General features: G+C 29.3%; 2 protein-coding genes across 2 annotated transcripts; both read right to left on the reverse strand.

Annotated features, from left to right (window-relative positions):
• Window positions 1–7,448: 7,448 nt before the first annotated feature.
• On the reverse strand, window positions 7,449–29,743 carry LOC108758195 (uncharacterized). The gene is made up of 31 exons (XM_018503011.1): window positions 29,630–29,743; window positions 29,331–29,520; window positions 24,338–24,632; window positions 22,263–22,701; window positions 21,991–22,138; window positions 21,620–21,893; window positions 21,306–21,476; window positions 20,991–21,088; window positions 20,762–20,896; window positions 20,373–20,671; window positions 20,214–20,299; window positions 20,001–20,125; window positions 19,632–19,844; window positions 19,308–19,545; window positions 19,091–19,223; window positions 18,734–18,996; window positions 14,710–14,738; window positions 13,202–13,517; window positions 11,099–11,534; window positions 10,824–10,971; window positions 10,456–10,729; window positions 10,122–10,292; window positions 9,963–10,060; window positions 9,727–9,861; window positions 9,333–9,631; window positions 9,180–9,265; window positions 8,968–9,092; window positions 8,615–8,827; window positions 8,306–8,540; window positions 8,091–8,223; window positions 7,449–8,004 (listed from the first exon to the last, which is right to left on the reverse strand). The coding sequence occupies exons 3-31, from the start codon at window positions 24,531–24,533 to the stop codon at window positions 7,620–7,622; spliced, it is 5,901 nt and encodes a 1,966-aa protein (XP_018358513.1). The 5' UTR covers window positions 24,534–24,632; window positions 29,331–29,520; window positions 29,630–29,743; the 3' UTR covers window positions 7,449–7,619.
• A 3,451-nt stretch (window positions 29,744–33,194) lies between these two features.
• On the reverse strand, window positions 33,195–47,942 carry LOC108758187 (acyl-CoA Delta(11) desaturase). The gene is made up of 6 exons (XM_018503000.1): window positions 47,723–47,942; window positions 36,148–36,415; window positions 35,800–35,930; window positions 35,167–35,372; window positions 34,738–34,920; window positions 33,195–34,108 (listed from the first exon to the last, which is right to left on the reverse strand). Exons 2-6 carry the CDS (start codon window positions 36,398–36,400, stop codon window positions 33,748–33,750), a joined length of 1,134 nt encoding a protein of 377 aa, XP_018358502.1. The 5' UTR covers window positions 36,401–36,415; window positions 47,723–47,942; the 3' UTR covers window positions 33,195–33,747.
• Between the last annotated feature and the right edge of the window lie 12,157 nt (window positions 47,943–60,099).

A 60,099-nucleotide genomic window follows, 5' to 3' on the forward strand; every position in this document is an offset into this window, starting at 1 on the left:
AATTAACAACGCTGCATCTTTGGCAATTTGCGAGTGACTTAAGCATTAAGGACATGCGAGCTAATTATATTTGTATCTTGCTTGCTGAGAAGGATTTCAAAGAGAGTCGAAACGTTCAAATAAAGAAGATGTCAATCCAATATCTGAGTATTGATTGTTCACTAAATAATTGCGCCGTTTATCGTTGCTGACTCTCATTAGCCTACTATATTTATGTTTATATTGCTTAAAATTTGAGAATCTTAATATAATTATTGTTATTCAATATTTTAAATTATATTATTTCTATAGCTCATGATTCATACGATTTTAATAATAATAAGATTAAATGCGTATATTTGATTGTTCTCATTTTTCAAAGATGCTTGATTGATAATGTGTGAATTTATAAGATATGAAATTTTAATTAAGAATTCACTAGTCTTACAATTTAACAGAAAATCATTTAGTCAAATGCATTAACGCACAAACTGTGATTATTATATGTGTACTTCGAAGCTTGAAGTTTACTTGCGACAAGTCAAGAGATACTTGGGAAGTTCGTGAATATAATTTGGTTATCTTTGCGGAGTGTGTTCAATATTGTATAATCTAAGCAAGACGGTGATTTCACGGAGGATTTCATGTAATTGCAGAGTAATGAAATTTGCGACTCTAACAAGTTAAATCCCCTTGATCGTTTTAATTAATTTAAGGTTTAATTAATTTAATTAAAGGTCGCGTGCGCGCGCGTTGTTTCGTTATGAGTAAGGTATCAATTCATTAGCTAGAGCTTATTAAGGAATTTTTATTTGAACAAATAAACGAGGAACGAGAATTGTGATAAATCGCTCATTAACTTTAGTTAATGAGGACCGCTTTACTTTTGCTATATCGCTTTAAACTTTTGACATTTGTTATTCTAAACTGTACAACTTGATGGCATCATTAACTCAGCACAATGAAAATGCAAATAACAAAAAAGCAAAATATGGTAAAATCTGAATATTAGTAATAGACAAAAATAGTAATATTATATACATATATATATATATATATCTTATATAATATTCAAATTTTACCATTTTTCGCCTTTTTGTTATTTATATATATATATATATATCTTATCGCGTATAACATACAATCACACGTTTTACTAATTCTGCAAAATAAAAATCAATTGTTGAAATTTTTTATTGCAGAACTATGTAATACCTTTTTTCTTAATTAGATAAAAAATGAAGTTGAACGAGTATTCGCGGCGCCTTCCTTATTGCGTGCTTTTTTTATTGAGTGCTCTTATATAGAAGTGAATCGTCTGTTTCACGATTTCATTATGTCGTCTAATGCTTTCCTCGTCAATTTGATGTCCATTTTCTTCATTTCTTTTTCTGCGATTGTAGCGCATTGATATAACAATGCGCGCGTGTAACGTTTCTTTTATCTTTTTGTTAGCGAAGTTTGATCAAAGTTCCATGGAATAGACTGTGAGATATTTTTTGCGTATAGCTCTGAGCAAATTGCATCCTTCGAGAGCGATGCAAAGCTTTATATCGAGACGTTATTATTTTTTTATATATGTAGAGAAGATGTGCATTTATTATAACGCTATTATCAAGAAACTTTTAAGTTACTCGAAAAAAAACCGACAAAGAAAAAATAATTTCTCACGAAGTTCTACTTATCCTACTAATCTTCTATTGTGTACGAAATATTGTATTTTATTCGGAATTGAATCTCTCTCTTTCTCTCTTAATAATATCCATATTTTTAACATAAAGTCTTAATATTTTTCCCGCAATTTTACAATAGAAGAAGCTATGATTCCATGGAGCTCGACTAATACTTCAAAATAATAAAGAAATGTCATATCATTTTGAGATAATAACCAGTATCATTGTGAAGAAGATCTCGTTGGATTTCTCAAGAGAAACATCAATTTGTCCTCTTTTTTTACAGTCACCGAATCAACCTTCAAGGACCATTGGTCGAATCATAAGGTCGTCTGACCGTTGGACTACATATTTGCTGACATGTTCTTTTTTTTTTATAAAAAACGTACAGCAAGTTTAATAAACGTACAGCAAGAAGTCATTTTTAATCGAATTATCATCCCATGGATTTTATTTGACTCACTCTTGGTTTTGTTTCGTATTAAAAGTCAACAATATTGTTACCAATTATTCTTCCAAGTTATTCCCGTAAACTGTCCACGAACAATCGTTGCAATTCTTATCTTTTAAAAGATAATAACTTGGAAGAATAATTGGTAACAATATTGTTGACTTTTAATACGAAACAAAACCAAGAGTGAGTCAAATAAAATCCGTGGGATGATAATTCGATTAAAAATGACTTCTTGCTGTACGTTTACTAAACTTGCTGTACGTTCATTAAATAGCGACGTCGGAGGATAGCGGATATATTTGAGAACCGGAAATAAAACCTAATCTACCATGTGCGCTTTGCTTCCTGTATTTTATTTCTTACGCCTTACCTTTAACTTCGCCTTTAACTCTTTTTATGATCGTTTTATCGACGATCGTATTTCTTGTCACATGTGTTTCTTGTCTCTTCCGAAATTCGTCGACTTTTATCTCGGGCGCCAGAAAACGCAGAAGGATAAAAAAGAAAAAGACACACAAAAAAATAAATAAAAAGTAAGAAAGGAAGTAAAGCAACATATTGTAGATTAGATTTAAGAGTGCATGTGTTAGCGAGAAGTATCTGTAGAGGATTTACGTTCGGAATAAGGAAAATAGCAAAACTACAAACGGAATAGGGTGAGATTAATTAACAAGTGTGCCTTCTAACAAGCGACATAGTACAATACAGTGATCATCTCATCTTTGTTTAACATTGTCAAACAACAAGGATGTAATGATTCATTGTGTTACACTGTATTATCTGTGTTGTTTGTTGGAAGGTGCCCTAGGACAATAGTTTTATTCAACCTACGAGCGCAATGAGATACGAGAGAGGAGAATCTTGGAAGTGAAGTTTCTTTTAACGCGCTGGAATTGGAACACGGAAAAGAGTTAATACAATTGATATTAATTGCTTGAATGATATTCTTCTTGTCGTCATTTTTCTTATGAATTACCACAATCTTTCTAGCCCCCATGGAGATTCGATAACCACAAGTGACGCACGAACACATTCGAAGGGCATCGCAAACGTAGCTGCGACGTCAATGAAAGAAGATGAGAAATAAATGCACAAAAGCTGTCAAATTATATAAACTGTTACAATTGTAACAATACAATTGTTACAATTGTAACATCAAGTGGTTTGGTTTGTCTTAATACAGATACACAATAATCGAGATAAAATCATTTCAGAATGTTCTTGTGAAGTGTCCGAAAAATTTAGGATTTTTCTCGTGTTAATGTAAGCGCAGAGTGAAAAATCTTGCAGAAAAATATATTTATAAATAATATTTAAATAATCATTTTAAAGGAAGTTTCATAATTATCAAAGATATGAGTTTTCACTATACGTTTTCTTTCCTTTTTTCTCCTCTCGATTTTTTTGTAAATAAAAATCAATGCATATTTTGTGACATTTTATGATTATTTTATAGTTTTATAATTGAAATTATAAATCTTTAATCTTTCTTAAACTTTTAGACTTCAAAACACTGCTACTAAAACTTTAATTGAAAAGCAATTGATTTAATTGATAAATATAACTTTTAGACATATTTATTTTATTGTTATATAATATTGTTCTTGTAATGGTTTAGCCAAATATTATAAATGTATGAGAACCAATTTTTGTCAATCGCAACGCATAAAAAAGATTCGATCAAAAGCTGCTCACGCAGCGAATCGTCGGAAACATTTAATCGCCCAAACGATTTATTGCGCAACACGCCCAATGCTAATCCAACAACACATGTGCACCCATACGAAAACTATCATGTATCTGTTTATATAAACAAATCATTGGATAAAGGCGTACAAAATATTCCATTTATCAAATCAATAATTGACATATTAAACTTAATGATTCTTTAATCTTCGTATTAATAATTTTTTAATCTTCAGTATTAAATATTTTCATTTTATTTGTGTAAATATTTTTAATTAAAATAATTTTGTGTTGAAATAAGTTAATATTTATTAAGAAGATCCTAAGTAACAAAATTATTAAAATACGAGAAAGAAAGTGTTCTGCATTGACTGTACAAATTATAAAATCCTTTTACACAATTAAAATAAGCAAACAAAAAATAAGTTCGCACATATATAACTGGTGCTCAGCTCAAATCGGCATTTCACACATTCTTTACTTTAAATTAACTGTATACATTGCAAAATCTTTTTACACTATTAAAATACGTACAAAAAGGAAACGATCGCTTTAACAAAAAGGTTAAAAAATTATGTTAAATTAATTTAGCATGCTACAACTTTTTTTTAACTTTTTGAGGATTTTCTCGTTAAATCGACTGTCTCGTATCCTTTTCGTACGTATTTTAATAGTGTAAAAAGATTTTGCAATGTATACAGTTAATTTAAAGTAAAGAATGTGTGAAATGCCGATTTGAGCCGAGCACCAGTTATATATGTGCGAACTTATTTTATTGGAGGTTTACATAAATGTCTTCAATACAAACGTTTTGAGATCCTCAGTTTTGTATTCTTTTCAGTATAATATTTAATAATATTGAATAATATTATTTCAATGTAACGCGACATTTTATTACGAATTTATACTGAAGAGAATACAAAACTGAGGATCAAAACGTTTATATTGAAGACATTTATGTAAACCTCCAATAAAATAAGTTCGCACATATATAACTGATGCTCGGCTCAAATCGGTATTTCACACATTCTTTGATTTATTCTTGAGAGTCTAAGCTTAACTTTCTTTTATTTAAAGTACTTTCTAACTTGTAATGTTCGATAATTCACTTTGGGATCTCCTTAAACTATAAGACATAAATTATAAGAAAGTTTCATAACTTTTATTTATCTCTGCAGTTTCAGTTTGTTATTTTATTTGTTTTTTATTTTTATTAACTGTTTATAACTTGAAGAATATTCTTAATACTTCAGCAAGGAAAAAATCGATTCTTCCCAAACTCGCCAGATTCTGTTACTAATGGTCTATCATGAAGAAAAAGGAGGCAATTTTACGTGATCATTTAGAGAATTTGTGACATTTGTTCCAATAAAAAATAGATCCTTTTCTTGTACAAGACAAGTGCCAATCGAGCATAACGAACCGACATTTTTATTGAGAAGAAATGATGGCAATCTCTATTAACGTTCGATACGATTGGAGAAATTGTACATTCAAGTTATAGCTATTTGCCGGAATTTAAATAACCCGCGTTAACTTTACATGTAAAAAAAATGCTATCGATTAAAATTAGATTTAAATTTTGTTATTTTTCGGATATATCTTTAACATTTTGTGAACAATTGTTTATAGCAAATGTTTTTTAATAACCTTACATAATTCTATGTTATATAATCTTATTCCTTGAACTTTGACCTTTGAAATAAAAAAAAAATTGTTCAATTACATTAATTTCGAGCAAAGGTACATAAATTTAAATTATATTGAATCCGCTCAGGCGGAAATAAAAAACGGAGTGTAAGTTAATGTAAGAATAGAGTAACAGGAACGTAAAGAAAGCTTCTGGCGAAAATTAAAACAACGAAGTGTGAAAGAGACGTTTACGTTTCTTTTATGTTTTGTCTCAATTTTCGTCTTTTAGGAGCTTCATTTACGTTTCTGTTACTCTCCTTTTACATTCAACTTACATTCCGATTAACATTTTTAAAATAAGACAACCGGTGTTTAAAGGCTAAAGCTTCACAAAAAAATTACATTATTCAATATCACTCAACTTATAAATTTTACTTCGGATTTAATATTACAAGAAAATGGTACATCATTTAGAATAATGCGAAAGTGGAATGTTTATATCGGATAAATAAAATGCATCTTCTCAAAAAGAGCCTGTTCAATAAATACATATAAAATTAACATTATAGAAGTACAACATAGAAAAAAATTTATAATTTTATAATAAAAAATAAGTATAATATGCAATAAAAGAAAATTTCACAAGTTGCCTGTTACAAAAAAAATATTTTTCCACGATATTACTTCGGTTAAAACCACTTGTATTATTTGCATTAGCGATACAGAGCTACAGCGTATTTAATTGGTTGTTTAACGAGTGAGCATTTGTCGAAATGTCATATCGCTGTAAAAGAGCCTCTCTGTTTACGTAACGTTAAACCAATGTGTGCGACAGTTCGAAATCTGTTTTATGTCTCGAATTTGCGTATCGTGCTTCTCTCTCCGGATTTTATTCGAATAATACAAATGATTTTCGATAGCGCAAATAGAATGGAAAATCACAATTCTACATTGCGTTTTTCGACAAGCCCTCTCGTATCTTGCAAAATGTTTACACAGCCAACCGATATCCGTTATATCGTGAATTGTCGTTGACAGATTCCGCACGCGATATTTCCTATCAGAAACTGAAATGACAAGAGGCATTATTTTATTCAGTACATAAAAAAATCAAATAACAGTGAAAATGAAATAAAGATGTCAAATTCAACACTAAGAGACACCTATTAATTTAAACTTTAAACGACAAAAATAACAATTAAAAGAGGGCCGTTCGGCGCAGCAAACGCGGCAACAATTAAAAAAAAAATTAATCACGAGCGCAACCACATTCGACTACGCAAATAAATTTTTAAATAAATCTATATTTAAAAAATCTATCTCCTATAAATTGATAAAAATTTTTTTTAGAAAGAAATATATTGTGTAATATAGAGCATTTGGAGCGTAGTATCGCAAGGAATATTCGCGCACCGTATTACGATGAATTAAAACGTTTTTATCATCCCTCTTTACGTTATATTATTGATCATAACGGGTCAATCAAATGTGTATTAAACCACTTATGACAGAAATAAAACGTAATACGATCGAGTTCATAATAGATTTGACCTTTACGAATTTTCATATATCTAAGCTCATTCTACAATTGCGTAGTTATAAGTAATTATAAAAATTGACCATTTACAGTTGAATATGAGAAGAATACAAGCACAATAATCATTTACATACGCTTACACAATTGTAGAATGGACTTTACAGGACAATCAAAGATTCACAACTAGGGAAAAGATCACTAGTTAACAATATAAACGTGCTGTATTTAATCGCAAAGTTATATTTTTATAAAGTTGTATATATTTCAGTATCAAGATTTATAAATGTGTTGCATAAAAGGCATATGCTTCGCACAAATGCGTATTGGTATTTATGCACCTTCGTATTTAGCGTATCTGATAACCGTTGCCATAATTATTAATTGCAGAACAAATTTGATACACGCAATGTAATTTCAGCGTCTTGAATACAATTTTTTAGCGCAAGAAAATTTTGATGTTCTTATTGGTAAAAGTTTCTTTTTCTTTACAGTAATTAACATACAAAAACCACAATTAATTATCTTCAGGCTATCAGTGATTTTCAGCAGTTGACGCATAGATTAAAAAAGTTGTCTCTATGTATAATAACTGTTAAAAATCGATATGTATTAAGTCTTTCTTCCTTTTCATCTATCTTGTATACTTTTGCTGGTATGTTTAACGGGTCTTGTTAAACGGCCAGTTTTCTGAAAACCATTTATCGAATTTTTTAGTATTTTTAGTTAGCCATTTGATATTCTTCGAGACTGTCTCGAGAGTTTTGGCTCGACCGTCCGCACCAGCACCGGCTTCAGGATATTTCTCAAAGAAAGCTTTTATCTCGTCCAACTTCGTTTGTGTGGCGAATGAACTTGTAATGGATGGTATAAGATCACCGAGATATCGATCATTCAATGTGTATCTGTTCACCAAGAATTCCCAGTTCTCGCGTACCCAATCCCACACCAATGATGTACCATCGGGATTTTTGGAAATCATAATCAAGCATTTCAAGAAATCTTGAGCGCGGACAAATCTTTCATCAGTTGCTCTGATAATATATCTAAAAAAGAAGTTAAATTATATTATCTAACTACTTTTAGTTAAAAGTATATTTTAAAAATTGACGAGAGTAGATTTAGTACTAACTCCTTTAAAACATCAATGGATTGTATCCCTGCTAATCCTGCCATTATTTTATTCTTCTCGCCAGGATCAGTCTCGTCTTTAAATCTTTCGAACATGACGTTCCACTCGCTCACATCCGAATGATAGCGCATACCTAATAAAAAATTTTGCGTTCCATTAAAATTTCTTGACACTCAAATAATATATAAGGAATGGACTACATTAGATAAACCAACCATAGTAATAAACTAATTCACGAATATCAGGATGCTGCGACTTCTCTTCTATCAGCCATTCCTTAAAAAGCTCTCCGGCTCTTTTCAAGCATTCAGATGAACCCATTGCACAGGCCAATTCAATTACCGTCGGTCGCACTTTATTATCAATGCGTGGTACATCTTCTTCAATTGCATCATCGACGGTCCAAGTTACATCGTTATAGATGGTGTCTACCAATATCGAGACGAAAGACTAAAATGAATTATGTAAAAATAACATTTGCAATGGCGTCAGACAATAATTTGTAATACTTCAATTGACATTACCTGAAACGTGTTTGCAATAAATGCTTCAGTCGAGGAAGTTAACAGAGTATATATCGTCATCAGTTTCGACTTTGCAACCGCCCATGGAAGACAATGATATTCCTCGGTGAGATACATACTTATATTCAACACAGTGTCATATTCGATCTCACCGGCCTCAGCTAAACTAAACAGATCATCCAAAAGATTCGCTCGATCCAACATTGATATTCTCTGCAATAAAAAATAGAAAAAAATATAATAAATGAACCTTCGAAGAAATTAAGAATATCTGTTTTAATCTGTAAATAAATTATAACTTTTATTTATTATAATTCCTGTGTTAAATAAAAAAAAATTACGTGATGCTTTACCGTATGGTGAGACCGAAGTAACTCATTGAATGTTTCCCATTCCTCGTTATAATTAACTCGATAGAAGCCAACTTGACCAGCATTTAATTTAAACCACTTCGTACGTTCGTCGACTTTGATCACCACTGTAAAATATAGAATTTTACATTAAGAGAAAATAATAGTAATAATTCGTGCAGAAAGATTGTAAATTATCTAATTAAAATTCAAACCTTTATTTGCATCCTTGTCAAACCATACAAGAGTAGGTACTTCATTTCTGTTAGTGATATAAACAATAGGTATGGTCCATCGATATCTGTAAGATGTAACGTAATTTTGAAATAAAAGTTTGTCGATTAACATCTCGAGATAAAGCAACTCACCCATAACTTGATTTTGAAGGATCGGATTTGGCATCTTGATCGTCCAAAAATCGTTTTTGGGTTAATGTATAATTGTTTCCAGACTTTTTTACGTTAACAACAGGAAAGCCTTCTTGTCGTGTCCAAGTATCCATTATAGCTGTTACATTTAATTTATTTCCAACCGCATCTTGCAAAACCTCGAAGAGATCCGCTGTCTCTGCATTCTCATAGGCGTATTTATTCAAATAGGTACTAATTGCACTGAAGAAGATATCAGATCCAAAGAAGTTCTCCATCATGCGGATTATAGATGCTCCCTAAAATAGACAGAGCGAATAAATAAATACAAGATAATACAAAATTAATAAAAAGTGCAAAAATCATTATCAAACGATATATTATACTCACGTACTTTTTTATAAGATATTCCATCAAAAAATGATGTAATATCGTCTGCATTTTGGACATTATAAACTATAGGATGAGAGCTCAACTTTGAGTCGGGAACGAAAACTTTCTGCATTACTTCAACAGGAAATTCCTCCATCTGAAAACAATATTAAATATTATACTCGTAGATATATGTAATATCAAATCATTTAAAAAATTTATATCAATGTTTAATTAAATTATTATTTAAAAACTAACATATCCTTGATGTGGTAGAATCGCATCTGAACATTTAGATGCCATAAATGTAGCAAAACCTTCGTTGAGCCATAAATCGTTCCACCACTTCATGGTGACTGCAAAAAAGTATGTCTTAGGTTTTCATTAATCAACAGTTAATTAGTATAAAATATTTACCGAGATTTCCAAACCACATGTGTGCCAGTTCGTGACAGATTACGTTAATAACATCGCGCTTATCATAAATGGAATTACTATTGTCATCGTAAAGCATTCTTGTTTCTCTGTAAGTCACTAAACCCCAATTTTCCATGGCACCGGATATAAAATCGGGAATGCCAGCCATATCTGTATAAATAAGTAAATAAATATAATAATGTAAATAAATATATATATATATATATATGTACACTTAAGAATAAATCCATTGAAACCGTAAACATATATATAACAAATTTAACTTTATTTCAATCAATTATTCTTTTTTCGTAAATTATTCTTGCATATTTACCGAGTTTTGGTAATGGATAATCTATTTTGAATAAGTTTATGTAATATTCGACAGCTTTCACGCCAATATCTAAAGCAAAATCTCTTTTCTCCTTCGATTGCAGTCTTGTAGTATAGACAGTGATCGGAAATTTTCGACCATTTAAGCCATTCGCCATTCTACTTGTACCAACAAAGTCACTGATAATAAAACAAGCTAGGTACGTGGACATGGGCACAGTTTTTGTGAAAGTCACTGTTGCTAAATCACGTTCCGGTGTATGTAGTTGCGTACTCTAAAGCAAAAATAACTCCTCAATACGTTGTTTAATAATTTCATTTTTTCGAAAAAGATGACAATTATTAATCCGTCAAAAATTATTCGCGTACCTTTACATCCATATTGGATAAGGCACTATAGCAATCATTCATAGGATGAATCAGTTTTATCGAAAATTCTGCCTTAAAATTGGGTTCATCGAAACACGGGAAAGCTTGTCTAGCATAAGTTGGTTCGAATTTGGTAGTTGCAATGTACCTATTCATTAAAAAAAATGTACGCAATATATTATAATCTATTTTACTATATTAATGAATAGAAAATTAATTAAATTTATTACAAAGTTGAGCATTTTTTATTTAGTAAAATAAAAAATTTATATTACCTGGTTTCATTAATTTTATCACTCTTATACTGATATTTGCTGTTATAAAATCCAACTATTTTATCTTTGAGACTTCCATCAAATTCCAGGCTCAAGTTATATAATCCGGATTTAATATCGTTTTTAGTTGTTATCATAAAAATTTCATATTTAGTAGGCTTGCTGATGGAAGAAATATTAATTTCATAGTCTTCATCTAGTCCATACGTTATTAATTTTACAGATGTGATGTTGAGATCCTTTTGATGAAGAGCTATGGATGTCCTATTGTTGTCCTGCTTGACATCAATGAGAATGGTCACCTTTCCGGAAAAAGTGCCTTCTTTAAGTTTTGGATGCAAGTAAAGGTCATAATGAATAGGTACGACTTCTTTTGGCAATCTGAAGCTTTCATCAGGATCAAACATTATTGTATATGCCTCTGGTCTATTCGAATCTACAAACAGAATTAATATATGTTATTAATATATAGAATTAATATATATTAATAATAGTTATCTTTAGTTATCTATAAATAATCATTATTTATCACGTTGCACGCAGATAAATCTTAAAATCTTTATCTGACAGATATCATGTTCGATTGCTCTTACATGTCGGTGTAACCAATAAGGGAACAAAATGCCGGCTGTTATTCCGCAATGTAGGTTGAAAATAAAATTTAGCTACTGTTTGATTCAGTCTAGAAGTTTAAGGAGAGCTATAACTAAGTCGGAGCAACAATCCGAATAAAATATTTTTGTAAAGTAATGTATTATTTTGGGTAGTCAGTAGTAAGTATAATAAAGTAATATTTGCGTTATACTGCAAACATGAAATATTTGCTAAATTTAAATTATTGGTATTACACATTACCGCTGTAAAACACAAAGCATTTTTTGGGTACGAGTTTCTTCCCGATCAGCTGATCATGAAATCGGAGTGGACATTCACTTTTTGTCGGTTTAAATAGATTTACGTTCTGTTAATATGGCTATAATATAGTCATCACATCTTCTAAAATCTTATCTTTTATCTATTTATATACGTATTAAGTACTTTAACATGACGATTCTAATTATTTTAAACACTTGACGGAATATTAGGCTGCAATTATGAATAGAAGATTCAATCGAAACTTGATTATCACCTCACATTTTCAATAAATGCTAAAGAGGACAAAAACCCGGGTTGAATATGTAACATATTTATATATATTTATACTTTTGTAATTGTATTAGTAAACGTAAACAATATATGATTCGTTTAACTGCTTTGGCTCATATAAGTTTCCTTCCTACCTTTTTACTTCAAATAGTTCATGGACGTATGGATGTCTACATGTCTAATCGATAACTGAACTTTGAATGCTTTTCAAATACAACTTTTGATATCTCGAAGATTATTTGTCAAAATAATAAGTCTGATAATGTTCTTTTTAACAAAAGAACTTTACAGAGTAACAGTTTGTATCTATAGTAATTTCTAGTAATATCTATATTCGTAATCTATTAACTTAAATTGTATTTCTTTTTAAAAAAAAAATATATATATAAACATTTTTTAATAAATTTTTCTATCTGTTAATATTCTTTATTATTATTCTTATAAACATAAGTTTTATATTTTCTTGAAACTATATTGTAATACAGGCAAATCATTTGCGGATAAAATTTATTATAATTATTTTTTGAAGAAGTATAAAAAAATCTATCTTCAGTAATAGAGTGACTTGTATATTTTCCAAAAAAAGATTTCAATAAATTTTAAAATATAGGAAGATATTATTTTACTGTTCTACACGTAGGAGAACATCATCTACAAAGGCACTTTTAAATCTACCGCCAAGTAATCACGAGACTCGTGTGAGACAGAACCTTATGTCACTTTGCCGGCTGCGTTGACAAAGTGATAACTGGTTAATTAAACTTTCGTTAAACGCACTATAAATGTACTTGTATTTCGCGAGCAGTTTTGTTTTTTTCTTATGGAACAATTTCTTTTTTCAGAAACCTGTAGATCTGAGATGTAATTAATAAGCACGACACATTAACATGACAATTTTTTATCGTAGAAACTACTCCACTTTGGCACTGATAACAGTTGAATTTTTCGTGTCCTCACCGTGTCGGCTGTAGCTCGTTGCCTCGACAGTCTGGTCTAGCAAAACGACTAATATTGCCAGACAGGTACAAATTAAACTCAAGATAAAGCAAGCACCGCAGGTAAAACAGAGGAGAGCGGAAACGGTGTTGTTACTACAAAGTGGCTTCGATATCGTTGCTGGTGTTGCATCGAGACGAAGCGCGCCGCCTTTCGGTCGGCTTTCGACTTTGTTGTTACCCATTATTGGGGTACAACAAAGGAAAACCGAGTAATTTAATTCAATATCCTTTAAAAGTATTTTTACGTAAGATGTAAAGAAGATGATCAAAAACACCTGTAAAGAAAAAAAATCGATGATTGTAAAATTAATAAGTCGAATGACTATTCGACATATAAAAAATAAACGTAAAGTTTTATATTTTTTTAAATGGAGGAAAAACAAATTGAAAATACATGTAAATAATTTCTTATTTAAATTACAGTTTTCGAAATTAAACATTTGAAATTGAGCGATTAGAGGAAAGTGGGGGGAATTATATGCTATGTAATTATGAATTATATATAAATATTCTTCTATCGATTATTCGCGGTTTTCATATTGAACAATTCTTCATTTGATAATGTTGTATTTAACAAAATGTAAAAAAAGTAAAAGCGAAAAAATTTCATGTAATTGTGCATATAGATAGATAGAGAGATATATTTATTAACGACTCAGGCTAATTCAAAAAGCACATTGTAGAATTCCTCAGGGTTGTGCTCTTTTATAACATACAATTGCATTACATAAAAATCTTAACCTACTCTTAACCTAAGTCTTACATACTACTGATTCTTAGGTAATTATGCGTATAGGTTCGGTAATTGTGAGCAAAAAAAGTGGTAGGAAATAAATAAAATAAATGTTCTATAGAATATATTGATAAAATGAAAAAATAACAAAATATATTTTTTAAATCAATGTATATATAGAAATATATGTATTAAGCCAATATATTAGTTAATACAAAATTTATAAAAATAATAAAATTGAAGAATAAACTGTAACCGACTCTTAGTTCAATTTATATTTGCAAGGCATTTGAAATAACACAAATAAAAAACGAAAAAAAAATACTAGTCATACAGCATCTTCAAGACGAGTAATTGTGTGTATTTCAAAATGCATTTGCCAAACAGACTCGATAAGAAACACGATTACGCAAAAACTTTTTAATTTAGCTCAATGAATAATAGCTCAAAAGACGCACGTAATAACATACTTTAGTATAATATGCACGATTAAATAAACAAATTAAGAATACAGACTTACCGTCTTATTTTCTAGATGTCAAAATTATTCTTAAAATATACAATTTTACTTTTTCTCTTTTTGGCTGTTACCTACACTTTTAAATTATATTAGTTATGGTTGTATCCTAAATACCTCTAGCCTAAAAGTTTCCCCGAGGTAGTATCTGCTCCATCTATCGAGAAAGTGTCAAACCAGAATGTGCACAATTAACCACTGCGCATAATTACCCCACTTCCCTATTTATAATGAGTTGGGCCCATCCTGTAATTATAAAAATAACAATAAAACTATAAACTGATTAGATATTTTTCCGACATACATGATTGGTAAACATGTATAACACTATTCAATAATCAAATTTGCTCCGAAATGTCATAGTAGTCATACATATTCCGAAGATTTTTTTGTAATGATGCTGTCATCAGAATTTGTATATCAAGATTTTTAATATTGGAGTGAAGACCAAAAATCATTCCAATTATTATATTTCAATTTACTAAAAAATTAAAATTTCTGACAATATAGCATCCTATTTAGCACAAATAAATCTTCCTAATACGTATAATAAATGTCATAACATTTCAAAAAGAAAAAAAGTCTTTTTTGTTAAACTGTGAAATTTATACAGAAATTCAAAATTCAAATAATTTAACTTGATGAAAATAAGTCGTATACTCATAAACTAAAATTTATTTGAAAGTTCTTGAACTGTATTTCACATGCTGTAGATTTTATTTAAAAACAAGATTTTGTTATGCCATTATAAAAATATTGAAAAAATAGTCAAAAATATTTTATCTCAATTTACTTAAATCCTGATGTACAAAAATTTTGCTAACATCGCGAAAAAATCTTCGGAGAATGTACTATGGCATTTCAAAAAGAAAAAAAGTGACTTTTTGTCGAACAGTGTAATTGATCAAAATGGGTCTTTGTGCTCCAATTTTATATGACGCAGACAGTATCTATATAAGCTTAATGTGGGCAATAAATGACGATATAAACTCTCTTGATGACTTGTTAGAAATAAATTATCGCAGTTAGAAGATGCACGCGCCACAGTCCACTGCACTCGATATGTGAGATAAATTAATGCGTGGTGCACTATCTATAGAATGCACACGTGTTCTGTCGCGCATGCATCTTCGATTATGGAGAAGAATATAAGATTCGTTGCGTCATTTATTCATAATACTGTTACGAATTAATTATTAGAAAATTTGAATTACTTTCTTAAAAGCAAATACTAAGTGTACAATTTTATTATAAAATATATATAATTATTATTAAACAATATTCTCTTACTATGTTTCAAATCTGTATATTTATAAGTGAAATTTTTATTCGACCAAAGGGATTAGATGGTATCGCACTTTTCTAGTTCAAGCCAAATCGTATTCGAATAAGTTATAGTAATATTGTTTAAAGGTATTATTTTATGCAGCTCACAGTATAAATAAAACTATGAAATATAAAACTTACCTTGCTCGTTCGTGCTTTCTAGGACACGTGACTTTTGTCCTCGAATTAATTCATTGGCACGTTACCCGCATATCGAGTAACGAACTGATTACTATACAAAATACAAATAAGAATATGCGACTTCTCGTAGAGTTTTTATAGCAAGTGTTCTTATCTCTGTGCGTCTGGAAAATTTCCATGCTACATTAAATTTTCCAATTTATCCGATTGACAACAATCCCATATTGCTTTTAGCATATCTAGCAACTCTCTCTTTTTTTGTTCCACGATTTCACTTTCAACGAAGTCAAGGTAATCACAATATGATTTGTTGATATTGTAGAAATTTTAACAAAATTCTGAAAAGTAATGTTTCAATTGTAGTTATTTAAAAAGTAACGAGTTACTTTTCAATTATTTTTCTATTAATTTTTAGTAATTTTTTGCATTGCTATTTTAAATACAAGAATCTTATGCGTTTCTAAAATTACTAAATTATTTTACTTATACTAAACATAGTATAAGCATGCTGTAATGATAAATTTGGTTATATATGTTAATATTTATAATAAAATAATATTTATTTAAAAAATCAAAATTATAAAATGTGTTCACATATTATGAGGCACTTAATAGTTTGATTTTTAATACATTTATAGAGTGTGATGATAATTGAGAATACACATATTTTTTTAATGTTAAAATGATTTTAAAATTTCTTATTTGTTCATTTCGAAAATTGTTGTCAAAAATATTCAAAAATATTTATTTAAAAAATATTAAAAATAATTATAAAATTTCTTATCCATTCATTTCAAAAATTGGTATCACAATTTTCACTGTAATAATTAAAGCAGTTCTTTTATATACAAATAAAAAAACCACAAAGAAACAAATTACGAGAAAAAATACAATTTTATCGATTAATAATGTTTTCCAGAAAATTATTCACTCGTTCATTACAATAATGCGATGCGATTTATTACAAATACCTTTGGGAGTTCTTCCAACTTTAACGATTTCATTTCCACATATTCTTATTTAAAAAGAAAAGCACAGGAAAATATTTAGTATTCTATTCTTTCATTATTAATTATTATTTATTATTTGAAAATTAGTAATGTAATTGTTTCATTGCACAAATTCACACATACTTTGCATATATTTGTTTCCCATAAGCTCTTTCGTTACACAGTAAATTAAAATACAAGAAACACTACGCGAAGTATCTGAAATACGATAAGAAGTACTTAAACACAACGCGGAGGAAACTCATAAATTAAACGTCTTGTGGAACTGTATCTTAGTTAAAGATCTATCATTCAATTTCACTTCTCGATCTCCTTCTCGCTCGATCATCCGAGAGAAACTGCGCGTTTAAGTGCCGTTGGTGACGGTATACAAGAGCCGATTCTCTAACGAAAATCGTTCTTAATTGGATATTACACAATGTCGGTGACAGCCGACTTGCATTCAAATTCGCTAACAAAATTGACTTGAATTAACCGTCGTGTACACACGCGTTCATTAACATTCGTCGAAATTGATATAATTAACGACTCCCACCCCTCTGTCACGAGGTGAAGCTAATAAGTAGAGCGTATTCATATCGTATTTTCAAAAGTACAATTAGGAACGCTTGATTCATTCATACTGTTGCATTATAAGATTAATTTATATGTGTGAACAATTTCATGTACAATTAAAATATATTTTTTTAATTTTTTCATTGCAGTCCTATAATATTCCTTAATATCATAAAATATGTTTATATAAATTTGTAGAACCATGTGAAGCAACAACGTATGTAAAGCAACAATGTATAATACTCTTGAAGTTGGACATTATTCTTAAATTCTTACAATCTACATTAAAAATATAATTTAATTTATGCATCAAGTTCTGCAGTTGGTTCTTATACACCTGTATTATCTTCATTTATTTTAAATTTGTAATATCATACTTATTATTATCGAAGTTCAGTTTATTTTAAGTTTAGTAAAATTTAAAATCGCAATATTTTCAAAATATTTTAATTTGGAAATTATATAAGCAATAAACAAATTTTTGTCACAAAACTTATTCAAATATTAAGATTGAAATGAATTCTTTAGAAATAAACATGTTTAAAAAATACATCATCCTTCGCTACAATATTTTATTGATGGCTATTTGAAAAATGCGATTAACTTTATAATAGATCCAACATTCGTGATTTAATGATAATTTTCATATATCTTATAAGACAAAAAAATCCACATTTGAAGATAATAGTTACAGTGTTAACAAAATGTGGTATATATATATATATATATATATATATAAAATTAAAACTGCCTTCGTATTTAGCACATCTGGTAATCATTGCCACGATAATTGTGTGACTAAACCAAAAGATTTGATCGTAATAGTGTAATTTTGATATGAATAATTTCATTAAGCATCATATTCTGCAAGAATGATGTTTCTTTTCGTAACAACTGTTCGCAGTAACAAACAAAATCACAATTAATTATCTTCAGGCTACTGGTAATATTTTCAACGGTTGAGGCATATGATACCAAAATTTAAGAAAACTTTGTTTTTGAGTATAATTATTAAAAATCGATGATGTATGTTAAATCTTTCATCTTTTTTAGCTGTCTTGTATATCGACATATTATGTTGGTACATTTAACAGGACTTATTAAGCGGCCAGTTTTTTAAAAACCACTTATCAAGTTTTTTAGTATTTTTAGCGAGCCATTTGATATTCTTCGAGACTGTCTCGAGAGTTTGGGCTCGATTAGCAACACCGGCACCAGCTTCAGGATATTTCTCGAAGAAGGCTTTTATCTCATCTAATCTACTTTGTGTAGCGAAGGAACGTGTAATGGATGGTATAAGTCGACCAAGATATGAATCGTTCAGAGTGTATCTATTCACCAAAAATTCCCAGTTCTCGCGTACCCAATTCCACACCAATGATGTACCATCGGGATTCTTAGAAATCATATTCAAGCATCTCAAGAAATCTTGAGTGCGGACATATGCCTCATTAGTTGCTCTGGTAATATACCTAAAAAAGAATAGAAATTATTACTTAATTTTGATTAAGAAATATATTTAAAAAATTGTCAATTTTTGTGTGTGTGTGTGAATTTAATACTGACTTCTTTAGAACTTTAGTGGATTTTATGCCTGATAACCCTATCATTATTTTATTCTTCTCGCTGGGATCGGTCTCGTCTTTAAGTTTTTCAAACATGACGTTCCACTCGTTCTCATCTGAACGATAACGCATACCTAAATGAAAAATTTTGCGTTCTATTAGAACTTCTTGATAATCGCATGATTTTGGGAACAGATGATTACGTTAAATAGACCAACCATAGTAATAAACCAATGCGCGAATATCAGGATGCTGCGGCTTCTCTTCTATCAACCATTCCTTAAAAAGCTCTCCGACTGTTTTCAGGCATTCAGGTGAACCCATTGCACAAGCCAATTCGATTACCGTAGATCGCAGTATTCTGTCCATGTCCGTTAACGGAACATCTTCAGTTGTCTTATTGATCCAAGCTACATTATTCTTGTAGACGGTGTCTACCAACATCAACACGAAAGACTAAAAATGTATCATGTACATGAAAAAATAATATTTATAACGGAATTGAAAAGTAATTTGTATAAACAATGTGATTAATATATTGCCTGAAACTTGTCTGCAATATATGGTTTAGATGAAGAAGTTAATAAAGTATGCATCGTTATCAATTTTGATTTCGCAACCTGCCATGGAAAAGCGTGATTTTCCTTGATAAGATATACACTTATATCCATTACAGTGTTGTATTCGATCTCACCGGCATCAGCTAAACTAAACATGTCGCCCAAAAGATTTGCTCGATCCACTGAGGATATTTTCTGCAATAAAAAAGAAGAATAGGGTGTGTAAATAAATTTTCGAAGAGGTTGTTAATTAGGAAGTGAGAATATAACGCGTATATATTAATTAATCTATAAAGTAATAATTTTTTGTTTATAACTTTTGCATTAATTGGAAAAATTGCATGATTTTACCGTGTGGCAAGAACAAAGCAACTCCTTGAAAGTTTTCCATTCCTTTTTATAATTAACTTGATAAAAGCCAACTTGGCCTGCGTTTAATTTGATCCATTTGGTACGTCTGCAGACCTTAATCACCACTGTAAAATATAAAATTTTACAATAACAAAGAATAAAATAACGTGGAAACAATTCATATAACAAAAAGATTATAATACGAAATCGAACATTTATTCGCATTCCTGTTGAACCATACAAGAGTGGGTTTCTTGTTTCTGTTAGTGATATAAGTGATGGGTATAGTCCATCGATATCTGTAAGATATAACATAATTTGAAATAAATTTGTCAATTAGTAGATAAAGTAACTTGAGATAAAGTAACTCACCTGTAATTGGATTCTGAAGGATCGAATTTGGCATCTGGATCGTCCAAAAATCGTTTCTGGGTTAATACAAATTTATTTTCAAACTTTTTTACGTTAATAACGGGAAAGCCTTCTTGTCGCGTCCAAGTGTCCATTATAGCTGTTACATTTAATTTGTTTCTAACCGCATTTTGCAAAATCTCGAAGAGATCCGCCGTCTCTGCATTCTTATAGGCATACTTATTCAAATAGCTTCTAATTGCATTGAAGAAGACATCAGATCCAAAGAAATTTTCCATCATGCGGATTATAGATGATCCCTAAAATAGACAGCAATTTGAATAAATAAATGAGATAAAAAAATTAGTAAACAGGATTAAAACTGTTATTAAGATATTAGATTCGCATACCTTTTGATAAGATATGTCATCAAAAAATGCTGCAATATCATCTGCATTTTGGACATTATCAATGATAGGATGAGAGCTTAATTTTGAATCGGAAACGAACACATTCTGCATTATCTGTATAGGAAATTCCTCCATCTGAAAATAATATTTATATATTATTGATATATTTTTTATCACATTAAATTTTTATATCAATGTATGATCATATTATTATTGAGAGATGACTAACATATTTCTGATTTGGTTCAATCGCGTCTGCACATTTAAAAGCCATAAATGTAGCCAAACCTTCGTTGAGCCATAAATCGTTCCACCAGTTCATAGTAACTGAAAAAAAGAATATATCTTACGTTTTTATTAATCCATATTTACTTGAGATATGATATATTTACCGAGATTTCCAAACCACATGTGTGCCAGTTCGTGACAGATTACGCTAAATCGCGGGTTTTCTCCGTGTTCAAATCCATTCTTGGAATGCCAACGTTTCGTTGGAGAAAACCCGCGAAACACAAGATTGTCATATGAGATATGATATATTTACCGAGATTTCCAAACCACATGTGTGCCAGTTCGTGACAGATTACGCTAATAACATCGACCTTATCATAAATGGAGTTACTACGATCATCATAAATCAACCTTGTTTCTCTGTAAGTCACCATACCCCAATTTTCCATAGCGCCGGCTCTAAAATCGGGAATCCCAACCATATCTGTATAATAGATAAAGTTTTATATGTACATACGTATACTTAAGAATTTAATTAATCTACCGAGATCTTTAAGCGTATATATAACAAATTTATCTATATTTTAATTAATAAATGTTTTTTGTAATTCATTGTTGCATATTTACCGAGCTTTGGTAATGGATAATCTATTTTGAATAAGTTTATGAAATATTCGATAGCTTTTACGCCAATATCCACTGCAAAATCTCTTTTCTCTTTCGATTGAAGTCTTGTGGTATAAACACTAACCGGAAATTCTCGCCCATTTAAACCCTTTGCCATTTTACATGTGCCAACAAAGTCACTAATAACAAAAGCAACTAGGTACGTGGACATACGTACAGTTTTTGCAAAAGTCATTGTTGCTAGATTACGTTTCGGTGTATGTACCTTCGTATTCTAAAACAAAAAATGACTCGATTCAATAAACTATTCAATTGTTTAATAAATTTTCAGAAGAAATGACAATTAATGCCGCCAAAAATTATTCGCCTACCTTTACATTCATATTGGACAAAGCATGATAGCCATCATCCATGGGATAAACCAGTTTTATCGAAAATTCTGCCTTCAAATGGGGTTCATCGAAACACGGAAAAGCTTGTCTAGCATATGTTGGCTCGAATTGAGTAGTCCCAATGTACCTGTTGATTAAAAAACATACATTATAATTTATTTTACCACATCACGGAATTAAAAACAAATGTAAATTAAATTCATCATAAAATTTGTGCATTATTTATTTATAAAATAATAAATTTATATTACCTGGTTTCATTAATGTTATCACTCGTATATTGATATGTGCTAGAATAAAATCCGTCCATTTTGTCCTTTAGACTTCCATTAAATTCCAGGCTCAAGTGATATAATCCGGATTTAATCTCGTTTTCAGTTAATATCGAAAAGATTTCATATTTATTAGGCTTGCTGATGGAAGAAATATTAATTTCATAGTCTTCATCTAGTCCACATGTTATTAATTTTATAGATGTGATGTTGAGATCCTTTTGATGAAGAGCTATGTATCTATTGTTGTCCTGCTTGACATCAATGAGAATGGTCACCTTTCCGGAAAATGTGCCTTCTTTAAGTTTTGGATGCAAGTAGAGGTCATAATGAATAGGTACGACTTCTTTTGGCAATCTGAAGCTTTTATCGGAATCAAACAAAAACAATATTGTATATGCTTCTGATCTATTCGAATCTGCAAAAAGAATTATTATCTCTAATTTAATAATTATCTATAAATAATTGTTATAAATTGCTCGGATGAATAACGCATCATGTAGAAGGTGTAGTTTTTATCTGATTAATATTATATTTGATTAATTTTATATATATGCTGATGAAATCAATAAAGAAATAAAAGGCTATTATTCCACAATAAATTGAAAGCAAAATTTTATTACCTATTGAATGAATCAAAAAGGAGAATATAAAATATTTTTAGAAAGCGAAGAGTCATTATTAGAGTTCGGTTTAAAACAAAATTTTAAAAATATATATTTTTAAATAAATAAAGTAAAAGTTATTCAGTATTTATTATTTTAAATAACTTCTTCTGATCTATTTCTTATCAAATAAGTTTTAAATCTGATCATTTAAGTTTTCTGAACCTATATTTTATATTTTTTTGTTTTAAATAAGTTATATCAGTTTTTTATCGCTTCCTACAAATTTATATTTTAAATAAGTTTCTGAACTTTATTTTATATTTTTCATTTTAAATAAATCATAACAGTTATTTTACTGAATCCTTATGAATGGTCAGTGAAATAACATTTGTATTAAATTTCAAATATAAAATATTTGTTTAATTTAAATTATTGTAAATTATTAAATTAATTATTGTAAACTAAATTATTGTAAACTAGTTCGCTGTAAAATGTAGTTCATTTTTCATGCACGAATTTTCCCCCGATCAGCTGATCACGAAATCGGAATATGATTTCTATTGAATGTTCGCTTGGAGTCGATTTAAACAGTTCGTAAGTGTTCGAATGTGTTTGCGTGTTTAATTCATACTATACTTCAAGTTTTAAAAATAATTTTTGATATGTTGAAAATAATTTTGTTAAATAATAAGTCTGATAACAATAAAGCTCACTTGTTCTCTTTAATAGAAGAATTGTATCCAGTAATAGATTAAATCTAATCGTTTCTAATGATATTTAATCATAATCTCATATTTCGTTAAAATACAAATAAATTTTTTAATAAATTTTAAAAAATATTGTTTATATGCAACATTAATTAATTAGCTAATTATCAGCAAAACTTAAAAACAATATTCTTAGAAGAGAAAATAGACATAATTTGTTAAATTTTTTTGATTATATTCATTGCAGGAAAATTATTTGGACAAGAATTATTATTATTATTTTAAAAAGTATAAAAAATATTTCGTCGATAGTGGAGTAACTTTTGTTTATTTTTGAAAAAAAAGGCTCCAATACACTAGTCCTAAAATATAGAAAGATGCTATTTCACTATGCCGTACTGAAGAGAACTGCTGGAACATATAAAAAATTTTTAAATCTACCGCCAAGACATCATGAAACTCATATGAGATACCCACGAAGCTTGTCACGTTGCCGGCTGCGTTGACGAAATGCAAACATGTTGAATATTAAATTTTCATTAAACGCGCTAAATGCATCTTGATTTATATTTTGGAAGTGATTTTGTAATTTTTCTTGCGGATTAATCTCTTTTTTTTCAAAAACTTGTGGATCTACAACGTTATAATCAGTAAGTATGACACATTATTAATACAAGAGCAATTTTTGAGAAAGTACTCCACTTCGAGACTGACAACAATTGAATTTTTATGTTCTTACCATGTTGACCGTAGCTTACTGCCTCGACGACAATTTGGTCTAGGAGAACGATTAATGTTGCCAGATAGGTGCAAATTAAACTCAGGATAAAGCAGGCGCTGTAGGATTTGCTACGACAAAGTGACTCCGATTTCGTTGCTAATGCTGCATCGAGGCGAGGTGCGCCGCCTTTCGGTCGGTTTTCGATGTTGCCCATTATTGGGGTGCATACAACGAGGGAAACCGCGTAATTTAATTTACTACCCTCTGTAAGTTCTCAATTACTTTAGGCAAAGCGTAAAGAAGATTATTAAACCTGTAAGGGAAAAAATCGATAAATTGCAAAATCAACGACGCTCGATAATTATTCGAAATATGAAAAATAAATGTAGAGAGCTTTTAGATTTTTAAAATATAAGTCTCTTAAAAATAAACGATAATATGTGTAATTTTTTTTTTTTAATTACAGCTTCGAGACAATATATTTTTAGTTCAGCGATTATTTATTACGGGTTGGGACTACTCCGTATACTTCGTTATTTCTTCAATTTTAAATAAAATCGCATTTGGAATAAGTTCGCTCTATAATAGTAAAAATAACAATACAATTAGTCGATTGAATATTCTTTTGATACGCATAACTGTTAAATATGTACGATTGATCAAAGGTTACTTCAATTTTACATGATATAAACAGCATCTATATCAGTTTAATAAAAAATAAATGCACGACGACACAAACTCTCTCGGTGTGACTTCTCCAAAATTAATTATTAAAGTTAGAAAATGCTCTGCGTCACACTATAGTCGACTATGAAGTAGCGAATAAAGCCTACCTTGGTACACTTGGTACACTCGTTTACGCTTTCTAGGACATGTGACTTTTGTCTTCAGATTACTTCATCGGTACACTGAAAAAAAAGATTGCTTGCTGCAGCAAATTAGATGGTTAAATATGGCATAGCATTTTTAATTGGCTGTAACAACCAATTTTTGATTGCGTTAGCCAATCGAAATCCTATACTAATACAACCAACAATTGTCTGCAGCAACCAAAAATTGTCTGTTGCAATCAGTTAAAAATGCTATGCCATATTTAACCATCTAATTTACTGCAGCAACTAATCTTTTTTTTAGTGCACGATTACTTTATCTGCGCATTCAACTCAGTCACAGTACAAAACCTAATTGTGAGAATATGTAATTGCCGTATTGTTTTTATAATAGTTCTTATTTCTGTATGAAAAATTTCCATTCTACACAAAATTTTCCAATCTATTTGATTAACAACAACCGACTACTTTTGACACTACTTTTGTATCAACTCTCTTATTCGTTGGGATTATTTTTAACAAGGTCGGTCTAATCATAATTTAATGCGATAATACCGCAGAATTTTTAATTAGACTGATGATAACATTATGGGAGATAAGAAACATTCTTTTAGAGAGAAGATAAAAAATACATTTTCATTGATATATATTGTGTTTATGCGCATTTGCATAGATAACGATTTGCATAGGTAACGATTTAATCTTTCTTCTAATTAGCGTATTTTATAATTCAGGAAGTTATTCTACAATTATTTGTATTTTTTTAAAATAATCATAAAAAATGTTCAAAATGATTATAAATCTTATTTGTTCTTTTCAAAAATTATCATCAAAACTATCACTAATTGATGTAGTTTTCCTTTCTTAGAAATAAATCACAACGAAGAAACACAATTTTATTAATCAATAATATTTTTTAGAAGATATTCATTCGCTCTTTACAGTAATTCGATCATAATAATGCGGAGGATCTATTACAGATTTCCTTGAATCATTCTAAACTTGACGATGTTATTATCATATATTCTTGTTTCAGAACAAAAATGCAGGAAAATACTTAGAATCCTACACGGAAAGAAAGGATTGGCTGCTGCAGCAATTTAGATGTGATTACAATGTTATGCCATATTCAGTCAATCTTTTCTTTCAGTGTACATTCTCTCATTTTTCTCTGAAAATTATAGGTATAATCATTTTTCACACATTTATACAGTTTTCATGTATTCGCTTTTCCCGAGCTCTTCCGCTGCATAATAAACTGAAATACGCGGAATAATATGCGAAGTAGATATTATACAAGAAATATGTACACGACAATAAGTACTAAAACACAACGTGAGTAAGACTAAATTAAAAGTCGTACAATAGCGTCTTTTAATTGAAAACTTATTATTCAGTTTCATTTCTCAATCTTCTCTTCACTCTATTATTCGAAGAAACTGCTTGTTTAAATTGGTGGCGATATGCAAAAGAATTTTCTAATAAAATTTGTTCCTAATTGGATGTGACACAATGTCGACGACTTGCATCCAAATTCACGAGTAAAATTAGCTTGAATTAATCATCATGTACGCACGCGTTCATTTATCTGCTGAAATTGATGTAATTAACGGTCACCGGCTACATGGCGAGGTTAATAAATGGAGCGCTCCTACATCGTATTTTCGAAAGTGCAATTAGAAGTGCTTGATTCATTTATATTGTCACGTATAAAATTAAATTATATATAATTAATTTCGTGTGAAATTGAAAATTTGTTTTTTTACAATTTGTTTATAGTTCTACATAGTAATGTTTAATACATTATATATGTTTATATAAATTTTTAATGTCAAAATTCATAATTATTGAAGTTTTTAATTTATACCATTTCAAAAGTAATTTTGTTACGGATTTTAGATGTTAAAACCAAAAGTAGAAACCAATAGGGCGAATGAGATAACAACACAGTTATAAGTACGAAAAATAATAAAGTAAAAAATGTTTACTCCTTTATTCCAAAATTGATGATGTTGTTCGAACAACTTGTACGTTTCGACTCACTTTCGAGTCCTTCTCAGCATTAAAATACAAAATTAGTGTGTGCACATCCTCTACATGTCAAAATTGAGTCACCAACGAATTGCCAGATTTGTGTTGGAAATCTGTTAACAATATATTAAATAGTCAATAATTAATAATAATTAAAATATTAAAATAATTTAAAATAAGAAAGTGACTTACTCTGAAGAAAGAAACTTACTCTGACAAATACAGGAACCCTCTTAAAGCTTTGGATCACAATTGATAAATGTTGAAATTAAACATTATCGCAAACTTAATATAACCAGAAAACATGCTTATAGAAGAGCGTCATGTACATAACTGATAAATTTTCGGATGCATCCTACTGGTCAACAGAGTAAATATTTGAAACAGGAAATGTCAACATAAATAAAACACTTAAAAACGCTTAAGTCAAAATGGTCAAAATATAGAAAAATAATTAAGCGATAAAACCTATTTTACATCCATTAAAAGTAGATAAGTATGATGTAAGCCTTCAATGTCAGAACGTAGATTAAGATCATTTTTGAATATGAATATGAAGAAATTCAGAATTAGCCTTTTGTTTAAAAAACGCTCAATATCAAGTACTTCGACATTTTCCTAATCAAAATCATATTCAGAATTAATTCTATATTCTGTAATCATAGAGTAATTAACGGTGTTCCAATTTATATGATTCCGGTGTTTTCAAATTCTAGTTTTCGATTTCCTTTCAGTTTGACCAACATACGATGCATCAAAATCTTTATATGAAATTACCTCTTTTTTGTGAGAGAAAGGGCCGATCTCACCAACTCCGATTAATCTAATCGGTCGACAACTATGATCGGTCAATTCTGCTGAACAGTAAATGCAATTGGTCAGTTCCAGTGTATCTAACAATCAATCGATTAAGTTAATTGGAATTGGTGAGAACGGCTCAAGGTGTAAAGATAAAATTTATCTTAGTCCTTGTAGAAACTACTGAACACTACTAGTGCGCAATAGTATTTTGAGGCACTACAACATTACTGCATTATTGCATTATTGCACTACTGCAAATTACTGCACTATTGCGCATCACTGCGTCACTACATTACTGCTGTAGTGTAATAATGTAGTAGTACTTCAAAATACTACTGCGTAATAGTACTTTTCTACAAGGGAGTACTTTATTAAAGATTACCCTGCTGAGTTTACTTTCAGTACTATTAATTTATACGTTTGAAATTATTATTTCAAAAATACACACAAAAACAAAACAATTTGTTGATTCAATTTTGACATTCAGAGAATATATACACACTAATTTCGTATTTCACACTGATGAGGACTTAAGAAAGTGAATCAACACGTACAAATTATTTAGATAACATCGTAAGTTTAAATTTGGGATAAAGGAGTTAAAACTTTTTACTTTATTACTTTGTGTACTTATACTTGTGCTACGCTTTCATTCGCCTTGTTGGTTTCTACTTTTGATTTCTGTTTATATAAATTTTAAAGTCACAATGTCTTTAAAATGTTTTAAATTATCTATAAACAAAAAAAAATTAATTTTTATCATAAAACTTATTCGAATATTAAGATTGAATCCAATTATTTAAGGATAAACAAATTTTAAAAATACGAAGATATTATCTGATTTTATTTTTTTAAATAAAACTTATAGAGAAAGAAATTCTATTTTTAATTATATCTTTTAAAAGGTTTTGAGAAAAAAAAATTTGATATATTATATGATTTTTCATGCTTCAGGTAATGTTAATAGTATTAAATATTACGACTATGAGAATAAAATTTTAATGAATACATACTTCAATATTATGTGCGAGTAAAAATATAAAAAGTAATAAAATTTATCACATATTTAACATAGAATTGTTAATATATGAGTCGTAATATTAAAGTTATCACATTACAGATGCATTTCATGTATATAGGTATACATACAACCATAGTTTCAAATGTCATAATTGTAAAGTAATTATGACATAAGATTACAACGAGTGCTCATAAAGTTAATATACTTTACTTTTTTGTCACTTACAAGATTCAAAATTTATATATATATATATATATATATATTATATAATGTTACTTTATAAATTCTTGCGATATATCCTTGTAAGATTGTGAAATATATGGATGACCTGTTACGTATATGTACATCCGGCAAATCTTATTGCAGGGATCATAAAATAGTCACGTCCGACTCTCAGTAAACTGTCAAATGTCTGACCGAAGCTTATGCACACGAGGGAATATATCTTTATCGCGATTTGCAAACACGTAACGCACGATTAAACGATGCCAAGTATGTAACACGGACAGGGCGAAAATCTAGAAACAACAGAAATTTCATAATACAGTGTTACGTAAACTTATGTTGTAAAGGTGCGCCCGTTCTAGGAATATGCGTGATTAAGCAAAGCAATTATTAGCACTTTACGGAGGATACACAATCTGTGCGATCTACGACGAAGGATAAATTGCAATTTCGTCACTCAATACCTCGTGTTTGTGTTGCGCTCCCTGTGAAGTGAAACGCGAGATGGGACATTGACTCTCAAGTAATAGGTAAGTAAATCGCATACGTAAGCGAACCTAATTAATGAGTCTAAGATTGTTATGTCACATTACATCTACGAAATATTGCCATTCTTACATTAATCCATGATGTATTGTAAAGTAATGACAAATACAATATGAAAATAGCATCGATATGGAGTTTGCATCGATAACAATAATTTATTTATATAAATACAGCGTTAATATATACATATATATATTCATATCGATATTGTCTTAACAAAACCTACGTTCGTGTGGAACTAGAACGTAACTACGACCATGATGGAATTCGATTTCACTATGACTACGACGAAGCGTCACTCGTTTTAACGTCTTAAGTTACATATTATTAACCATATTATTTCCCCTACAAACTACACTCTTAAAGCTTATGGCTCCCTGTGCTTAAAAAAAGTGATTCGAGATTATGCTACTTTTTTGAGATTTATGTTTAAAAAAAGTACAAAAAAATCGTAGCCTCTCGCAGGGATTTCGCGCTTGAATTAATTATAATCTACGAATTTTTGTTAAAAGGTCATTTCGGTCGCAGTAGAGATTCTAAACCATCACAATAGAAATATAAATAGATTTGTATGAATAAATATACATATGAGAGCACAAATTAGTACAGTTGTACTGATGGCAAGTACTTTATGCTTATGGTAATACAAATTCGCAAGAAAGTCTTATATTAAAAAATATAATAAAGCAAAGAGCAAAAACAATTATATAAAAATATCAGTATAAGACAGAATAAATTAAAAAATATTTCTACCAAAACCTAAGTCCTTTTATTGCAGTCACAAAATCATGCGAGCCTTTAAATATTTTTTTAATATATTGGAATGACAAAATATCTAGTGGAACGCACTTCAGAATAATCGAAAACGAGCGAATTTATTTCAACAATTTAATAATATACTTTAATAATAAATTTTTAATGAGCTTTAATGCTTAAGTTGTTTGTCTAGAATTTAAACTCATATTAGTTAAAGATATTATTAACATTCTTTAGATATCATATATTTAATAACAAATTTGAAAAAACAAATTTACTAAGTCTTAATATATATTTCTTTGAATAGTACTAAATAAACATTTACTTATATATATTTATAAGTATTTATTCAATAAAAAAAATAATTAAAAATGAGTTAAATCAAATTAATGGTTTTTATATCAAATAAATATATGCTTTTATATTTAATAAATATTTACTTAAAATTATTTAAACAAGTATTTATTTTTAGGTTTCTTTCAATGTAGAAACCTGTTAAATCGTGAAATATACTTTACTATGTTGTTAGGTAAGATATATATTTTATTATTTGAAACATTTGTATTTCTTTTACACTCAAGTTAAATTTGTATATAATGATTTGAATATGTGTGTCCAACCGAATTTGCTCTATCTTTAAAATATCTTATTTATTCCAATTTTGAACATGCGTGTTGTTTAAAGTAATCTTAAATTCTCTTGTGTGTTTCAGTAATTTGACCTATATTTTCGCAGAGTTAATTTAATTAATTTATCTATTTGTATGCAGGATGTTAAATAATAGACGTAATTGGTATAGATAATGTTACTTATTCAATCACCTGCACATATCCTACATACATTATATTTACATTATTGTGAAACGCACACCTTATATAGAATATAAAGATTCACAATATAAATTCAAAAATTTATACGACTGCTCGATCGTTAAAAAAATTTGTTCGTTCGCGATTAGTGTGCGATAATGATTCTTGTGACAGAAACATCATTTAATCGTCCGTTATTTATTACGAGTCGCTATAATAAAATAATAGATTTTAATTATTATCACGCATTGCGTAATTAGCTTTACGCGTTATATATAATGCGTTTTTATAACATTGGTTTTGCGAAATCGCTATTCGAGACTATGCGATCGAACTCGAATTTAATACACAATAATTATTTACGGAAGACAGGCGGAATTCGGATCCATGCCGTGCAACATCGAATCACTTGTTAATTATGTAAGTAATAGTGGTTCGATTGCCATCGGGTCCCTTATGGAGTTATGTCAGAGCTGACAGCCAATCGCTGATTTCTAATCGTATCCGCGTGTAATGCTATTATATAGTTTTGTGCGCAATTTTATGAATATTATTTTATGAATATTGATTTTTGCAATATTTATATCAAAATGTTTATAATCACATAACAACGCATATATATATATGTATATAAAATTTGATGATGATTGTAATAAATAATAAAACAATGTTTCATTGCTTATTACAATCATATAAATTTTAGCTATAAACATTTAACTTGGTTTGTAATTCGTTATTATTTTAATTTGATTTTTAATCTAATTTAGACTTTTTTTAGTAAATTTGTCATTTGTAAGATAATTTCGGATATCTCGTATTTAAAATATGTCTTTTAAGTTACAAAAGATTTATACTTATATTTTTTATTCTCATAATAAACTAGTTTTGGTTCAGTGTCATCACGTACTAACAATAATTAGAACGAGAAATGCGACTGGCGTAATACTCGACAGTGAAAGCGACACAATGCCATGGAGAACCTTTATCGTTGTTATGTCAAGATAAATCGAGAAATATGCTATTTACTTGTGCATATATGAGCTATAGTTTTGTCATCTATGGTCAATAAACATTAAAACTAAATCGCTTTTCATATACGGACCTTCTATCGTCTTAATAATTTTTGCTTTCTACGAAGTGTGACAAATATTAATTTTCGGCTAATAGTGATGGTGTCTAAAAAATTTACTAATTTGATTATTTGATATTATAACAGCGTTAGAAATCGATAATGATTCGCGCTCTATATCGTGTCACAATTATTACGGAATTGACTTCGAGATATTGAAACAGTTTTGATAAATGCGATATAAAGTCTAAATACATAAACAGTCATTCAGAAGGCCACGAATGAATTTGATTCGTAGGTACATAATTGATTGTACAGCACGCCAACATTTTAATTCAGATCATCGTTTGATTATCTCTATATTCGCGAGATCTCCTTTTATTTCCTAACAAGGCCGACCTTTTTTTCTAATAGATTTATTTTGAATGAAAGCGCCTTTCGCAATCAAATTTCTGATTCAAAACGCTTCTGATCGATGGAATCTAATCGGTCCGAGAAATCGCTGTCACGCCTTAAGATTTTCCGTCTCTTCGTTGCAAGGCGATTGAACTCGCGATACTTCAATGACCGATTTGAAGAGAGGAACGATATAATAATGTATGAATAATATTATACAATAAATATTAATTGACGCCATTAAACGATTGATCACTGTTCTTTGGGTGATTATATCCTTATCCGACAATGCACAACGGGGCTTTGTAACGTAGAGCGTGCACGCCCAACGAATATAATATATTCCTTATCAATAATTTTTTTTTATATATGAGTACACACGGTGGCATTTTCTTTTTATATTAATTTTAACGTAATTTTATGAAATTTGTATAAGTATTTTAAAATTTGTGAAAAATGGTGATAATTGCAAAAGGCAAATTGTAAATATCTAGTAATGAGATGAACTTGATATTAAAATTACAAATTGATAAATATTAACTTTAAAAAATATCTCTATTCAGAAGCTAAATAAAAAAACATCGTAATCACAGTCGCGTCCTAGACGCGTCATTCTCGATTGCATGATGCATGATGCATGCACAAGACTGTTAAAAGAAAAAAAAAACAATTATAATTTAACAATCATTACCGTACCATTATTGTTGATGCATCAATTGCTATCGATATTAATAGTCATAAGTACTACCATCTACAAAAAGTCGAGATTACGATATTTAATGATGTATAACAATATATTAAACTTTCAGATATAATCACCAAATTCATTATGAATTTACAATACCATCGTAAACCATAGATGTCTGTTGGATGTTCACGTTCTGCGTAATTCCGATCAGTGTAATGTCACATATAGAGGTTTCGGGGAATTGAAATTTGGGATCTCAATCGCCCTTATTAATGATCTCGGCCTCCTGCATATCTTCGATTGCCATATCGGCATCGCCCCATCCCCATATAGCTCCCTCATGCGAATGATGCTCATCATGATCGTCCGTTCGTGCATATATCGAGCCGTCACCCGTTCGGGCTGCGCGTTTCTTTATCATACTGTGTGCTACAGTCTTCAAATCATACGCCCAGCCGATCCGAGCGAAGAAATCAATGAAAGCAGTAGTAAAGTTTGTGCGATAGTTGCCCAATTCGGCAGCCTTGTAATCCCACGGAAACACGTGATGGTAATTGTGCCACCCTTCGCCGAAAGCGCCAATGCCAACGCTGAGGCTGTCAGTGGGGCTAATGGCGCTGCGAAAAAGATAACATTTTTTTTTTATCGATTTCCATTCACATAGCTTTATAATTCGTACAATAGGATAAATGATAAAGACGGATCTTGGTCTGTCTCTCTTTCTAGTGCTATTTAAACTTCTAATCCATTACACTTTATACTGCTCAAGTCAACTGAAAATACAATGCGCTACTATTTTTCACATTTCTTACTACTTTACGTTGCATGTTTTGCTTTGCTATATATTATTATGTTTAATATGCGCGTGTTGTAGTATTGTAGTATTGTAATATTAAAATAATACTTATCCTAATCACGTTTTATCGACAATTGTCGCTATCGTTAACTAGCGACAGCCCATAAGAGCTGCTCTTTCTTCCAGGATTGTACTGCCATTGGATGTCACTATAGTTAACGATAGCGACAATCATCGATAAGACGTTTAGAGAATTCCGCTACTGAGAGAGATGTTTCGTTACATCAACTATTAAGCTGTAGTTTCACTTTTGCGTGCCTTGATTTACTATTTCTCTATCTAATCTCCTTGTGCTTCACGGTACATGTAATGCTTTCTGTGTAATGCTTTTTTAAATTTAATTGTAATCATTACACACAATAAAATAAATAAATCTTTGGTGATACTAACTTGTCATACGGTTTCATGCCCCATATGTGAGCCGCGGAATTTACTAGCCAAGTCAGATTCAGTGAGAGTGTGTATCTGAACAGGGTAGAATACCATGCGAACATAGGTTTCTCGTTCCAAAAATGACACGGTATCCAGGTGGGAAGTAAGAAGCAAAAAACAGGCATTAAGATAATGTAAAGCCTGTAATATAAACAGATTCATTTTGATGATCTTTTTTTATTTTGACGATTTAATAAAGTTCATTATTTTCTAGACAAACACAAAATTAAGACATAAGACGTCTTTGGCATCTAAAAGACACCTTAAAGACGTCTTATGTCTCAATTTTGGACTTTATGTTATCGGGGTTTTTTTAAGAAAAAATAGAGTAATTTCATTTGTGAAACCTCACCAATTGATTTTATAAAAACGATATCTTTGTCGTACCTGCGTTGCCAGACAACGACGGGATCTTTCTCGAGGTCACTCATATCGATTGTGGCCCCCTTATTAATGACATCAGGGTGCTTTCGGACCAAAAGCCAGCCCATATGCGAGAAAAAAAAGCCCCTCTTCGCGTTGTGCGGATCCGCGTCCGTGTCCGTAAATTTATGGTGAACTCGGTGATCTCTCACCCATTCATAAATGTGATTCTGCATGCAAAACGCACATTAAATGATAATTACAAAAACATTCAAGAAATTCCTCTGCAAAGAAATTTATTTCTCATAAACAATAAATCTTTTATCTTTTTAAAGTGATTTTTTAAAAATATAAAAGATTTATGAGAAATAAATTTCTCTATAGAGAGGAATTTCTTGAATATTTTTATTATATGTATATTTGCAATATATATTATTTTAAATTATACACTCTAAAACTTTTAGAGTAAATTGTCATTCTAAAAAATTAAATTTCTGCAATCTTAAAGATTGAAAATTAAATCACTCTATTTTTCAAAACAGACTTTTCATTTTTTAGAGTCAAATTTTACTCCAAAGAATTTAAAGAGTACATAAGATAATAACTATGAATTTATAATGATTGTTGTATTAATAATAGCATCGTCGGGAGACTTACTTGAAAAGCCGTGGTTTGCAAAAGCATAAGAATGACTCTCATCGGCCATTTCGCTTTGTAAGCCCGATGAGCCCACAGTCTGTGAGCACCTGCTGTAACACCGATAGCTGCGAAAGTTGCAACTACTACACCTGAAAGAATAAATAAAATCAAGTTTGCCGACAATTAAATCATTAAAATTATGAGATCTTTCGTAAATGAAATACTTGCAATTAATATTATTATTTTATAGAAATCTACTAGACTCTTTATATTATTTCTTCCCACAAATTAATCAATGGCAATTCATAAAACAATGCTCAAATTTTCAATTTTAAGAGGCTTAAAAGATACATAAATAAAACGTACTCCAAAGGAATGTGTAAAATTTGGCAGCCGTTATTAAAATATACAATCCGTAAAGTGCACCGAGATGAAGATAGGCAAAAGCTATCATGTTTCTCCAGACAATCTTCCACTGATATTTAGGCTTCAAGTTTTGTGCCTTTTGAATTGGTAATTTTTGCGTTACTGCCTTCTCTGCCGCTTTTTTTTGCGACACATCTTGCTGAGAAGCTTCGAGGAATAAAGTTGCTGAATTGCCGAACAAATTCGGCGCCATGTTGTGTTCGAATATCTATAACAAATATTTAATTGCTCTTAAATTTCTCAAATTAAAGAAAGTTGATGTTATATATTTGATAATATTTTAAAATGTTTACAACATATGTTGAAAGAGAGAGAGAGAGAGAGAGAGAGAGAGAGAGAGAGAGAGAGAGAGAACGAAAATCAGTATATTGCGTCAATCTGCTTCGGATTTTCTTCAGTAGCATAAGTGAATTTAGCACAAGTGTAACATTTAAAAAGTATTCTCCAAAAACTAATTAAAATTCTTAGAATTCCAAATAAATACTTTATAGGTATTAGAAAAAAATAAAAATTTAAATTTTAAGAGGTTCAAGTTTTATTTCCTATGTATGAATAATTAACACATAAATTCTGAATATTGTTTTTGCATTTTACATTATGTAGATTGCGCATTAATTATCATTAATTAATGCTTTACATGCTAATCGTCTGCAAGTCATTAATCAAATACATAGTCCTGTGTATTTGATTAACAAAATTGATGATAAAATAGCAATCAATACTAATAAGAAAAAAAAGAAAAGAAATTAATATTAATGAATCTTAAGAGTTTCTTTTTATCATGAATATTTAAGGAGGTTGTAAGGCAAATGCAATAGGTTAAGAATTACTTGAAAAAATTACAGATTATTCTAAATTGCATTTAAAAGTGATACAAAAAAATTAGAGACAGTTGATCATCTGGATCAAAAGTTATTTCAATAAAAAGTAATATTTTTTAAATTTATACTTTAATAGAAATATATGAAAATGTATTATAAAATAATGATAAAAATCTCAATTTTTTTATACAAGTACTTTATGAATTCAAAAATATTTATGCAAAATTCCATTGAGATGTGCAGACATTAATTGTTCAGTAAATAAACAAAATATTTATTTGTTATAAACTAATTGGTGAATCTCAATGAAACTTTGCATAAGTCATTTTTAGTACTTAAAATAAAATATTTATATAAAAAAATTTAGATTTTTGTTATTTAAAAAATTTTTGTTTATAATAATGAAATTAATATTAAATAAAATTAATAATCTATAAAAATGTGTTGCTCAATAAAAAATGTTATAAACACAACTTTCATATGTAGTTTATTTAAAGCGTAAATATTAATATATGTGTTTTTTGCCCTTACAACCTTAACTTTTGTTGTTTCTTCTATGCATGGAGAGGAATCGAATGGCCTCCACATTGTAGCACCGTCATTAATAGAAGATTCACGATTCTTTGACGACTCTCGATGTGCATTATGTACGCAACGATCTTGTTATAGCTTTTCAGAACATTACGTGTGGTTAATATATGCGACGTATACGTGGAAAGTGCACGTGCAAAAAAAAAAGGAATTCTTTAAATGTCGCGCTTTCAACACAAAGAAATATCCGCGGTTTGTTTCGCGGAGAATGATAATTTTGAATTGTACGAAGCAGAGTACCGTCTTCGCACGAGCACGCTGATGCCAACCACACTAACAGCCCTTCACGACAAAGTGGTACAATTCTTGCATCAGAGCAACCTCGTAATCGCTGGTGATATTACATTAACGTGCAATCTTGTTGCGGTTTAGCGAAGAGTAGATTTTTATTTTATTAACCCTACCTTTGCAAAAACGTCGAAACCAATCATTGAAATTGTAATCTCTTATTTCAAATACTTTATTATACTTTGTGTGCTGCGACTCTCAAAAAGTTATTACATTACCAATTTAAAGCCAATAATTTTCGTTAGAGATATAAACCACAAATTGAAGGATTCGGCAAACAGTACAGACAAAATGTCTAAAAGTGAAAATAACAAAAGCATGTTTGAAATTGCAGATGATTACTTATTCCAACGTAGCACAAAACAAGTCAAGTTTCGATACTTCGGTCGATCTAAAATAAATGCTCACAATCAGAACTGAACGCACGTATTCATATTACTTCTCCTTTATGGCTAATTAGATAGGAGTCATCCGTCGTCCATATACGGTCTTTGAGATTGACGACGTGAAGACAACGCGAGTTATGTAGGTGCCCCACTTCTAAATATTCCTCTCTTTTATTTTGCATTCTCTCGACGTCGAGAGTTTACGGATAATTTAACGGAACCTGATTCACGATACTGTTACACATAGTATGAATCCTACATTCGGAATTAAATTATCAATACCGCGTCGATGAATATTAATGTTTGTGTTAATAATCCGATATACAACCGTAATATATTTAGTGTTTTATTATTGTAAATTATTCGCTTTCTTGACAAAATTATATTGTTATTCAAATCGAAAGTGTATTGTGAATCATTTCTCGAAAAACGATATCTGCGGGTTAGACAAAAAATTAACTACTATTTTCTCTGATTTACAAAATACTACATAGCTTTAATTTTGCTTGTAAACATAAAGAAAACATTCTTTCACCGGAGAAGAAAATTAAAATGAAACGTGAATCTTCAAGGATAATCATAGATTTCTTATTTTGTTTTCTACATAACGTTAGCCTTTTGACGTGTACAAAGTACTGAAAGTATAAATCAAATTCTTTTGATATTTACTGGATAGCTTAAATAACGAACAGTTTAAATAATACTACCGTAAAATGTTACTTGTTAAATTATAAATGAAATAGTGGTATATTATCACTTAATTCATCTTAAAATATCGCAAATGTGATTTACATTTTCCAGGACCTTATATAAGAAAAGTATTATTTAATACTAAGACGGAAAAGGATGTTAATATCACGAATATTAGATCATCAAAGAACGGGAAACAATGACTTTAATGAATATACATCTTTTTCTTTCTTTTTTCTTTTTCTGTTTGTTTTACAATAATTATCGATAATATTTTTATATAACGGTGTAAATGCTTTTATGCACCGACGCAGAGACAGTATGTACGTATATTTTATTCAATAAGAAATATAAATCTAAATGTTTCGATCCTCGGTTCGAGTCGTCTTCAGTAAATACAATTAAAACGCTACAAACTAAACTACTATGAAATTATAAACGCAAGTACCAAATCTGTTTGGTGTGATTCATTTCAGTAAATATCAGATTAGACTTGTGATGAAATATGGAAAGATAATATCGCAAGATTCCTCGAATATATTTAATCCAAGCAGAATGACATCAAAGTGACAATTTTATCATTCCGCGAAAAGCATTTATACAGAATGACATTAAAGTGACAATTTTATAATTTTAAAATTAAACATTTATACTATTATATAGATTTATTTTGATTGAGCCTGATCTCACTATATGTTATCATATTGAATTAATATTAAATTGTTAACATTTGAATACATGTATCTGTATTATGTCACTCTTAATTTTCGGAATTGGAAATTGGAAGTAAAAGTTCAAATATTGCGTTGAAGATGTTAAACAATTATCTGTGACGAATATGTTTGTACAACACTGTTCTGTCAATCAACGTAGACATTTGCAAAACACAAATGCAACAGAGTTTGAGCGAATGCTTGACTTACGCTAATATTAACTCTTTACCTAGAGTAACCAGGTTGACGTGCTATTTTCAAAGTAGTTTACGCTCTTCTTCTTTAAGAGTATGTCATAAATTCTTACTTAACTGTTCAATTTACGACACTAGAATATAGCTAGAATATAGTTAGAGCGCATTCTAACTTTAGAGAAGAAGCTATCAAAGAGAAAGTCATATAATTAGTATAAACGTTAGTGTTACACCAAATTTTCATATAAATGAAATATATAAATCAGATTGAAAGAAATTTAATTGCGCATGAAGATCATTATCAGAGTCAGCTATAGTTCTTATTAAAGCCCGCTTTATAAATCGTAACAGAATTTGAAACAGAATTCTACTTATAATTTTATGTACTGTATAACAAAGAAAATATTTAAAGAATCCGTATATACATTCATATAAAAAATACATGTTGGAATATATCAAGTTGTAAATTTAGAATTCTGTCATAAATAATTATGGTCAGTATGTATTAATATAGATTTAAAATGCTATCATAAATTATAATTAATCAGATCGATTCAAACAGGTTTTCGAAATTATAAATAATTAAAAATAATTAATTTTTGACTGAAATTATGCAAGCTATTTGAAGTGTACATGTATTTTAGCAAACAGCTACAATTATTTCTGTATTGTCCGTTCAATTGTATTCGTTTGTATTTCGAATTAGCCTCTATTTGGGGCTAATTCGAAATACAAGCGAATAAATAAAAACGCGTCTGTTTCTTAACTGTTTCTTAACTGTGTCTTAACTTGTTAATTAACAAATTCGTTTTTGTTTTTCAACGCACATACCAATAGTAAACATCATTTTTCTTGTACTTTAGTGATTGAAAGAGAAAAGATCTACGTGACTAAAGGTTAATTACGGATTCACAAGTCAGTGGTACAGCTATCTCCTCGTTTTCTGCAACTGTATTGCTGTCATGCAAGTGGTAAGAAATGGGTGTGAATAATCCTCGTGAAAGCGCTGTCGAAAACATATATCTTCCTAACTCACAATCGACACGATTTCATGATAATATGACAGTCTATAACAAGAATAAAGCAGTTTTAATGAACTAAAACTACAATTCGCTTCTATTCAATTCTTAATAAAAATGTCATTACAAGTTAAATGTATACCTTGAAATAGAAAAACTCGTATTTTTAAATTAATTTTTGTAGATATAAAATATAAAATAAATATATTGAATAAATAAATAGTATATTGAATGAATAAATAAACAAAATAAATAAAATTAATACGGTATAATTAATTCATTAATAGATAATTAACTTGAAGCTAATAATAACACACATAATAATCATAAAAATAATATGTAAAATCCAACGTTAAATGCAATCGAAACTACTTCTAGATTGAACAAGCTTCACAGTGTGTTGGAGAATGCACTCTAGGCGTGCGTTTCTCTTCCGGAACTTAGACTCGTCACGGAGAAGTGTCATCTCAGTAAAAGTGCTTGCGGCACTTCCAAACGGTACATGTAGTCGAACAGAACATTCAAGGTGGAGAAAGGGGACGATGGTGGAGGAAAGATAGAGAAACGAGAAAGAACATAATGCTACGCTCGAGCAGGAACAGGTTCTCCAGAAAGTAGGCCAATGGCGTCTTTAAGGTCATTGCCAATCGCGGATCGAAATTCCTAGACTTTTATAACAAGCCTGAGGCAAACATGCCACCTAGACGGGATCGTGTAGCATCATGTCTCACGTTTTCAAGTAAACTGACAGGTTTGAGACTTTCATTGCATTTGCTATGTGATAAGAAAATGATACAAAAAATTGATCGCAATGTGTGATTTATAACCATCGCGACAAATGCAAAAAGCTAGTGAGTGGCATACGAGCATGTTTCGTTATTTGTTTATGAAACAAGAAATGATATGCTGCAAGATATGATTGGCTATTCAGCAGAATGTTTATTTTACAGCTGTTGATTTTAAATTTTCTTTGTCAATCGCACTGATTGGATTGTATTTTTAGATTCAGAGGTCTTATTTGAGCAAAGAAAACTTCCTGCAGTTGCAAAATAAACATTTTGCTGAACGCAATCATTGAGTGAATAATTACTGACATTTTTCAGAGAAGGAAATGTGATGAAGCAAAAAACAATAATTATTGAATACGAATTATTGATAATTGAATTGAAAATTTGAAACGCAGAAATAATTGTTTAATTGTTATTATATAGATAAAGTAGATTATTCTTCGGATTATTGATGACCGAAAATGAACCAGATGCTCATCGATGATCGTGAAAAGAAACGGAGGATGTTAAAGAGTAACACTGACCTACTAATCCTATAGCACGTAACGTTTTCTCTTGAGATTCAACGCACGCTGCTACACGTAGTATCTGATAAATAAGGTACGACTTTCCTTCAAGGCGAAACTTGCGTACTCTTTAATTTGTGATATCGCATCAATATGTTTATTCAATAGTCATTGCAATTCAAACAATATAACAAATGTACATTATTCAAGACCTTCAAAAAATAGCACAAATTTTGTTTTCCTTAGAAAGATGCGCTTTCGTGTTCTTCGTCATACACAACACAATTATGAGACTACTAATTGCAAAAAGTAACATGCGTAGAAGCTGCAGAATGAAATGAGTATATTAATGTATCTCGAATGTTTCATCGTGGTTTAGCTCATCTTAAATAAATTATTATTAATAAATCACATTTATTCGATGTCTTTACATATCATATTCTTTAAAGCGAATATAATAAAGAATATAGTGTAATAATAATATAAACATGCGAAAATAATACAATAAAGTTTGATGCTCATGAAAGATTACTATAATTATTTTTTATACTGCAATGAGGGAAGCTTCCTTTTCGTGTCGGTATTTTGTAATATTACCTTTCTATTTCTATATTTCCATTTCTCCATAATTTTACTTTCAGTTTCACGAATTGCATACAAACAAAACACGAGCAAGTGTTGCAACATAATTGTGTTACAGCGAAATTACTCTCACCCACTAGCACACGAACCGCTTCACTATACTTTGATCTCGAACTACCGTACTATACACATTGCGTTTCTTTAAATTACGTTGCGTGCATCGTACGGGAAATACATGTCGTACATTAACAAGATGGTTTGACAGTGTTCGAAAATCAACTTTGCACTTTACACAAAATTATTGCATCTGTACAAAAATATCAAATATCAATTATATTATCTTATAAAAATTTATACAAAATATGAGTCTCTTCTAAAAAAATAGATAATGAATTATTGCTGCATGTCAGCTCTATAAAGCTATAACCACAGAAAAAAGGCTGTTCTTGATTCTGCTGATTTGGTTCTGCTACAAAAAAAAAGACTATTCTTAAATCAACCATAATATATTCATACGTAAGCAAAAATATTGTAACCTTGCTTCAAAGATATCAATCTTGAATTGATTAAATTTGTTTTGATGCAAGTATTATTTTGCACCTCATTCAAGACTTGCTCAATTAAAAATCTTATACCAATACAATCAAATCAAGATTGATATTCTTTGAAGCAAGATTATAATATTTTTGCTTATATATGAATATATTATGGTTGATTTAAGAATAGTCTTTTTTTTTTGTAGCAGGACCAAATCAGCAGAATCAAATCGGACCTATCGAAATTTTTAGTACTCATTTTGTACTAAATTGTACCATTAATGATAATTTTGTACTATGTGCCATTTCGAAAAAAATCGTGACGCTGCTAATATTAAGCTAGCAGGATAATTCAAAATAAAAGATAAAAAGAAAAATAATATCAGAAATCAATACGATGGAATTTGTACTATTTTGTACTGCCAAAAACAATTCTATATTATGTCATTTCCAAGAAAACAATGACGTTGATAATATTTAATAAGCTGACAGGATCATAAAAAAAACAAAATGAAGGCAAAAATTAACACAACTAATTTTGTACTAATTTGTACCATTGAAAGTAAGTTAATATTTTACATGTTTTCTCCTTAAAATGACTTTATTAGTATATACTTACAATCTATTTTACGCCAAACCGTGCATCTTTGAAACATCATTTTATTTGTTTTAATTTGCTAATATATTCTATACATAACATATTCTACAGATAATAATAAGTTTCGTGAAAAAAATGTGAAATTTTTATGTAAAGTTATTCATGCTTGTAAATTGCATAAATTCACAACAAACATCACGCATGGAACATTCAAATTATTATATAAACAGTCGAAATAAATAGTCGTACAAAAAAAATATAAAATTTTCTGAGATTAAAAGTCCGATTCTAAAGATCGTAATTTATGTAACTTATAAGCGTGAATAAATTTACGTAAAATCTCACATTTTCCTCACGAAACACATATCTTATTATTATCTGTAGAATATATTAGCAAATTAAAACAAATAAAACGATGTTTCAAAGGTGCGTAGAATAGATTGTAAATATATACTAATAAAGTCATTTTAAGGAGAAAACATGTAAAATATTAACTTACTTTCAATGGTACAAATTAGTACAAAATTAGTTGTGTTAATTTTTGCCCTCATTTTGTTTTTTTTTTATGGTCCTGACAGCTTATTAAATATTATCAATGTCATTGTTTTCTTGGAAATGACATAATATAGAATTGTTTTTGGCAGTACAAAATAGTACAAATTCAATCGTATTGATTTCTGATATTATTTTTCTTTTTATCGTTTATTTTGAATTGGTTCTGCTAGCTTAATATTAAGCCAGCAGCGCCACGATTTTTTTTCGCACACGGTACAAAATTATTATTAATGGTACAATTTAGTACAAAATGAGTACTAAAAATTTCGATAGATCCGATTTGATTGTGCTGATTTGATCCTGCTAGCTTTATAGAGCTCTGTATATGTCACGGATACCAGCTACGTGGAAATTTTCATACCGTGTGTGTTGCATAAATTAAAAACGTTTATTATTAATAATTTTCGCCTTTGTTAATTCGCAGATTCTGCACATTTATTTCAATTTTAGTTCGTACATTGACTAGTAATCGAGAAAAATATGTCTGCCCACATTTAAGAGGAAATATTCATATGATTATACGTTATATAGCGTGTATCACGTCTATTAAGAATTATCATTCTATTCAATTTTACTCTAATAGATAAGACAACCGTTTAAGAAAGTGTGCCATACGGGAAGTTTGTCAGCGCAACAGATGGGAAGAAGAATCAGTCGCAAAAAATTCACCTTGACGTGCAATCGCTATACTTAGGCACGATTTTATTTTTAAGTAGCATCTAAGTACCTGAGTTGAATAACGCTCAAGCACTAAATAAGGCCCACTTTTAAATTTATTACTTTAAAACTCGCTTTGCACTTGCACTATATGCTTAAAAGATATGTCATAGGAAGTAGATAAAAAAGGATTAAAGAATTGGAATCGGTAGCAACACGTTTGTTTAATACAACAAAAACTTATGTGTATGAGGCTAATATGAGCTATTTTTATAACAATCCGCTGCAAAATTTACCAGTATACAATATTTCATAATTCATTATAATATTATTTGACTATGGAAAATAACTAATAAATTAATTTTTTGAAATAAATATAAGTATTTTTTTTTAAACAATGTACTTATTAAATAAGGCCCACTTATGTGATTTTTATTATAGCTATTATTATTTGTTTGTTATGTGTGGAATTTACGCCAGAGAATAAGGATTTTCAATACTGTTATCTTTTAAGAAGTCAAAATTGCATTCAAATTGCTAAAAATTTCCAAAGATTAAAGAGTTAATTACAACCAAAATTAAAGATAATATTTGAGAGCAGGGTAAATCCTAAGGAATTTCATTTCTATGATTAATAATCATTTTAAAACTAATTTCGAAAGAAAATGTTTAACTTCTTTGCTATTTTTAATTTATTTTTTATTTGGGCCTTATTATATTTATATGCATGTAAGGCCCAATGTCAGAGTTTAACAAAATTTTTTTCGTTCATTTACACATATTCTATATAAACAATATATTTTATTTTTGGGAGTGAATGAAATGAAGATTTAATTTTCACTTAGTTTATTTCAATATCCCCATAAATAGAATTAAAATAAAAAATTAGGTAGACCTTATTCGGCTCAGGTACCTTATTTAAATCACTGAAGTAATTGAGAAAATGCTACTGAAAAAAAGAGTATGCAGTATGTACGCATAGATAAAACTACACGAAAAGAAGATTTTGCTAATAATTTAGATTTAGGTAGATTTGAAAATAATTTTGTTGAATCAACAAAATAATTATGTAGAAAACACAAGCATAATAAACAATGTTGCAAAACATTTTTAAATTCTAGTTTAAGCGTTTTTTATATAATTATTTTAATAGTTCAGAACAAAATTATTTTTAAATCTATTTTTAATGAAATTTTTAGATATTTCGGCAAAACCGTTCTTTCTACGTACAATTTAAAAATTGCTCTTTATTACTTTTTACATATTATTTCTTTTTTACGATAATTTTTATATAAACGAGTAAACGATTTTCCGTATCTTTACGAAATTATAATCATACAATACAATATAACTGTACAAACAATAATCAAGTATTTCAAGCACATTATAGCGAAATTATTCTGTTTCAATGAAAAATTTTCTTCTTTGTTATCTGAGAACTAACTGTTACTTACCTATCTATCTAAAAGGCAACGAGTAAAACGAAAGGCAGCACGCGAACAATAATAAGGAATTTTAAATTTAAATAAGATAACGTAACAAATTTACACAAAGTGATAGAAATGCATGTATCTGTAATCATGCAATGTAATCGTAGATGTATTTCACTTTTCCTTAAATTGACAAAAATATGTATCACATATATGTATAAATAATATTGGATAAAGAATAACCCAGCAAACGAAAATGGATTGAAATGGATTGGAAATTTTCCATCCGAATCTGTATTTTAAATCCATAAAAATGAATTGGATTCCATATAAAAAAAATTGTTATATATATAAAATTTTTAATAAATTAAAGTAGTAATTACATGAAATTCTATAGTTATTATTTTAAAACTTTTACACAAAAAATTACGCTAGCTGTATAATAAAGGAAACGTATTAATATAAAATACACATAAAAGCGATTAATTTATTAATTAAAAATAAGGAATTTACATATGTAACATTTATTGCACATATTTACGTAGTTATTTTTATATCTCTTTTAAGTATTTTAAGAAAATGGGCCATTAAAAAAAACTTTTTTGTATTTAATTGGATTAAAAAACTGCATTTCCTATTCAGACTTTTAAATTAAGCAATATTCACGATGCACACAAAATACTATAATATTATTTTTAGGTTGAAAAGCATAGAATTATACTCCATGCCATTCCTATAAATAAATAAAAATGCATTCAAGATTGAGAAAAAATAGACATTTGTTTTATACTTTTATCCAACTCCTATAAATGAATAAAAATGCATTCAGGATTGAAAAGGATTCATTTTAACATTCATAAATCCGTATTTCTGAAAATCTAAATCCATTATAATGCATTTCAATCCATCCTCTTTGCTGGGAAAATGATTCGATAATTTGAATTAATATTTCACCTTGTACAGATTTTAAAGGGAAAAATTTTAATATAAAACCCTATCCCCTTTTGTCGGTTGCTAATAATTTAACCTAAGTATCCAGATAAGTATCCAGCGTATTGCTAATATCTTTCTCTTAATTTTACAATGATAATTATGTTTAATGCGCTATGTATAATTGTCAACTGACAGTTTAAAGATGAAAAAAGTAAATCAATGACTTACGACTTGAGCGGCGAATGTACGTGGGCAAGATCACGAGTACCTTGACACGGAATAAGTTCGACAAGAAACACGAGGATACGTGACTCTCTTGGATGGATGGTCCGGCTTGATGGCGAGTTCACTATGAAATACTGAGATGCTGCAGCGTATGTCCCACTTATCAGCTTTGCGCCTCCTCGCGTAAAATGACGACGATCGTCAACGAAGCCCCCCGCTCGTCGTGTCGGTTGTTCTAAAAAGCCAGGGTTCTTGCAGGGGCAAGCGACGGAAGTGACAGGTTGCAAAAACCGAGAGTTGTATGATTCGCTTTCTCGAAATCGATTATTCCTATTGGATAAAAGACACACTTATTCTCATGTTCCCAATTTGCGATTCCGGTGTCACGTTACTATTTGTCAATCGCTTTGCTATTTCAATTGTTATATGCAAATCACATAGGTACGCAATAATCCATAACTCTATATAGCAATGCTTGTAAAGCATGATTCAGTATTTTTTTCAATCACTTTCTATGTATACACATACTGAAAAAGACTAATCAAAAATTTTTTTAATTGACTATATCTATTTAATGATATTATATTTAAGGGGATCCTAAAGTCGTCTGTATACAGAAAAAAAGATTTTCTCTGTCGCAGCTAATCTTGGCTTGTTATAATATATTTTTTGCCGTAACTATAAATTTAATAAACTACAGCGAAATGGTTTACTGTTGCTGCTATAATATAGATATCACAGCTAAGACATTAGCTATGATACCTATATTTTAGTTGTCCATATTTTACATCTGCCATTTAATAACCACATATAGTTTTTAGTTACAACAGCTACTTTCTATTTTCCGTGTATTATCGACTAACCAGCTTTATAAAGCTAGCAGGATCAAATCAGTAAAATCAAATCGGACCTATCGGAATTTTTAATGTACTTATTTTATACTAAATTGTACTATTAATGGTAATTTTGTACCATGTACCATTTCGAAAAAAATCGTGGCAGTGCTAACTTAATGTTAAGCTGGTAGAACCAATTTAAAATAAAAAAAAAAGAAAAATAATATCTGAAATCAATAGGATTGAATTGTACTATTTTGTACTACCAAAAACAATTCTATATTATGTATCGTTTCCAAGAAAACATTGGCGCTGCTAATTTAATATTTAAACTGACAGGATTATAAAAAACAACACAAGGGCAAAAATTAATACAGCTGAATTTGTATACTAATTTGTACCATTAAAAGTAAGTTAATACTTTACATGTTTTCTCCTTGCATTTTTTTTTTAAATTATTCATGCATGTAAATTGCAGAAATTCATAAAAAAACATCGCTCATGCAAATATTTAATTATTAAATCGTTGAACCATTAGTTGTGCAAAAAAATGCAAGAGACCGATTTTATAGACTACATTCTCGGTAACTCATTCAGAAACAATAAAACAATTACAATTTTTTTTTCAATTCTATACTCTGCGATACAGTTCTCTTTAATTATTTGTCCTCCTTGCGCTATGTGTTGATCAAAGTTTGCAGCTGTTATCACTTGACTAATCAATTAATTGGCAATGTGGCTTCTCAAAATTTGGAATTAAAGAGGCTCTTCCGGCTGCTCGCTTGTGATCGTTGAGATACGAATAATGGCCACATCCATTGTTTGACATCGCTGATGATGGCTCGAATGAAGCCGAAATGTTCGATATTGATCTGTATGATATTTCTTGCGAGATTAATGTGTAAGATAAGTTTTAAAATATACTTTTGTTACTTATACGCATTTAATAACTGCGGCTATTTCTAGTTCTCAATCGTTCGTCAATTAATTGTTTTACTATTATTATTGATTTAAAATCTTTAATGGTTCAACGATTTAAAAATTAAATATTTGCACGAGTCATGTTTGTTATGTATTTCTGCAATTTACATGAATGAATAACTTCACAAAAAAAATCTTACAAAAAATTTTTTTTCGCAAAACACATGTCCCATGTTTTTATCTGCAGTAATACGTTAGCAATTTAAAAAAAATAAAATGATGTTTCAAAGGTATCCGGTTTGACGTGGAATGCCTCACAGATTGTAAGTATATATGTATAATAAAGTCATTTTAAGAAGAAAATATGTAAAATTTTAACTTACTTTCAATGATACAAATTAGTACAAATTCAATTGTGTTAATTTTTGCCCTTGTGTTATTTTTGATCCTACCAGCTTAAATATTAAACTAACTGCGCCACTGTTTTCTTAGAAATGATACACAATATAGAATTGTTTTTGGTAGTACAAAATAGTACAAATTCAATCCTATTGATTTGTGACATTATTTCTTTTTCTTTCTTTTATTTTAAATTGGTTTTGTCAGTTTAATATTAAGCGAACACCGCTACGATTTTTTTCGAAACACGGCGCACGATACAAAATTATCATTAATGGTACAATTTAGTACAAAATGAGTACTAAAAATTCCGATAGGTCCGATTTAATTCTGCTGATTTATAGAGCTGACTAAAACCATATAATTTTTGTATGAGAGAGACAATTATTTTTTCCTCTTTTACAGATTCAAAAATCCTTTCAAATTCTGTTGATTTAGTCCTGCTAGCTTTATAGAGCTGACTAAAATCATATAATTTTTGTATGAGAGAGACAATTATTTTTTCCTCTTTTACAGATTCAAAAATCCTTTCTAGGAATAAAGTATACGTATTAATATGTGTCTATGTCCTATGAGATGGAGTTTATGCTGAGAACGTTAAAAAATTTCAAAATTTAGATCTTCTTTATCATTTCTTAGTCCAATATGGTACTAAAAAAAAAGCTGTCATATCGTGACAATATTTGCATATAAAAGCTATTTGTATTTACGAAATAGTAGTCCACAGACTAGTAGGTTGCACGAATAAACAACATAGAGTTCTTAGAATTGAACTTAGACGTCTAATTAAGGTGTTCTCGTTATACAAAAATGTATGTGCAGGTGTGCGCGAGATATTGATGTAGTATGCAGTGATGTATCAGTGACGTAAATCGTATGTGTGTAAGTCCTACTTACACTATGACTAATCATCTTTAAGATGCCCTTAAATGGTTAATGTAAATTACTAATATACACTCAGAGAAGGTTTCTTTAATTTAAAGAAATATTTCTGTGCTGTACGGCAAGAAATATTTCTTTAAATTAAAGAAAAAAATTCTTTGATTTAAATATAATTTCTTTAAATGAAAGAAATCACGTTTAAATCCAAAGAAACATTTCTTTAAATCGAAGAAACCTTTCTCTGAATGTATTTAAATAATGTATAACATGAAAATAAAATGCACTTGATATTAAAAGAATGGAGTCAAGTTCTGCTATAAATAGCGGAAATTTATTGCAAAAAAGTTAAACCTCACTAATGACTTCGATTTTATATATTATAAAAATTCATATACATAATATATTGAGAAGAATTAAATATAATCGGGAATAAAAAATCAATACTTTAGCGTCATACTCATGATTTTTATATATAATTATCAAGTCATATAAAAATTAAAGTCATTATATATAATTATGTATATATTATTATATATAATAATTATACATATATAATTATTACAAAAAAGTTAAACCTCATTAATAACTTTGATTTTTACATATAATTAAAGTCAATACAATCCTAGTGACGCACACTTGACGTTCATGTGGCGGACTCTTCTAGTTTCAGAGATATGATACTAAAGTATTGATTTTCTATACCCAGAGAAAGATTTCTTCGATTCAAAGAAATGTTTCTTTGCTATACGGTTAAAGAAAAAATTTCTTTGATTTGAATGTAGTTTCTTTGATTTAAACATAATTTCTTTAAGTCGATCTTTCCCTGGGAGTATTCCCGATTAAATTTAGTTTTTCTCAGAATATATCTAAGCAACTCCGAAAATGGGTTTAAATGCTTTTTTACTTTTTTTTACTTTTTGGATTTTTCTACATATATATGTGAGTAATATACGTAAGTGAAAAGGAAACTTTGGGTCTCGATTCCATTGGAAATATATTCCAATTTATTGCAAATTTTTATAGTATAGTAAAACTTACAATAAAATATTTTTAACTTTTCAAATTTGAATTTGTAATATAATTATTTGATCTATATAACGTAATTATAAAAGTTTATTCTTTAATTGTACATTACGATCAGTGCTGATGAATCAAAATTGTGAAACGTGACAAAATGACAATACTCCGTAGAGAAACGTAACCAAAACCAAGCGATGTGTTTTAAAATTCGCAGTGCGATTATGTTCAACAATACGTGACTACGTGATTTTTTTTTGGTTTATAATTATTGTATGATTTGTAAAAATAATTCATTTCATTTATAAATTGTATCGGTAAGTTTCTTTTGTAGGGTTTATATCTTCTACATAGAAAATAATATATTGAAAAAAGTTTTGTCAGATTCATAAAATTTGTTAGGATTCACTATTAGCTCCTGTATGAAATCTGTGGATAGCTACTGTGAAATACCTTAGATTATAGATGTAAACCAAACTTGCCAAACTATAATTGACAAGTTTTTATTTGAGCTGTGTTCTCAAAAATGTGGTGATATAAGTAGAGAGTCAAATTTTTAAGAGATAACCTTTACGATGAATTAATATAATAAATCAGCGATACAAGAACCAGTAATTTTCCATAGAAGAAACAGTTCTTTACCACGATGAAGAAGAAGTGAGTGACGTCGATTTCATTGATAATGATTGTGAAGAATTATGTCTTTTGCAGCAGGAATCATAGGACTGCGATAGTTCCATTTATCATGAGGAAAAAAAGGAAAATCAAAAAATAAATAATATATATTCATGATCTACATTACAGGATATTGTTGCGATATCTGATTTATTAAATATTTCAAATCATTAAATAAAATTATGTATATATGAAAGGGTAAACCATTTCTTGATACGTCCAGAAACGGGATTATTATCTGTACCTACAGTTTTGGAATTCTATTATTAACCAACCCTTTTATTTTATTTATTAAATTCTTAAAAATAAAATCTAGAAGATATTGTTTAATAAAATATTAATAATAAATTCCAAATTTTTTTAGTAGAATTCTGGATGTGAAAGTAACAACGCTATGCCAACAAAGCAAAAAATTATTCCCCTTTTCGTATATATAATAAAATGAAATACTAAAGTCATACATTACCCAAAACATTGCTTTTGAAATCCTGCAAAACTATATCAGGGACTAATATAAAATTAAAATAAAAATAGCGACGAAAGTGAACCTTGTGTGTTTAAAGATTTTTATCATGTACTTCAGTAAAATTAATCAAACTTATGTTATATTTTATTATAGTTTTATTAACGAATGGGAGAAATTTACGTAAAATTCTTTGAAATACAATGTTAACGATGGCAACGATGATACCAGACGAAAACGTCGGACGACAATGACGATATTGGACGAGAACGACACCAGACGTCACGACAACGTGTACACGTGTATTGAAATACACGATTTGAAAGGCACGTATATCCGTGTATTTCAATATACAGTTACACGTGTAACGTATTCGTATTTCATTTCGTGTGATTATTAGTGTATATAATATAACAAGATATCCACATATTTAAATATATTTACGCTATACAAGTATTCACGGAAAGAATTTTTTTTTAATTTACCCTGAAAATATGGTAATTGTGTTACAATACAATAGTTTAAAGATTTTTATCATGTACTTCAGTAAAATTAATCAAACTTATGTTATATTTTATTATAGTTTTATTAACGAATGGGAGAAATTTACGTAAAATTCTTTGAAATACAATGTTGTTCCAGAACTACCATATTTTCAGGGTAAAATCTAAGAAAAAATTCTCTCCGTGTGTGTTCTAACTCTATACACGTTCTAATATCCTTGTTCACAGAAACATCTCTCGAAAAATCCGCCGTTCGAAACCGGCATTAAAACTGTAGGTTCCATATGCTCGTGGCAATTGAATAATTAGCGTGCGCACTACAAGCATATGAGAGAGGTGTAACATAGGCCAGAAGCCTAACGTAAAGAAAAGAAGAAATATTCTAATTAAACCTGCTATTAAGTTATGCCATACAAACGAATTAAGCTTATTATTAATAACTTTGAAAAGTGGAATTTCATTTGATCTTTACGAGCAAGGTTCTTAAAGGTACATTTTTGAAAGCGGTCAAACTTGTTTTGGAATCGATGTTTTTTATGCTTTATGGACAATTTTATAAGAAGACAATATAATATATTATAGGACCGTATATGTGTGATAACACAAGCTGTAGAAATCAAAGCCTTAAATGGTCTAGCTGGGTCTTAAATGCTTGTATGATTTTTGTGTGAATTTATATACTACGTATAGTCCCCAGAAACACTCGCCGAAATGATTTTTCGGTCTTGAAAACGCTAACTCTACTAAACTACCGTAGTAGTATCACGAATTAAATTGACTGGCAATTTAACACATTTTTTATTAGCTTATTAACATCTTCGAAACGATCTTAATAATGTTGAGTAACATATTCAAATCTGTAAATAATTAATTCGTATTGTAAAAAATATCTCTCTTGCATTCGGGACCTCTTCTCTCCCTTATACTCGCTGATATGATTTTGCAAGATTTGAAAAGCAGTGTCTTGGGTAATGTTATATATTAATTTAATAATATTCCATTTTATTACAGATATGTTGATGATGTTATGGCGATTTTTTTTAGTAAGAATGACTTGGTACTTGAAAATTTTATGTTAACCTTAGATTACAATTTACTTGTAAAGTAGGAGGTAACAGGATTAATTTTTTTTGGATACCACTAAAATGTTAGAGAATAACAGCATTAAATTTGACTGGTATCAAAAACCAACTTTTTCCGGGAGATTTTAGACCTTTTGTCCCTGTTTCACAGAAAAGAGGAATAATTTTTTGCTTTATTGACAAAGCGTTGTTACTTTTACATCCAGAATTCCACTAAAAGAATTTAGAACTTATCATTAATATTTTATTGAACAATGACTATCCCCTGGATTTTATTTTTAAGAATTTGCTGAATAGAATAAAAGAATTAGTTAATAATAAATTCCAAAACAGGAAGTACAGATAATAATTCCGTTTCTGGACATATCAAGAAATGATTTACCCTTCCATACCTACACGGGGTTTTTAATAAATAGACTGTGGATATTTATGCAATATACTTAACTGAATATTTTGCATAAAATGCATATTTTGCATAAATTGTATATTTACAGATGGCAATCTCAATCTTTTTACTTTACTTTTTAATAACTCTTTAACGAACAATGATCAACTGTTAAAACTGTCCGATGATTAATATTCAGTTAAGTATTTTGCATAAATATGTGCAGTCTACTAATAAATTTAAAAGAATCATAAATAATGCATACTAAGGAATATTCTATAGCATGAACAAATTTATCAAAGTGCAGAAGGATTTTCTATATCACGATTCTAATAAAAAATTAATTTATGCAGTAAAGATTATGATGCAACCTATGTAGAATAAACAGGCAAAAAATTAGAAACGAGAATGAAAAAACAATCGGAATCATACAAGATGGAACACGTCCATGAACTTTTCTATTTATCGAAATAAATTCACATGATTTTTTTGTAAAAAATTAATTTTTATATTAAAATTTGATTTTTCTTTGACTTTAGTAACAAGTTGTTTTAGTTTTGCAAATTCACGAAATTGTTATCATACCATAAATAATAATTAAAACGATATTAATATTATGATTTGAATTGTGAATAACGAGAACTACCTACATTTTGCGTCTTCTTCATCAAAAAGGCTTTTAGTGGAGAAATATTAAGAGCAGAGACATAAACTTTTTATCAAATGCTTTAGTATTTTGCACGCGGAATTTTCTTCAATTTTCCAACAGCTTCGACTGTCATCCGTGTTTAATTATAGACCTTAATACTTTTATGAAGATATTCAATGAAATTCCTTTCGAAGAGAGTAGTCCATTTCTTTAAAAACTGCTGGAATATCTAAATAGAAATATAGAAGAATTTTAAGTAATTCAGTCAAAAGCTAGATTTTAAAATATAGAACAAAGAATTATATAAAAAAATACTAAAATTTTTAATTTGCATCGCTTTCTATTTTTTGATTACCATATTAAATCTCTAGAGAACATATATTGAAAACGGATTTTAGCATTAGATTTTTAGATTTAATGAACAGTCATGTTATCAGCGATGTATATTCTCGATGAGAATATTAGAAGAATATTGTTTTATATTTTATGCATTAATGTGAAACCTATTTGTGCAAAATTATAAAAAAGTAAATTTTATCAAAATTATCAATAAATTATCATTTTACCGTAATTTTACCGTAAGTAATTGTCAAATTGAATTTGACGATAATTTTGCATCTCTTATACATACGCATTGCAAACAATATGAGATTACAAAACGAAATTATTTTGTCAATAAAAGTTCTTTCGTCATATGTTCCCACATAGTAATAATAGATACCGTATTGACCTATACATTCATTATTATTTCAAAATGGTGTAACCTGCTTCAACGTCAGAGATAAAAAACAAAGAGTTTAGTTTATTAATTCGTATTAATGTATAATTTAAGACATAAAATTAATTAACTATGAAAAGTAAAAGAAAAGTAAAATTAATTAACTGCGAAAAGTAAAAGTTTAAAGAAAGTAAAAGATAAAAATGTTTAATTTTATCTTTGTACTTTTAATATAAAATTTATAATTTAATGTTAACTTTTACACGAAATTGTAAATATAAACAAATATTTTAAGTAAGTACAGTTTTTCTCATGATTAAAATTAAGATTTGCTTTTTTCTTTTTGCAACATATATGTTGAAAGAAAAGGAATCGACAGTGAAAAGTTTTTCTATCAAGTATTTAATTCTTACTATTTTCAAATAAGCTCTTGTTTAAAATTAAACGTAGTAAAATCCGAAAGTTAGAAGTTACACGAATCTATCTGTCTAATGTTTTAAATTTAAATTAATATCGTAAAGATTTGATAGAAATTGTAAAATGTCTTTAATGCATATAAATTTATTATATTGTGAGATATCACTACTGGATGTAGTGTAATATACAAAAAAAGCATGTTTAATCATTTTTCTGTAAAATATTTACTTATAAGTTGCGTGATATCACATGATGTAAAGAAACTACTAATAAATTATTAGTTTTTAATCTAGATGAAAAAATAGCAAATAAAAAAAATAATTAATTTAAAAAAGCAATTGATATAATAAATTAAATAATTAATTACAGGATACTTAAATTTAATCGACTGTGTAATTCCGTACACAAATTGCGGTCAAGAGTGAAAACTGACAACAGACTGAAAACAGTGAGATCTTTCTTTCTTTATATACGAATAATTTGTTATAAATCTGGCAAATCTAAAAAAACATAGACGTTTTCAAGAAAATAATCGAAATTTTAGATTTCTTTAAATTAGGTTCACCTATATCGCGTCGAAAAAGAGTTAATGTCTTAACAAAGCGCGCACAAAATTAAAATCAAGTGAGAACAGAATTTTACGTCTCTTCCTTAAACATTTGATGTGTATAAATTGTCAATACCATAGCACTGAGCAATATTGATCTAAAAATATAGGTGGGCGCTGCAGAACTTTGTCAAAGCTATCCTTTCTGATTGAGACCTCGTAAAAATAGCATATTGTGCAACATTAATTAATTATGATCAAGTAAACATACTCTCTAGATCTTTTCTTTATAGCTATGCAGCTAATGGTCATTTAAAATATGTACATATTCTACATATATATCATATATTCTTCTACTAATCAGGTTATTATAATAACATACTATAAAAAACAGGAACCAAGGCTAATGAAAGTAACGGTCCGTTAATGGTACGCAACGCAGTAATATACAAATTTTATTGTGTTATCTTGATGTCATTCATAATTATCTTAATGTCATCCACAATTAATTGAATGTTTTGACTCTATGTTGAGTCATCATCAGCAATGCAATAATATACAATTAGTAATTAATACGTTCATCCTCGGTGCGTCAAGATTGAGTCACAAACAAATTGCTATGTGTATAATTTAAATTTGTTTTAATATAAAATAGAATTAAAAAAACGTACGTACGTATTTATTTTTAATTTGATCATTATTTTATAGATTATAAAGTCACATAAATTATAAATTTTTTTGCTATCTTATTCGAATAAAAGAATAATGACGTCTTGTAATTCCGTGATAATTATTAACATAAGTCAACATAATTTTAATGTATACATAAAATATATTTTTAGCATTATTTGTCATGTTTTTAATATTATATATTGTTTTGATTGAATTTAATATTTAATTATGTTATTCTTCTCTTCCAAAACAAATAAAATTTAAAAGAGTTTTATAGATCCACAAAATTTATTTTATCTTGAAAAATCAAACTTAAAAATATCGATAATGAATATTTTAATCTTCATAATTTCTATATTGTGCTGTAAATATGAAAAATTGAAATATTAATTCTGTCTTGATATATCTATAGTTACTAGTGTGCAAAGATATGATGTTTATGTTACTTATCGCAGTGCGTATAATTCATCAAATGCAATCGCAATCATCTCTTGAAAAAGTCGATATTACAGAATATTGTATGACATTAATTTTAATTGCAAATTCTTTCCTTCTCTCTCTTTCTCTCTCTATTGAAAATAAAATTGAGCAACATATATACTGTAAAAAGTGCAGTGATTAGAATATTTAAGACAAAACAAACGTTTTACAAAACAAACGTTTAATAAATATTTTAATTTTAAATGTTTTAGTATTTTAAATCCCCCCAAACACATAGAGTTTGTTTATTGGAAAAGTTTGAAACTAAAACATTTTTTAATATTTAAAAAGCGGAGACAAGAATTAAACATTTTAATATTAAGCACTTTTTTCTTCAATTAAACACTTCTTTTTTTCAATATAATGTTGTATTACAGTATTATGTAAAATATTTTAAATATTTTTTTAGTCTTGCCAGAAAAAGAAATCCTCGCTCTATTTGGAAAGTGTCAAAGTAACGTCAGAAAAAAAAATAAGACATTAAACTGGAATGAGAGCGATTAATAAGGATTTTCTTTGGTTATTAAATGCTATTTTTAGCAGACTTTCGACGACTTAAAGCAATTAAGTCGAACGGCCTCCACTAATTTTTTACGGAAACTTAACAACCTACCGAAGTGCGAAAAACAAAGATAAAAATAACTTGCCTAGTTTCAAAGTACAATTCACTACGTCATCTATTGTAAATAGGTGACTTATTATTTATTCATTTCGTTCGTTAATCCGTTATTTAATTTTTTGAGGTGGACGCGGCATTACTTTGAGGTAGTCCGTACAATACATTTTCTGTGAATACATAATGAGAATCTTATGAGTAATTCCAAAAACACTTCAAAGTTATACACGGCTAACTGTATATACACTGAAATCTTCGTAACATTTTCCAAATAAAAAAAATAGCTCACACGATTCCAGCAGTTTCTAGATATTCTTGGAATCTTAAACTCTTGAAATCTTAAATCGTAAAATTTTCTAAATTACAAGAATTGATTATTACGTTATGTAAAAATATCTATTTACGCATGAAAATGTAATTGATTAATATCAATTTATTTGTTGAAGTTAATTCGCGTTGCGTATGATAAATTAGTGCAAAGTGGGTATCAGAATAGAAATGTAAATATTGCAAATATAAGCTGGGTAGATTGATTAAAATATGTCACGTTTATGTAAAATATATTCCACGATAAAAATATCGTGCGAGTATTTTGACACGTGTCAGACAAGTTGTAATTATAACATGCAATCATGTAAATTAGATCAAAGGTCTTAACTCGAATATCATAATTAATACGGTCGTACCAAAATGATATCGTAGGCAATATTAAAGCGAGAAAATACAAAGGAAACCGCCCGGAAAGAGCCAATGATCAATGACAGAATTGCATTATGGCTTGGCGGTGGCTGATGACAAATGATTCCGATTCACACCAATTCACACCTTGCCTCAGGCAAGGGTTGCGCGGTGAATCAGCAACACTGCCGCCACCCCATCCCCAGGGAAACACTCATTCTCTGCCCCGACTGCATTTCACTACGATTCGCTATCTCGAGCCTCTTATTGTACCGATCTCTGACGCGTATCGCAAGGAACGTGGGTGCATGCGCGCGGATGTTCGCGCGAGCGAGTCAAAGTTCTCCGTTCGCGGAAAATAACAAAGGGAAATAGTAAAGACGGTACCGTACCCGGATGGTCCCGGCTGATCCGATTGATCCGCAGCGCCACTACTGCCA

Source organism: Trachymyrmex cornetzi, unplaced genomic scaffold, assembly GCF_001594075.2.
Source record: "Trachymyrmex cornetzi isolate Tcor2-1 unplaced genomic scaffold, Tcor1.1 scaffold1017, whole genome shotgun sequence".
Taxonomy (NCBI): domain Eukaryota; kingdom Metazoa; phylum Arthropoda; class Insecta; order Hymenoptera; family Formicidae; genus Trachymyrmex; species Trachymyrmex cornetzi.

Bases quoted from the DNA above. Each gene is read 5' to 3' on its own strand.
- LOC108758187 (XM_018503000.1), bottom strand. From the start codon at position 36,400: ATGGCGCCGAATTTGTTCGGCAATTCAGCAACTTTATTCCTCGAAGCT. The intron at 35,373-35,799 runs GTAAGTCTCCCG...TTTTGCATGCAG, and splicing joins TGCAAACCACGGCTTTTCAA to AATCACATTTATGAATGGGT. The intron at 34,109-34,737 runs GTTAGTATCACC...TCTTTTTCGCAG, and splicing joins GGCATGAAACCGTATGACAA to CGCCATTAGCCCCACTGACA.
- LOC108758195 (XM_018503011.1), bottom strand. From the start codon at position 24,533: ATGGGCAACATCGAAAACCGACCGAAAGGCGGCGCACCTCGCCTCGAT. The intron at 21,089-21,305 runs GTAAATATATCA...TCTTTTTTTCAG, and splicing joins CATGTGGTTTGGAAATCTCG to TTACTATGAACTGGTGGAAC. The intron at 20,300-20,372 runs GTGAGTTACTTT...TATATCTTACAG, and splicing joins CCTTCAGAATCCAATTACAG to ATATCGATGGACTATACCCA.